General features: G+C 46.5%; 1 protein-coding gene across 1 annotated transcript; it reads right to left on the minus strand.

Moving 5' to 3' along the window:
• Positions 1-10,370: 10,370 nt before the first annotated feature.
• RNASET2 (ribonuclease T2) lies at positions 10,371-50,647 on the minus strand. Its single transcript, XM_049874490.1, has 11 exons — positions 50,557-50,647; positions 49,335-49,619; positions 46,412-46,508; positions 40,015-40,087; positions 35,367-35,422; positions 33,178-33,235; positions 30,526-30,596; positions 19,829-19,942; positions 13,394-13,439; positions 12,637-12,711; positions 10,371-10,851 (listed from the first exon to the last, which is right to left on the minus strand). Exons 1-11 carry the CDS (start codon positions 50,645-50,647, stop codon positions 10,651-10,653), a joined length of 1,167 nt encoding a protein of 388 aa, XP_049730447.1. The 3' UTR covers positions 10,371-10,650.
• Between the last annotated feature and the right edge of the window lie 21,442 nt (positions 50,648-72,089).

Below are 72,089 nucleotides of genomic sequence, written 5' to 3' on the forward strand. Positions count from 1 at the left end.
GGCTGTCATGTTCTGCAGGGCTGTGCCCCTTGATGCTTCCCAGGTCAGTGGGCCTGAGGCGTCTGAGGCTCCGAGTATCTCTCTGAGGTGCATGTGGCGCCTCACTCTCTGCTCACCCGGAAGCGCCCTCCTTCCTTGGGCCCGGCTTCACTGTGGGAACCCCAGCTCACGGCGGCCTCCCGCCAGCATCTTCATCACATTCTTTTCATTTTCTAAAGACTGGTTGCCTTGGAGTCAACCCCAGCTCCTGGCAACCCCACGTGGCTCAGCGTAGAACTGTGCTCCACAGGGTTTTCAGTGGCTGAGATTTCCGAAGTAGACTGACAGGCCTTTTTCCAAGGTGCCTCTGGGAGGACTAAACTGCCAATGTTTTGGTTAGCAGCTTAGCACAAGTAATGAAAAGGCCTTTGAGGTCACATATCAAGGCTCACTGTCCAAGTTACAAGGAAAGCTGGCAGTGCTATGGCTGTTTGTGTTGGCCTACACGTTGGGATGTGTTCATTTGGGTCCAGATGACAATCATGGCACACTGAGTGTCTGCAGAGAGCACCAATCGGTCGCAGGGAGGAGCAGAGGTGCCAACTCACCGTTGCAGCAGAGATGCGTGGAGCTTCCGCTCTGTGATGGCAAGTGTGCGCAGCCAGAGCTCGGAGAAGCTCAAGTGCCGGTTTCAATGCCCCGACCATCACTGCATCCTCAGGCCCATGGTCAACCTCCGTTTTCCTCTCTGTTCTTCCTTAAAATGGCAAAGATCACTGCTGCCTTGGCGGGTAGTTGTGAGAACTAAGTAAGAACATACACACAAAAGCCCCAGCACGGGTACTTTAGGCACTGAAGATGTATTATAATTAAGCATTATGCTAATTTCCTAGGGCTGCTGTAGGAAAGTACCACAAACGAGGTGGCTTGTGAGAACTGAAAAACACTTTAATTTTATTTTGCTGTTCTTGAGAATATACACAGCAAAACATACACCACTCCAACCATTTCTACACGTCCAATTCATTCAACGACACTGATTACATTCTTCAAGTCGTACAATCATCCTCACCCTCCTTTTCTGAGTTGTTCCTCCTGCATTAACGTAAACTCACTGCCCCCTAAGGTTCCCATCTAATCCTTCTGGTTGCTGTTGTCTCCTCGGTGTGATTTAGGAGATAATATTGGAGCCATTATTCCCTGTTCCGGAGCATAAGGAATGTGGCCCAGCTGGAGGTGGACTCACAAGGACACATCAAGTGGGCCCTGAGGTATAAAGACAGGAGCTAGGACAATCTTGGAAAACATCTTTTAGGGAACCTTTCTCATAAACTAAATCAAACAGAGCAGAAAAGACTCACATACTTTCCACCCTTACGTTTTTCTATTAGTAAAAAAAACCTTTTCCATTAGTATTTAGGGCATAGTCAGATTTCCTGGCCAATGAAGACCCTCCTGACTGTCGTTACTGAAACCTGTACTGATGATTATTAAAAAAGACAATTCAAAATGTAGAATCACAGTGATTTGGCTGTTTTTCCCCAATCTGGAAAGGTGAAGCCTTCAATGATTTCACCCATTTGTAATGTTAATACATACTGATGATTCTGTAAAGCTCTTTGAACAGGGACAGACACGCCCTGGCAGCACTCTTGTCCGCTTTCCCACCTTTGCCTATTCTGTCATATGTCCTGGAACGGGGACAGACACGCCCTGGCAGCATGCTTGCCCATTTTCACGTCTTTGCCTATTCTGTCATATGTCCTAGAACGGGGACAGACACGCCCTGGCAGTATGCTTGCCCATTTTCCCACTTTTGCCTTTGTTTTTGCTTTCCTGTAACTTTGTGGTGATTATACCCTAGAATAGATTCCAGATAGTTCTTAAAAGAGCATACTGCTCAGGGCAGGCATTTTTTACTAGTTAAGCTAAACCGTTGTTTGGTTTTAAGACTTCAGGGGTATTTTTGGTTTAAGGTTTAAAGATTATCTCAGGGCAATAATTTCAGGGGTTCATCCAGTCCCCTTGGCTCCAGAAACTCTGGAGTCCATGAGAATTTGAGATTCTGAAGAACAGAAATTTTCATGTCACAGTTCTGGAGGCTAAACACCCAAATTCAGGTTGTCCCCCGGGCCCTGCTCTCTCTGAAGGCTCTAGGGGAGGACCCTTCCTTGTCTTTCCAGCTTCTCGTGGCCCCAGGCCTTCCTTGGCTTGCAGCTATGTGGTCACATGTCTGTCTGCCCTCTGTGTCTCTCTGTGTCTCTTCTCCTCTTTTATAAGGAGTCACTCAGATGGGCTTAGAACCCACCCTACTTCAGTATGGCCTCATGTTAACATAACTGACAACATTTCCAAAGACCTTATTTCCAAACAAGGTCATATCTCCGCGTACCAGGGGCAAGGACTTCAATATATTTTTTTGAGGGGACAACATTCAATCCCTAACAAGTACTAGGCCCCTGAATACTGGAATCGTCTTGTTGACTTTCCAGTTTTGATCTGATATGTGGCTTTTGACGGATGCTGTGATCTCTGTGCCCTCGCTGACTGTCTTTCCTCAGCGCAGGTTACACCAATGGTTCAGCAATCGTTATGGATGGAACTGTGTCCCCCAAACACGAGCTGTAAATCCTGCACACCTGTGGGTGTAATCCCACTGGGGAATATGGTTTTCTTTGTCATGTCTATGACACATAATCAGGCCAGGGTGTGTTTCAAGCCATTCACCTCTGAGATGTAGAAAGATCAGATTAAGCACAGAAGTAATGCAAGCAGAGTGGGGAAGGATAGAGGCTACACGACATGAAGATCACCAAGGAACCAAGGAACAGAAGCTGAAAGGAGACAAGGACCTTTCCTCCCCAGGGCTGACAGAGAGAGAAAGCCTTCTGGAACTGGCTCCCTGAATTCAGACTGCTAGCCTCCTAAACTGTGAGAAAATAAACTTCCATTTGTGAAAGCTACCCGCTTGTGGTATTTCTGTTACAGCAGCACTACAGAACTGAGACGGTGGGAATATTTTTGCTTTCCATTCGGGACACCTGAGTTTGATTTCCAGCGCGCGCACCCCACGTGCAGCCACCGCCCATTGGTCAGTGAGGGCTTCCATGCTGCTGTGATGGTGGACAGGTTCCAGTGGAGTTCCCAGACTAAAGTGGACTAGGAAGAAAGGCCTGGTGATGTGCTTCAAAAAACCAGCCAGTGAAAGCCCTGTCAGTCACAGCTGTCGCCATCACAGGGACGGCATAGGACTGGGCAGCATTGTGTGTGCAAGGGTCGCCACGAGGAGAGGACGGTGGACGGCAGCCAGCCACAACAAGCTCCTTCTGTATGTCCTGGTGACTAGCTGGACACTGCACAGCATGAGGGGCTCACCATTCTGGTGGGGCCCCAGAAGGCACCCAGATAATCGAGATAGCAGGGCAGGGCGAGACAAGCACCCCCGAAGTGGCACATACGGAGTCAATCTCTCTACTGGTAAGAAGGGGCTGTGCTACTCTGCAGACTTGTTTTCGACATTTGAAAAAGAATAGGAGAAATTATTGCATAATCCTTGCTCCCTGGAAGAAAGGGATCACGCATGTATTATGGAAGCTTCCCAAGTCTGCAGCATCAAAGGCGTGCAGCAGGGAGTCAACAAGGCATTCACCACTTGGTACATCTCAAACTTCCTAATAACCTCAAATCATCTGAGCCTGGATGCTAATTCTGTCCCTTTGTATAAAATAAATGGAAGGCTCATTACAGTCATTCAAAAAAAAAAAAAAAAGAGAGTTCCCATCACAAAAATTATATAAAATTGCCATGTTTCTCATTGTCAGTCAGATGCCTTGCCCAGGAGGAGAAAGCCCCGGCTATTGCACCTTCCATGGGAAACGTGGCTCATCCCATATACGATGCGATAGATCGATCTAATTACAGAAACACAAATATCGATTTAAAGTCTGGGACCGTGTCCCAGTAATTTCATTTCACAAGCTAGATCTTGGTGAAGACAAGCAGCTTTCCGGACTCTGTGTTTTTCAGCTCCCTGCAGTGATAAATGTAGCCAATATAGTTGGATTTCAGAAAAACAGTTACAGTATGATTTTCAGTTGCCTCGGGATCCAGATTAAATTCTTTTGATTCCTAATCGAAATTTCATAAAAATGCGACAGAAAGAGAAAACAGATAAAACAATTAGGCAATTAATCTGCCTTCCTCCTTTGTGCAAGAGTTACTTACCTTCAAAGCGCTTAGCTTAGGCTACCATCTTCAATCTTTCTGGCATTATTTCATTCATCTTCCAGCCACTGTAATTTACTGAAGGTGTACAGAGACTTCTTATTGTTGGTTGTCATCGAGTCACCTCTGACTCTGGCAAACTTGTAAGCAACAGGACGAGACGTTGCCCAGTCCTGCATTGTTTTATGAGAGTTGATATGTTTGAGTCTATGGTTGCAGCCATTGTGTATCTTGAGTGACTTCTAACCTAGGCCACTCATCCTCTAGCACTGTTTCAGATAATGTTCTGTTGTGATTCATTGGCTCATTTTTGGAAGTAGATCGCCAGGCCTTTTCTTCCTAGTCTGTCTTAGTCTGGAAGCTCTGCTGAAACCTGTCCTCCATGGGTGACCCTGCTGGTATTTGAAATACTGGTGGCCTGGCTTCCAGCATCATAGCAACATGAAAGCCACCCCAGTACAACAAACTGACAGATGGGTGGTGGAGTATATGAGTTATTTATTAGTAGTATATTAATACATATATGCTTATTGAAAAAATAATGGTTTGATTTAAAAAATTGAGGCCAACTGTCATGGATTGAATTGTGTCCCCCAAAAATGTGTGTCAACTTGGCTGGGCCATGATTCCTATTATTGTGTGATTGTCTACCATCTGATGTGATTTTCCTGTGTGCAGTAAATCCTATCTCAATGATGTTAATGAGGTGGGATTAGAGACAGTTATGTTAATGAGGCAGGACTCAATCTACAACATTAGTTTGTATCTTTAGTCAATCTCTTTTGAGATATAAAAGGGCAGGGCGGAGGGGCAGGAACCACACACCACTAAGAAACAAGAGCCAGGAGAATAGCGTGTCCTTTGGATACAGGGGGTCCCTGCACTGAGAAGCACTTAGGCCGGGGAATACTGATGACAAGGACCTTCCTCCAGAGCCGAGAGAGAGACAAAGCCTTCGCCTGGAGCTGGCACCCTGATTTTGGGCTTGTAGCCTAGTAGGCAGTGAGAGAATAAAACTTCTCTTTGTTAAAGCCATCCATCACTTGGTGTGCTTCTGTTACAGCAGCACTAGATGACCAAGACACTGACTTTAGACAAACCAGCGTCTGAAGCACACTGACAGATGCCCCTCCGCTCACCTCCATGACTCGGAGGCTATAAAATGAGTAAGACTCAAACGTGAAGATTGTTTAAATTCACTGGCTTGTCAGAAATAATGACAATGAAACCCTGGCCTTGGACTCTGTGTATTTGTAAAACAGCTCAAAGGAAGTAATAGCGTCTTTTAAATGGCTCCCCGAGACTTCAAGTGAATAAGGACACTGTTGGGACACGGATCAGCTGGTGAGTTCACCTCGATGATAAGCAAAACCCACAATGCTGGTCTAGACACAAAATCCTTTAGGTATGTTTTCCCCTTTTCCCAAACGTCTAAACACGTCATCAGCACAGAAGTGAAACAAATACATTTTTGGCTGGCAAGCCGACAGGAAAACGTTGGGAGCGAGGAGCATACAGCAAGCTCAGGAAGAAGGGACACAGGAGCTGGGTGATTAGAACTGTGTGTGTGGGGGGGGTACACGCCCTGCTGTCCTCCCATGGAACACAGGGCTGAGGTCCTCCCTCTCTGTCCTCCCATGGAACACAGGGCTGAGATCCTCCCTCTCTGTCCTCCCATGGAACACAGGGCTGAGATCCTCCCTCTCTGTCCTCCCATGGAACACAGGGCTGAGATCCTCCCTCTCTGTCCTCCCGTGCAACACAGGGCTGAGATCCTCCCTCGCTGTCCTCCCATGGAACACAGGGCTGAGATCCTCCCTCTCTGTCCTCCCATGGAACACAGGGCTGAGGTCCTCCCTCACTGTCCTCCCATGGAACACAGAGCTGAGATCCTTCCTCTCTGTCCTCCCATGGAACACAGGGCTGAGATCCTCCCTCGCTGTCCTCCCATGGAACACAGGGCTGAGATCCTCCCTCTCTGTCCTCCCATGGAACACAGGGCTGAGGTCCTCCCTCGCTGTCCTCCCATGGAACACAGAGCTGAGATCCTCCCTCTCTGTCCTCCCATGGAACACAGGGCTGAGATCCTCCCTCGCTGTCCTCCCATGGAACACAGGGCTGAGGTCCTCCCTCACTGTCCTCCCGTGGAACACAGGGCTGAGATCCTCCCTCGCTGTCCTCCCGTGGAACACAGGGCTGAGATCCTCCCTCGCTGTCCTCCCGTGGAACACAGGGCTGAGATCCTCCCTCGCTGTCCTCCCGTGGAACACAGGGCTGAGGTCCTCCCTCACTGTCCTCCCGTGGAACACAGGGCTGAGGTCCTCCCTCTGTTACAAAGAAGGAAAATTAAGGTCATGGCCAAACATCCTGACGAAGACATCTGTCTGAAGAAGCTGTCCTTTATCATTTAATAGCTTTCTTCATCTTCAAAAAAAAGGTACTAGTGTAAAGTTACTTTTTGAATATGTTCATTTTTTAACATTATAAAGTGCCCTTGTTTGTCTACTTTAGTGTTGAAAGGGGACCTAAATGTGGCAGTGGTGAGAATTCGGTGCTAGAATCCCACCTCCCTGCAGGAGACCCGGGTTTGATTCCTGGCCGATGCCCCTCACGTGCAGCCACCACCATCTCTCAGTGGAGGCTTGTGTGCTGCTGTGATGCTGGACAGATTTCAGAGGAGACAGACGAGGAAGAAGGGCCTGGTGATCTACGTCTGAAAATCAGCCAATGAAAACCCTATGCGTCACCGGTTATGGGGATGGCACAGGACCAGGCAGCATTTCTTTCTGTTGTTCTTGGGGTCACCGTGAGCAGATGGCAGTCTCTGTTGTTCTTGGGGTCACCGTGAGCAGATGGCAGTCTCTGTTGTTCTTGGGGTCACCGTGAGCAGATGGCAGTCTCTGTTGTTCTTGGGGTCACCGTGAGCAGATGGCAGTCAAGCAAACAGCATTTGGCTCCGTCTGTTGTCAGGGTTTTAACACCTGCTTTCTTACTGTCCCTACTTTGTCTTCCATTTACTTTCGGACTTTTTCAATCACTGCGTCCCAGCTATGTCTCTCGTACACAGGACAAACTTACCTTTTGCTTTTGCGCCAATTTGAAAAGTCTTATTTTTTTTAAATACGCAAGTGAAGTCTACGCCTACATATTGACCTGGCCGTTTGGCCTTGATACTGTCATTTTAAATTATGTTGCGGCTACTGTGTGTGTTGTTGTAATTACCACGTTTCTCTATTTGGTGTGTCTTTTTGCTTTAAAAATACATTTTCATACTTATGGAGGTTTGTATTTTTACTCCAGTAAATCTTTTTTTTTGTTTTGTTTTAAATCTTTACAGCACATATAACTGCCATCCCTGAAGAAAATTACATTGGTGTAACAGAATGTTTAAAACTAGTCTTGGAAAACGTTCCAGAAATAAAAGGCTCGAGTCCGCACATTTAAAGGACCTAATGGGACCAGAAGAAATTGGCCCAGAATGACCAACACTGAGATGTTATAGTAAAGCTTCTACCCAAAACAACTTCTCAGTTACCCCGTTATGGATTGAATCATATCCCCCCAAAACTGTGTGTCGACTTGGCTAGGCCATTATTCCCAGTATTGTGTGACTGTCCACCATTTTGTCATCTGATATGATTTTCCTTTGTGTTCTAAATCCTACCTCTACGATGTAAATGAGGCAGGATTACAGGCAGTTATGTTAATGAGGCAGGACTCAATCTACAGGATTAGGTTGTAAATTGAGACGGGGAACTCATACCACCAAGAAAGCAGCTCCAGGAGCGGAGTGCATCCTTTGGACCGAGGTTACTGCACTGAGAAGCTCCTCAAACACGGAAGGTTGATGACAAGGGCCTTTTCTAGAGCTGACAGAGACAGAAGGCCTTCCCCTGGAGCTGACACCCTGAATGTGGACTTCTATCCTCCTAGATTGTGAGACAATAAATTTGTTTGTTGAAGCCATCCACTTGTGGTCTTTCTGCTATAGCAGCACTGGATGACTAAGACACCCCCTACAGCCCATCTCAACTACCCCATCCTCCCGCAAAGCTTCCTCTATTGCCAAGTAGACCTAGTTTTTGCCCTCCTCAGTCTCCTGGTTTGTTGGTGCCTCTACGAGCACACCCCCCAACCCACCTGACACATCACTGCATAAATGCATTATTGAAAAGCAGTCTTGTGCTGCTGTGTCATTGGTCTCTGTGCATTACCAGGAAGGCACACATTTCCCTTGGGCTGCTTAAAACAGCCCTTCCAGCCCCGATGAGGTAAAGCCTAGCTGACTGCATGGGTTTCACCTGCGTTGACATTCTTCAAAGTTCTTATTTAATGCTTCCCAGATTCGTCATCTTCCTATGAGGATAATTTTATCTGCCAGTGGGCTCCTCTTTGAAGTGATTAGACACCCTGGCAAGTCATGTTCTCTCTAACACAAGCAGCCAAATGGATCTCGCCTGTTGACGGGTGCTGTGGATCCGGGTCTTAGCCCCCAGTACCTGTGGATGTTACCTTGTTTGGAAATAGGGTCTTTGCAGATGCAATTAGTTACGGTGAGGTCAGACTGGAGTAGCAGCCCTAATCCAATGACTGATGTCCCTATAACCAAACCAAACCCGTTGCCGTGAAGTCGATTCCGACTCACAGCGACCCTATAGGACAGAGTAGAACTGCTCCATAGGGTTTCCAAAGAGTGGCCAGTGGATTCAAACTGCCAACCTTTTGGTTAGCAGCTGAACTCTTAACCACTGCACCACCAGGGCTCCACGGCTAAGACGACAGTAGGCTTCAAAAAGCTTTAGAGATACACGTTGCAGAGGAATAAAATGAGGATTCTCTGATGAGAGATACAGCACTCTGTTCTTGATGCTGTTACAATCAGTCATGCCTACATGTTAGCTACCAGTGATTACAAAACATGACAGAGGCAAAACTAATTATTCTTAACGGCAGCACCGTTCAGTCAACGCAATACGATTTTTTTAAAGATGGGATTATTCTGAAACTATGGTTGTTCTAAGCATTAAATAAGTTAATGTTTGTAAAGTGCTTAGCATAATGCCTGACTCAGAATGTTCCATTTTAAGAGTCTGTTAAGTAGAATACACAGAATATTATCAACCCGATGAAGACACGTAGATGGGTTGGGTTTTCATCCCTACATACCTAAAAGGATTGAAAAAGGGCAGAAGCCAAGGAGACGGCGACGTGAAAAGGCAGTTTTAATTAAGCATGGGATGAGTCTCGTTGCACAGGACATTGCTGTGGCTGTTAGCTACCATCCAATCAGCCCCTGACTCATGGTGACCCCACACACAAGGGGATTGGACCGTTGTGATCCACAGGGTTTCCACTGGCTGTTTTTTTGGAGGTAGCAAGCCAGTCACAGGCTATTAGGTGTCCTCACTGTGAACACGAAGCCCCTACAGCAGGGAAAGCTGGTTTCCTATTGCCCCTCACTGGAAGCCCCTGGCCTTCATCGTTACCAAGAGAAACCCTGGTGTCCTGCGTCTAACAGAAAAGGATGTTCCCAGCTCAAGGAGAATGGAGCATCTAAGGATGGAGACACCACATGTGGGCGACATGTAACGCTGTATTTCCAAAGACTGACCAGAAACTGGGATCAGCTGGAACAGTGAGTCCCGGACGGACCAGCTCTCTGTGGGTTGAAGCAATTTTACAGCAGGCAGGGAAAGGATGAGGTAACCAGAGAGGCATCTACTGACTCACCCAGGAAGCCTGCCTCCTTATTTTGTATATGCACTCCACATCTCTACTGGTGAAAATAAAAAAGACAGGGGGCTTTTGTTTTAAGCTGTGCACACTTCTAGATGACATGGTGAGAGGTACCTCACCCCTGCCTCAGGACTTCTGCCTGCCACCACCACAGGACCCCAGGTGGGCACAGCTCACGCCAAGCCACAGGAAGGAGAGGCTGCAAGGTGAGTGCTCTGAAGTCCTCAGCCACCTGGAAGGACAGGACCTCTGTCCCCACCAGGTGAGACACTTTCCGGCACCCCGGGCATGAGCCCGTGTTCCTCCTGTGAGCAGGTCTCCATCTGAACAAGATCTCGCACTCCAAGAAGGCAGCACAGCCACGCGGACCTTCCTGATCATTTGCCCAAATGCCAGGATACCTGCTTTACCTTATAAAGAAGACCGAGAGCTTAATCAAGAACGTCTGAAGCTTTATTTCCACCAACAACCAGCTACTCAGGCTTGGGATATTTCCTTTCTTTCAATTTACTCAAAGTTTCCCCATCTTTACGTGAACCCCCAAAATTAATTCACAAACTCTGAAGTGAAAAGAAAACAAACAACAAAAAGGCTGTATTAACGAAAGAGTTGAAAACACTTCTCACTCTGGAGTTGTTTTTAAGAAAGCAGTCACCTGTGCATTTCTTTCTCTTGCTTTTCAAAACACAGGGTATTTCCACGATTTCTGCATCAACGCCTGGTCTCTCTGGGCGGTGGGGGGTAGAAGGCGGGGCCGTCTGCACAGACCTCCAGCCCTGCTGAGTCAGCCTCATCCGCCCACCTGGCTTTCTGCTTGAGGGAAGCCGGGAACCCGGGGTGGGTGCAGTTCTCCAACACCAGGTCCTTCGTGAAACACAGTTCTATCTGACCGATGGTCTGTACGTCCTCGTTCTGAGGATGAAAACGAAAGGCAGGAGTCAAATCTCGGGTTAGCGCCATGCTTTCATAATCCTGAAGTTTGCAGCTTGAAGTTAAGAGGGATGGACACAGAGCTCAGGCTCCGGATTCCATGAATAAACACATTTTATTTAACAGGTGCAGTGACTCGAACCGGAGCCCTGGTGGCACAGTGGTCAAATGCTTGGCTGTTAACCTAAAGGTTGGTGGTTTGAACCCACCAGCGGCTCTTTGGGAGAAAGACCTGGTGATCTGCCCCCACAAAGATGACAGCTAGAAAACCCTGTGGGGCAGTTCTACTCTTCACATGGGCCACTATGAGTCAAAAACAACTCGACGGCATCTAACAACAGCGACTCAAAACCAGGGTCTAAAGAACCCAGCTGTGGGCGGTGGGGCACGGCCCAGGGTTCCGATCTGCAGGTTACCCACCCCACACGCTTCCACACACCAAGTGGTAGTTGTGTGAGAAGATACGCTGCTGTTACTGCAGAAAAAAGTTAAGAAATGTGTGGATCCACAAAGATAAATACAGATACAACTGCATGCGCACTATGTGTGTTATGGACAAACTGCTTCTCCCAAAAAAGATGTGCCCAAGTCCTAACCCCTGTACTTGTGAACGAAACGTTGTTTGGAAACAGGGTCTCTGAAGATGTTATCAGTTAACATGAAGTCCCACTGGAGTAGGTGGGTCCTGATCCAATCTGAGTGGTATAAAGAGAGGACACACAGAGGGAAGTAGCCGTATCGAGACAGAGGCAGAGACTGAGTGATGCAGCCACAAGCCAAGGAATGCCGGGGCTGCCAGAAGCTGGAGAGACAAGGCTCTTTTCCTAGCGCCTCTGGAGAGAACATGGCCCTGAAGACGCCCTGAGTCTGGACTTCTAACCTCCAGAACTGTGAGGGAATAAATTTCTGATCTTAGAGCCACTCACTTTATGGTACTTTGTGTGGCAGCCCTAGGAAATTAATACATTTCAAGGTACTAGGGAAAGAAAATGGCGTTTGTATCTAAATACGTAAATAAAACCTACTGCGGATGAGTCAATTCTGACTCACAGCAATCCTACAGGACAGAGTAGAACTGTCCCATAGAGTCTCCAAGGAGCAACTGGTGGATTCGAACGGCTGACCTCTTAGTTAGCAGCCACTTAACCACTGTGCCACCAATCGTACCCCATTATTAAAAGAAGTTATGTCTTTATCAGCTAACGGTGTAAAACCTTCATTTCCCCATTTATAAATTTTTAACTGTAATAATATTTCCTCTTCCCTCTGCTCTCTCCTCCACCTTCCCTTCCAGAATATAGGTAAATTCTTATTAGGAGTAAGTGGCAAAACAGGCCCTATCCTGGCATGGTGTCAAAGCGTAACTTGTCATTTCAAAACACACTCATACACACTCATACTTTCACACAAACCATACACACTCACACAGTCACTCATGACAGACTCGCTCACACATTCATAGACACACACATAACACACACACTCCACACATCACACACTCACACCAGACACTCCCACATATCACTCCCACACACCACACACCCACATATTCACTCATTCACACACACCCCCATATATTCACACACATACATACTATGCACACGTGCACACTGTGCACATGCATGTGTACCTGCTGATACACATTCCCACACACACACTCACACATTGCAAATACAAAACGCCCACAAAGTCTACGATGAGCACAAATCTGTCAAAGTTAAACTTGTTTTCACAATGAAGACAGAAAGGAAGACAAACACACACAACCTTTTCTGGCGGGAGACACTGGACTTTCGGCATTACTCCGTATATACTGGCAAGGGCATCTTTAATGTCTGCAATCTGAAGTTAAGAAGAGTACGTTAAAAACACGGTTTCAACAGGAAAAATCTAAGTTCTGACGCAGCCTTAGTACACTCTCCATAATGCGCGACACTAACGGGTCAGTACACCGTGTTCCCAGTGTGACCTCGGGGATGCAGCCAGGCTGGTAGAGATGAGGGTGAGCTGTCTGGAGATTAAACCTGGCTCCCCACGAAAGAATATGTCAGCCAGCTCCATCCACTGGGCCGTGATGTCACCTGAGTTACTGCGGAGCGTTCCTTTCTCCTTTCTCCTTTCTCCCTTCCTGCAGATGCCTGCCGTCTCCTCCCTCGTCTCCTCTCCGGCCTCGGACCCTCCAATGCTGCCCCACAAAGTGACCCTGTCGGCTAACACCCAGCTCCAAAACCTTTTCAAACTACACGTTCCCCCTGCCCATCAGAGCCCGGAACACACGCTTCCCACCCATCAGCCTGACTCTGTGCTTCATAGTCGGTGACTGAAGCAGCTTCAGGTTTATACTCAGTACCACAAGGAAACACAACTTCAATGAATCTTTCTCGGAACATAAAAGTGACACAGGAGTGGCTTACGTTGGGTTGCTTTAAAACCTAGCTGCACCTCACAGCTGGAAGGGCAGGTGGGTGCTGCCAGGAGCCCTCGTTTAGATTACATTAGATGAGAAGCAGAAGGTAAGACTCACCTGGTAGTAATTGAGAGACGGTTTTATCCCCAACTTCTGAAGCACACTAAAATTTAAATTAAAAAAAAAAAATTAGCTGTATAATGAGAGTTCATCTTTCTTTCTCATTCTTTTCAAACATCATATTTCTGAGTAAAAAGCAAGCAAGATGTTCTTGCTGTTACGTGCCATTGAGTCAGTTCTGACTCACAGTGACCCTACAGGACAGAAGATAACTGCCCCATAGGTTTGCTAGGCTGTAATTTTTATGGGAGCAGATCACCCGGTCTTTCTCTCATGGAGGTGCTGGGTGGGTTTGCTCTGGATTCTAGGCTTATCCTAGAACACTGCATTTGCTCAAACCTTTACATACCTTTATACCTACAGCCTTGAAGCATTTCCTAGAGCCCATGGTTTTAACTAGCAATAGAGAACCCTACCAAGGCAGCATGCCACTAACGCACTTGTTACATCATGGGGGCACAATGTAAAAATGCTCGGATTAAACATTCCAAAAAACACAGTGCGTGTAACTCTGATGGTTTATTTTACGTGTCAACTTAGCTGGGCTACGGTGCCCAGCTGCTTGTCAAACACCAGTTTAGACATTGCCGTGAAAGCACTGACATGTGGTTAACATTTAAATCCTTCGACTCTAAGTGGATCACCCTCCACAACGTGGGTGGGACTGATCCAGTAAACGGAAGGCCCCAAGAGCAAAAACAGGTTTCCTGGGAGAGGAGTTGGCCTCAAGACTGTAACATATATATTCTGCTGGGCTTCCCAGCCCATATCTGCCCTATAGACTTGGGACTTGCCAGCTCTCACACTCTCATGAGCCAATTCCTTAAAATGAACCAATCAACTCACTCTCTGGGTACAGGCAGTCCCCAGCGTACGACAGGGTTTGATTCCTATGATTCCCTAGCCCCCAACTTATCATGGGCTTCCATTCCTGTGACGCCCTAGTCCCCAACTTACGACGGGGTTCTACTCCTATGATTCCGTTGTAAGTCGGTTCTGACATACAGCAATACCTCATTTTTTGTTTGTTTTCATCATTATTGCCTTTTATCATCAGTATCTTTATAAATCCAATTTTTATTTGTCTTTGGAAGTTGGAAATATTACATATAAGCTTACGCACTGTAACACTACATGTAGAACATATTACTAACAATAAGATGTCCAAAAAAAAAAAAAAAAACTGGTGGCCACAAGTGCGGTTCATCACTAACTCGTAAGTTGTGGACTACCTGTACGTATGTATACACACCACACACACACGTATATCCTGTTGGTTCCATTTCTCTGGAGAACTCTAACATTAGTGATCACTTCAGGTCGTGAACACACCAAGCAAACTTGAAGATTCGGCCACCTCTCTCCATGCTAACTTATAATCAGACTGCGAATTAGCACTCAGGAAAATGAAGGCTCTGACAATGGCATTCCTTTCTCAGCCACGATTTCTGACAAAAGTGTGTTATGTAACAAGAGTTTCTCCAAAGACTGAAGATCAGAAAGTCTTTTGACCTTTGTTCATTCTCCCAGAAAAAGCAGTTAAGAGGTGGTAGAGACCATGAAGCCTAGAAATCCCCCAAACAAGCGTGCCCTTGCCCACTTTCTGCCCCCGGCTCGTTCTAAACAGTGGTGAGGTGTGTCATAATCACTCATGATGCAACAGAATTGGTGAAAACCAAGAAAGTGCCTGCTGAGTGTCTCAGCCCCACCCACTCAATGTGCCAGCCGAGCTGTCTCCTGGCTGCGCCTGGCCTCCACTGTCCTGACCTTCCCGTTGTACTTCCTTTTATCCTAAGTAGTCATAATAAACCAGTGAACTAGTTTTTATAACTTGACAGGAGATTATAAGGACTTTGCGTTGCTGCTGAAAATTTACACAGCTTGCTTTAGTCATAGCAACTCTCTTTCAAACCAGATAACTAGAAACTTATTTCCTTGTCCAAAAATTGTAGCTAACTCCCGCTTTAAAAGTCGTGAGGCAAATTGACTGGGAGCATGCCTGCAGTCAAGCTTCTCAGGCATTATTTCAGAGGGGCAGAATGGAGCCTGATTGCGAGCTTTCTGTGGGCGAGAAAGGCGGTCTCTTTCTACAGCCGCAGACTCTCAGAAGGGCCTCTCGGGTCTGGCTCTGCAGGTACACTGTTACACGTTACTCAGGTGAGTGCAGGCCCGCTCCACCAGCAGGCTTTTATTTAAGCAAGCAGAAAGCACGAAATAAACGGATGCTGGTGAAAAGTTTTTAAGCAAAATATCCCAATAATTCATCCTCTTATTTAACAAACCTGTACTAAGTGTCCCTATTTATACTTTTCGAATCTCAGTAGCTTTAGACACACACATGCCAACTCACACTCTCACACATACTCACAGTAACAGATCTACACTCACTGACACCCACACACACTCACATTCTCACACACATTCTCATAAACTCTCTCACTCACACTCACATTCTCACAGTCACACATTCTCACACACCCGCATAGTCACACACACTCATTCACACACATACATCCACACACTCACACACACACCCTCAGTCACACACTCACACATTCTCTCTCTCACACACACACACTCACAGGCACACACTCAAACACATACCCTTATAGTCACACTCATACACTCACATACACACGTGCCACGCTCCCACATCCGGGAGTGATATCCGCAAGGCCAGGGCCTCCTGTCACCACTCTGGATGCAGGAGCATGTCTGTCACTCACCCCTTAAGTAAGTGTTTCCCGAGCGCCCACCCAGGAAAAAGCGCTACAGAGAACACAATGTTTGCTAACAACCATATAAACAATTAGAGATAAATTACATTCTGTCCCACAATTTCTCCAAGGAAAATGGAAAATTCTTGGCACACACAAAATTGAAATTACAAAATCAAGTCTTAAAACCCCTCTTATTTTTCTCTATCAGCCATGACTACAAATTGCATTTTTCTCATAGGTTAGCCTGTCAAAACCATAAGCAGGAATTTTTTGTTGAATTTCTAATGCGAAGGAAACAAACCTGAAAACCTGCAAAATTTATCTTGAACCAGAGTTCTCAGAAAACCCACAGATACAGGCCACTTAATGCCAAACTGATCTTAACCAGGTAGAAAACATTATATGCTCCTGCCGTGGGTTAAACTGTGTGCCCCCCAAAAATATGCTAGAGCCCTACCCCTGTGCCTGTGACCTTGCTTGGAACTAGTGTCTCTGCAGATGTAATTAGTTAAGGTGTGTGCATAGTGGAGTAGGGAGTCCTGACCCCGTATGACGAGTGTCCTTAAAACAGGAGAGATGCAGACAGACACAGAGGAGGCAGCCACATGAAGATGGAGGCAGACTGGGCTGAAGAGTCTACAAGGCAAGGAGTGCCAAGGCTTGCCTGGGGCCGCCAGAATCTGGGAGAGGCAAGGAAAGAACCTCCCCAGAGCTTCTGGAGGGAGCATGGCTCTGAAGACACCTTGATTTCAGACTTCTGGCTTCCAGAGCTGTGTAAGAAAATCTTCTACAGTCTTGAACCACCCAGCTGTACTCTGAGCTAGGTGAAAAGTTTCCTCCAATCTCTTGTTCTTGCCTTGTTTCTCTGCATCACCTAAGTCAGGTGGGCCCCAATGCAGCACTGTTCAATAAAGAGATGTTACCAGCACGTTTATCATTTTAAATTTTCTAGGAGCCTCATTTAAAAACGTAAAAAGAAACAGAAGAAAGTAATTTTAATAATTTATTTAATCCAGTATGTCAGAAATATGATCATTTCAACTTGTTGTTGGTAGGTGCCAACGAGTCAATTCTGACTCACAGCAACACTACATATAACAGAAGGAAACACTGCCTGGTCCTGCGCCATCCTCACAACTGTTGTTACGCTTGAGCCCATTGTTGTAACCACTGTGTCAGTCCATCTCATGGAGGGCCTTCCTCTCTTTTGCTGACCCTCTACTTTACCAAGCAGGATGTCCTTTTTCAGGGATTGGTCCCTCCTGATAACATGTCCAAAGTACGTAAGACAAAGTCTCCCCATCCTGGTTTTGGTTGTACTTCTTCCAAGACAGGTTTGTTTCTTTTTCTGGCAATCTATGGTATATAATTCAACATTCTTCACCAACACTATAATTCAAAAGCGTCAATTCTTTGGTCTTCCTTATTCATTGTCCAGCTTTCCTATGCATACGAGGCAATTGAAAACACCATGGCTTTGGTCAGACACACCTTTAGCACTTTAAAGGGGTCTTTTGCAGCAGATTTGCCTAATGCAACACTTCTCGTTTGATTTCTTGACTGCTGCTTCCATGGGTGTTGACTGTGGATCCAAGTAAAATGAAATACTTGACCACTTCCATCTTTTCTCCGTTTATCATGATGTTGCTCATTGGTCCAGTTGTGAGGATTTTTGTTTTCTTTATGTTGAGGTGCAATCCATGCTAAAGGCTATGGTCTCTGATCTTCATTAGTAAGTGCTTCAAGTCCCCTTACTTTCAGGAAGCAAGGTTGTGTCATCTGCATAACACAGGTTGTTAATGAGTCTTCCTCCAATCCTGATGCCCCATCCTTTTTCATATAGTCCAGCTTCTCGGATTATTCGCTCAGCATACAGCTTGAATAAGTACAGTGAAAGGATACAACCCTGACGCACACCTTTCCTGACTTAAAACTAATCAGTATCCCCTTGTTCTGTCTGAACAACGGCCTCTTGATCTATGGAAAGGTTCTTCAGAAGCACAATTAACTGTTCTGGAATTCCCATTCTTCGCAGCGTTATCCAGAGTTTGTTAGGATTCACACAGTCGAATGCCTTTGCATAGTTTTTAAACATCCTTCTGGTATTCTCTGCTTTCAGCCAGGATCCATCTGACATCACCAGTGATACCCCTGGTTCCACGTCCTCTTCTGAATCTTCCTTGAATTTCTGGCAGTTCCCTGCGGATGTACTGCTGCAGCCATTTTTTGAATCATCAGCAAAATTTTACTTGCGTGTGATAATAATGATATTGTTCAATAATTTCTGTATTCTGGATCATCTTTCTTTGGAATGGGCAAAAATATCAATCTCTTCCAGTTTGTGGGCAGGTAGCTGTCTTCCAAAATTCTCGGCATAGATGAGTGAGCACCTCCAGCACTGCATTCATTTGTTGAACCATCTCAACTGATATTCCATCAATCCCTGGAGCCTTGTTTTTCTCCAATGCCTTCAGTGCAGCTTGGACTTCTTCCTTCAGTACCATCAGGTCTTGATCATATCCTACCTCCTGAAATGGTTGAATGTCGACCAATTCTTTTTGGTACAGTGATTCTGTATTCCTTTCCTCTTCTTTTGATGCTTCCTGTGTCATTTAATATTTTACCCATAGAATCTTTCCATATTGCAACTCGAGGCTTGAATTTTTTCTTCAATTCTTTCAGCTTGAGTAATGCTGAGCGTCTTCTTCTACCTGCAGGTCTTTGCATGTGTCACTATAATACTTTACTTTGTTTTCGCGAGCCGCCCTTTGAAATCTTCTGATCAGTTCTTTCACTTCATCATTTCTTCTGTTCACTTTAGCCACTCTGTGCTCAAAATCAAGTTTCAGAGTCTCTTCTGACACTCATTTTCGTCTTTCCTTTCTTTCCTGTCTCTTTAATAACCTTTGGCTTTCTTCATGTATGATGTCCTTGATATTATTCCACAACTTGTCTGGTCTTCGGTCATTATTGTATAATAAATATAAAAATTATTGAGCTATTTAAAATTTTTCTGGCACAGAGTCTTGGAAATCTGATGTTTATCTGACACTCACAGCACAAGGGCAGAGGGCACGCTGGTGTGAGTCGTTCCTAGGCTTCAAGGCCCTCCACCGCCTCTTAATCACTTATTCTGGAAGCATTCACAAAGATCGATGCACTATACTTTTGACAGAAATTATGGCTTTGAAGGAATTCCTGTCTGAGTCTTCATTTTCATGAGGGCTAGTTTGCTGCCTGGTTGTAAGTCAGTACTCAGAGAAGCGGAGTCCTGGGCTGGTGCAGACAGCTAACGTGCCCAGCTACTAACAGAAAGTTTGGAAGTCTGAGCCTACCCAGAGGTGCCTTGGAAGAAAGGCCTAGCGATACACGTCTGAGAAATGAGCCACTGAAAACACAGTCCTACTCTGACACACACAGGGTCACTGTGATTCAGCGTCAACTTAAAGGCTACGGGTTTACAAGAGAGGTAGTCTAGGTCTTCGAATTGGCTTGGTGTATCCACAACCTGGAATGATTGGGAGAGGCTTAGGAGGGGTCCTACGAATTATTTCTTGGGTGTGCTGAGACTTGCCACGCTCCGAGGCTCCTGGCCTGTGTGCTGGCTGTGCACTGGGCAGCGCAGCTCCACCGCAGAGAATAAGAGGGCGGGAGAAAAGATCAGCAAGGAGCCAGCTCAAGAGGCAGCAAGACACAAGCAGTGTTCACCTACCTGTTAAGGTCGAGCTGTTTATACAGATCCAGGATTTTACTGAAATACTTCTTCTCCGAGCTGAGGGCGGCTAGCTGGGCAACACACGTCCCATGCTTCTCCCATTCGTGTTTCCTGTATTTAAAAAAAAAAGCAAAAGCCCTCTAGTTGAAAGTTGATGAAACAAATTCACAGCAAAAAATGTTCCAACATGTGTTTCCCTAGTCTAGAATGCTCACGTGCAGAGGTCACACTGTTCCCTTGACATAGAAGGAAGGACAAAAGTCCTTACTTGCGAAATGGACAATTACTGAACTCCCTAAGCATAGCCACAAAGGCCCAGTCAACGCAAGAATGCTCCAAAGAGGTCTCTCTTCTCTTCACGCTTTTCACTAGTAATCAGCTCCAATTCATTCCTACCATTACGGCTTGCTCAATTAACAAGCCACAGCTGTGCAAACACCACGGGCTCCCAGAGCAGTGCCTTCTGCAGAGAGCTAGCGCGCACAGCCAGGAACCAGAGGGAGGGAGGCTCCCTGGTCATTTCTCAGCAAAGAGAAGACAGAATAACTAAGGAAGGAATGCCTCATGCCCGTCCCCATCCCAGCTTCTACTAATGACTACAGCTTTTGTGTCAATTCTACATACGGGACAACGATAAAACAACAGTCAGTGGAAACAAGGTACCCTAACCAAATGCCTGCAAACCAACAGTAATTTTCATTTAAAAAAAAAAAAATGCTTTTGTTGGTAATAACTCATTACATTTTATTGCAGATTAAAGTTTTATAAAATGTTTTCACAGTCTTCATTTAGTTCTCACAACTCTGCAAGACAAAAAGAAATGGGGAAACTGAGGCTCAGAGGGGTTAGGTGACTTGATAAAGGTCACACAGCCTGCACTTGAACTCCATTCTTTTGATTCCTAGCTCAGGGTCTTTTCCATCATACTGCATTGTCCCTTGCAATCCTTTGCTGAATGTAATCTATACCTACCTTAGAATGACAGCTGACTTGTCAATTCAGATGCTAGCAAATTTTTAGCATGGAAAAACAAAATGGATATCAGGTTTCCTTAAGTCTATTTGTGATTAATTCATGAGGTTTTCATAAATAATATCCACACAGCCTTTTATAAAACACTCGTTTGCAGCCTCTGAAAACACAGGCTACATCCACATTAACCCATTGCTAAAATTCATCCAGGGCACCAGTTTTAAATAACTGCACTGGTTTTAAGTTCCTCAGACCTAAGCAAAATATGAGAAGTTGAACACAGGAAGAATAAAAGGGGATGAGTAATTCTTCATCCTGAATAGTTTCTAAAGCAAATTATTTGATAGCTTTCTATATTCTATGGAGCACAGAGATTCTCTCAAACAAGCTGCAAGTGTAACCTGGTTATATGGGTGCCTTATTGTTATTGTTGTTGTTCACTGCCATGGACTTGATTCTGGCTCCTGGCGGCCCTGTGTGTGCAGAGTAGAATTGTGCCACAGGGTCTTCAAGGCTCTGATCTTTTAGAAGCAGATGGCTAGGTCTGTCTTGCAAGGCGCCCCCTTACTTTCCGTAAAACAGGAATAATTCTAGAACCTATCTTGGGGGTTTTGGGAGGAATAAATGAGCTGAAGCATTCAAGCACTTTGACACAAGCATATATACTTTCTCAAAAAATAAAACCAGTCATGGTCCCCAAACCTTCTGTTGGCACAGGACAGGAACCATCCCCGAAGACAACTCATCAGACATGAAAGGGACTGGACAGTGGGTAGGTGAGAGATGCTGATGAAGAGTGAGCTAATTATATCAAGTGGTCACTTGAGACTGTGTTGGCATCTCCTGTCTGGAGAGGGGATGGGAGGATAGAGAGAGTTGGAAACTGGCAAAATTGTCACGAAAGGAGAGACTGGAAGGGCTGACTCATTAGGGGGAGAGCAAGTAGGAGTATGGAGTAAGATGTATATAAACTTATATGTGACAGTCTGACTTGATTTGTAAACGTTCACTTGAAGCTCAATAAAAGTTAATAATAAAAAAAAAGGCTGTTTACAGCAACACTGTACAAATAGCCAAAAAACTAGAAAAAACTGAACTGTCCATCCATAGTAGAATGGGCAAATAGGGTGGCACAAATGGTTTGAGCTCAACTACTAACCACAAGATTGGCGGTATGAATCTACCCAGTAACACCATAAAAGAAAGGCTTGCTGATCGGCTTCCATAAAGATTACAGCCAAGAAAAGCCCATGGGACTCAGTTCTACTCTATAACACATGGTGTTGTCATGAATCAGAATCAACTCCATGGCAACAGACTTTATTTTTTATCATTATTTTATAAGTACACAATGGAACACTATACAGCAGTACTGCACAACTGCATAAAATAGGACTGAGCACAAGAAATCAGGACCAAAAGGTATATAACGTATGATTTCATTTACATAAAATTCAAAAACATCCAAAACTAATCTATGGTATTAGAAGTCAGAATAGTGGTCATCCTTGAGAGGAAAGCAGTAACTAGAAGGGAAGAATGAAGTAGCACCTATAGCATTGGTGAGATTCTCTTTTGTTTTTTTATTTGGGTGCCAATGACATGCCATGTTCAAATTGAGAAAATTCACCAAGTTGTATATAATTTGTATACTTTCCTTTATGTATGTAATACTTCAATGAAAGGTATACATTAATTTACACACACACATGCATATATGCGTACGTGTGTGTTTTGGTATTCAAAAGTGCATGTGATTAAGGTTTGTACCTACAACTTCAACACTGAATCGTTTTTGGTGTAATTAAATGTGAGCTGAACTGTAAAAAAAAATAAATAAATAAAACCAAACTCACTGCCATCGAGTCGATTCCGACTCATAGCGACCCTATACGACAGAGCAGAACTGCCCCATAGAGTTTCCAAGAAGAGCCAATAATATACTCCCTAGCTCATGATAAATAGCCAATAAATGTCAGCACAATAATGTAACTCAACAGACTTTGGGGATGAGAACGTGTGGTCAAAACCTTTAACCACACATAATTTGGAATCGGACACTCGGAATGTAACACCAAGATTTACAGTTACCAATCAGAAGTGACCGACCAATCAGAAGTGACCGACCAATCAGAAGTGACCGACCAATCAGAAGTGACCGACCAATCAGAAGTGACCGACCAATCAGAAGTGACCGACCAATCAGAAGTGACCGACCTCGCTGCCCTTTGTATTCAAATGTATGTTGGCTGATTCATTTTAATTGCTGATTGACTTTAAGCTGTTTGCTAAAATGTAACCAGCTCCCCTGCAGCCCTGTAATAACAGGAAAATGACACTTTGTATCCTTGGCAACCGTAAAGCCATTATTTCCAAGTACTCCGTGAAGTGCTCTATGAAATGTTTTTTCCTTGTTTTCTCCCATTTCACCTCATTATGGCCATTATCTGTTTCCTAAGCCTTTTCTGGAATACAGTTTATGCAGAGCCAGTCCCGGAGAGCTGAGCCATTCCTATCCCAACGTGCATCAACAGGGCTAGTTCCCTTTTTTTACTGAAGGGGTGATTTCAAGCTACAGACCTGGATCCATGAATCACAAAGCACCCCCTGCCCCGTCACATACCCTCAGAGTCCCTGGGTAGTGCAAATGCTAACCTAAAGGGTGGAGTTTCAAGTCCAACCAGGGGTGCCTTGAAAAACAGTCCTGGTGATCTACTGAAAAGTCAGCCACTGAAAACCCTACAGAGCAGTTCTACTCTGACACACGTGGGGACTTGGAATCAACTTGACAACAACTAACAACAATTTATTTCAACCTTCACAGCAGGCATTTCTGTCACCTCCAGAGGAAAGGTGTCCTAACACACCCCAGGTCATACACCTGCCTTTCCAGAGGCAACTGTAAACGGCCTTTTTGTTAAACTTTCACTGCGCTTATTTCTCATTCAACTTCCCTGAGTTAGGAGTGTCACCTTCTTTCCTTTCATGGGATTCTGAATTTACCATACTCTGTACGCTAAAGCTCCAGAGAGTACTCCTTCATCCCTGGATGCTCTGGCCAACTGTCAGGACAGACAGAAGAGCGCTGGCCAACTGTCAGGAGACGTGCACTCCAGTCCCCGCTCTGCCACTCCCTGCGTGTGCTCAGACAGGTCACTCAACCTCTCCCCTCAGGAAGGTCTCTCTCAGCTCTAACGTCTGTGGGCTCTCATCAAAATGGATGCAAACACATGTATTTTTCCTTTTGTTTCAAGACGATCCCTAGGTCACTGGCATGTTTCCACATAAACAAACTGCACTAGGTGCATGTTGTACGAATCTACCTTGTTGGGAAAGTTTCGCTCTTTCTTTATATGGAGGCAACAGTTCTTTGGCGAGAAATAACCAAGAAGTCTTGGGAGGAAAAAATTCTTGGATCACACACACACACAGGGCCCCATCACAGAACCACCACCCTGACATTATCTATTTGCCTCTGTTTCTGCCTCTGCCTCCCTGATTATTGTTGTTGCTAGGTTCCACCTCACAGCGACCCCACGTACAATAGAACGAAACCCTGCCCAGCCCTGTGCCATCCTCATGATCGTTGTTATGCTTGAGCCCATTGTTGCAGCCACTGTGTCAATCCATCTCATTGAGGTCTTCCTCTTTTTCGCTGACCCTCTACTTTACCAAGCATGATGTCCTTCCCCAGGGACTGACCCCTCCTGATAACATGTCCAAAGTATGTGACATGGGGTGTACCCATCCTCGCTTCTATGGAGCATTCTGGCTGTACTTCTTCCAAAACAAATTTGTTCATTCTTCCGGCAGTCCATGGTTAAATTGAACATTCTTCCCCAACATCATAACCCAAAGGAGTCAATTCTTTGGTCTTCCTTCTTCACTGCTCAGCTTTCGCATGCATATGAGATGATCGAAAATATCATGGCTGGGTGAGGCACACCTTAGTTCTTAAAATGACATCCTTGCTTTTTAACACTTCAAAGAGGTCTTTTGTAGCAGATTTGCCCAATGCAATGCATCCTTTAACTTCCTGACTGCTGCCGAAGGCTTGCTAAATATATCTGATATAAACTTAGAACATTTAAAACACAGTTCCACAGTTGACTGGAGATTCATATTCTGAAATGGCACGCAGAGATGGACGTTTCTTTCTGGTTGGAAGCCTCTCATCTCTGGCTCTGAACCCGCTGAGAAGCAGGATGACTCTGCAGGTCAGAACTGAACAAGACGGATGTGAAATGTTCTGTTGCAGGCAAGTGTTTCCTTTGAGGCTCAAAGAACAGCAGTTTCAGCGCCTACATGAGACTGTGGTGCTTTGCCTTCCCAGATTAGGCTATTTCTTCTGCGAACGAGCTGGGTAAGGTCCAAGAGCAAAATAAATTACTTCACTTCATTGACTCATGAAAATATCGCAACAAGACCACATCAATACTGCTGTCAGAGTTCAGAGGATCCGGTCTTGGAGACAGCATGTAATGTCTTTGTGTATGTGTGTGTAAGGGTGATCACATGTATGTAAGAGCAATAATGTCTGTAATAGCAGTAACATGTGTGAGAGTAATTGTGTGCGTAAGAGTAGTCATGTGTGTAAGAGTAATCGTGTGTATGTAAGAGTAATCATGTAAGAGTAACGTGTGTAAGAGTAATCATGTGTAAGAGTAATCACGTGTATAAGAGTAATCGTGTGTGAGTAATCATCTGTGTAAGAGTAATCATGTGTGAGAGTAATTGTGTGAGTAATCACGCATATGTAAGAGTAATCGTGTATGTAACAGTAACGTGTATAAGAGTAATCATGTGAGTAATCATCCGTGTAAGAGTAATCATGTGTAAAAATAATCATGTAATAGTAACAATGTAAGAGTAATCGTGTGTGAGAGTAACCGTGTGTGAGTAATCATGCGTATGTAAGAGTAATCGTGTATGTAATAGTAACGTGTATAAGAGTAATCACGTGTGTGTGAGTAATCACATGTGTAATAGTAATAATGTGTGTAAGAGTAACTGTGTGTAATAGTAACCGTATAATAGTCGTGCATGTAATAGTCGTGTGTAACGTAGTCATGTGTGTAAGAGCAATTGTGTGTAAGAGCAATCGTGTGTAAAAGTAATCATGTGTAAGAGTAGTTTGTGTAACAGCAGGTGTGTAAGAGCAACCATGTGTGTAAAAGCAATCATGTAACAGTCATGTGTGTAATAGTAATCGTGTGTAAGAGTAATTGTGTAAGAGCAATCATGTGTAAGAGCAATCCTGTGTGTGAGAGTAGTCACGTGTGTAACAGTAATCGTAAGAGCAATCCTGTGTGTGAGAGCAATCGTGTGTAAGGGTCGTCATGTGTGTAAGAGTAGTCGTGTGTAAGCACAATCACGTGTGTAAGAATAATGACTCTAGGTTGAACCTAATGATACTACCTTTGTAATAACATAACTGTTTAAGATAACAAGCATGTCTTCACACTTACTTGCTGCAAAAAAACAGTGAAAATCCTCATCGGCCCAGAGGAATGTACCAAATGACACAGAGAGCTGCTCTTCCTAATACAGAAAACGCGTTAAAAACCATGCACCTTGAATCACTGAAATGAACGAAGCCAATCACTACATTTTTATCCCTGTAAAACTTTAGGGAAACGTCCTGATGTAATAGCAACGCTGGAATGCATGTATTAAAAAAAAAAAAAAAACTTTATTTTTTCTCTTTACCTGAAAATTCTACACAAAAAAATTTTCCAAGTTAAATTAATCTTTCTGGGCACAATCTGATTACCTGGAATCCGAGTTATAAACTGCCGTATTTGAGTGAGAAAAAATAAAGAATTTTACCTTCAGTTGTTGTTAGTTACCAGTGAGTGGGTTCCGACTCACAGCGACCCTGTGCACAACAGAAGGAAACACTGCCCAGTCCTGCACCGTCCTCACAATCGTTGTTATGCTTGAGCCCATTGTTGCAGCCACTGTATCAATCCATTGCCTTGAGGGTCCTCCTCTTTTTCATGACCATCTACTTTATCAAGCCTGATGTTCTTCTCCAGGGACTGATCCCTCCGGATAACATGTCCAAACTACGTGAGACAAAGTCTCACCATCCTCTCTTCTAAGGGGCATTCTGGCTGTACTTCTTTCAAGACAAATTTGTTCATTTTTCTGGCAGTCCATGTTCCTTAGTCCATGTTTGGTCAATATTCTTCGCCAATACTATAATTTAAAGGCGTCGATTCTTCTTCAGTCTTCCTTATTTGTTGTCCAGCTTTTGCATGCGTATGAGGTAACTGAAAATACCATGGCTTGAGTGAGGCACACCTTAGTCTTCAAAGCGACATCTTCGCTTTTTAAAACTTTAAAGAGGTCTCTTGCAGCAGATTTGCCCAATGCAATACATTGTTTGATTTCTTGACTGTTGCGTCCATGGGCATTGATTGTGAATCCAAGTAAAATGAAATCCTTTACAACTTCAGTATTTTCTCCGTTTATCACGATGCTGCTTATTGGTCCAGTTGTGAGGATTTTTGTTTTCTTTGTATGTTGAGGTGTAATCCATACTGAAGGCTGTGGTCTTTGGTCTTCATCAGTAAGTGCTTCAAGTCCTCTTCACTTTCAGCAAGCAAGGTTGTGTCACCTGCATAACGCAGGCTGTTACTGAGTCTTCCTCCAATCCTGATGCTGCATTCTTCTTCACATGGTCCAGCTTCAGTGTTAATTTGCTCAACATACAGATTGAATAAGCATGGTGAAAGGATACAACCCTGATGCACATCTTTCCTGACTTTAAACCATGCAGTATCCCCTTGTTCTGCTTGAACGACTGCCTCTTAGCCTATGGTCAAATTCCACATGATCACAATTAAGTGTTCTGGAATTCCCATACTTTGCAATGTTATCCATATTTCCTCATGATCCACACAGTCGAATGCCTTTGCACAGTCAATAAAACACAGGTAAACACCCTTCTGGTATTCTCTGCTTTCAGCCAGGATCCATCTGAAATCAGCAATGATATCCCTGGTTCCACGTCCTCTTCTGAATCAGCCTGAATTTCTGGCAGCTCCCTGTGGATATACTGCTGCAGCGGTTTTCCAATGATCTTCAGCAAAATTCTACTTGCTTGTGATATAAATGATGTTGTTCAAAAATTTCTGCATTCAACTGGATCACCTTTTGGTCACATAGCTGTCTTCCGAATTTCTTGGCATAGCCAAGCGAGCACTTCTAGCGCTGCATCTGTTTGTTGAAATATCTCAACTGATGTTCCGTAAACACCCGAGTCTTGTTTTTTGCCAGTGCCTTCAGTTCAGCTTGGGCTTCTTCCTTCAGTATCACTGGTTCTTGATCATATACTACCTCCTGAAGTGGCTGAATGTTGATCAATTGACAAATTGTTTTTGGTACAGTGACTCTGCATACTCCTTACATCTTCTTTTGATGCTTCCTGCATCATTCAGCATTTTGCCCATAGAATCCTTCAATATTGCAACCTGAGGCATGAATTTTTTCTTCAGTTCTTTCAGCTTGAAAAATACCAAGCATGATCCTCCCTTTTGGTTTTCTAACTCCAGGTCTTTATACATGTCATTATACTACTTTACTTGGTCTTCTTGAGCCACCCTCTGAAACCTTCTGTTCAGCTATTTTACGTCATTATTTCTTCCATTTACTACGTTCAAAAGCATGTTTCAGAGTCTCTTTTTGACATGCATTTACTATCTGCAGTTAGGATAACGTAAATAAAAGGAATGTTTGCCTTCGGAAGAAATAATTTTAAAAGCTATCTTGAATTAAACACATCATGTCTCTACTAGGCTTGGCTCCCGTTAAACTTTAAGGTGTTTAACTGAAACACAGAGAATTTAGCCTCAAGTTAAAATTTCACTTTCTACGGGTGGTTCAGTGGTAGAATTCTCACTACTCATGCAGGAGATCCAGGTTCCATTACCAACCAACGTACCACAAATGCAGCCACCGCCTGTCTGTCCACAGAGGCCTGCATGTTGCTGTGATGCTGGAAAGGTTTCAGCAGAGCTTCTAGACTAAGATGGACTAGGAAGAAAGGTGGGGTGATCTATTTCCGAAAAATCAGTCAATAAAAGCCCTACAGATCGTAATGGTCCGATCCACAACCGATTTTGGGGACAGTGCGGGACCAGGAAGTATTTCCTTCTGTTGTGCACAGGGTCGCCATGAGTTGGGATGAGTTGAGGGCAGCCAACAACAAGTCCTGAGTCCTACGAGTAAGGTAATTATCTTCTCGAGCATGTCTTCTGTTTCCTTAAGATCTATCAAGGCAGCTGTGTAATTTATTTGAGAAATAGTTTCTGCTGTCTAAGTATTTGGCTTAGTTAATCCTCAGGAAAGGAAATTTTAAAAGCATGTATGTATCTTTTATTGTGGTAAGTATGTAAGTAACAAAATGTTTACCATTTCAACCATCTTCACAAGTACAGCTCAGTGACATTAATTACGTTCATCACATTGTTCAACCATCTCCATGGTTTCCCCATCGCCCTTGACAGAAGCTCACGTTCCCTGAGTGTTGTGTGTTCCTGTCCCCTCCCTCCCGCCCACCCCCAGTGACCACTAATAAACTCTGGTCTCTAGACACTTGCCTATTCTAGATGTTTCACCTAAGTGGTACCAACAAATATGTGTCCTTTTGTGCCTGACTTATCTCACTCAGCATGTTTTCAAGGTTCAAGTTTCATCCATATTGTAGCATGTACCAGGACTTCATTTCTGAGGCAGGAAAATTTTTTTTTTTTTTTAGTTTTTATTTGCTTTAAGTCAAAGTTTACGAATCAAGTCAGACTCTCATACAAAAATTCATAAACACCTTGCTATATACTCCTAATTGCTCTCCCCCTAATGAGACAGCACCCTCCTTCCCCCCACTCTCTCTTTTTGTGTCCATTCGGCCAGCTTCTGACCCTCTCTACCCTCTCATCTCCCCTTCAGACAGGAGATGTCAACATAGTCTCATGTGTCTACTTGATCCAAGAAGCTCATTCTTCACCAGTATCATTGCCTATCTCATAGTCCAGTCTAATCCCTGTTTGAAGAGTTAGCTTTAGGAATGGTTCCTGTCTTGGACTAACAGAAGGTCTAGGGACCATGACCTCCGGGGTCATTCCAGTCTCAGTCAGACCATTAAGTCTGGTCTTTTTACGAGAATTTGGGGTCTGCATACCACTGCTGCTCTACTGCTCCCTAACGGATTCTTTGTTGTGTTCCCTGTCAGGGCAGTCATCAGCTGTAGCCACGCACCATCTAGTTCTGGTCTCAGGCTGATGTTGTCTCTGGTTTATGTGGCCCTTTCTGTCTCTTGGGCTCATAATTACCCTGTGTCTTTGGTGTTCTTCATTCTCCTTTGCTCCAGGTGGGTTGAGACCAGTTGGTGGATCTTAGATGGCTGCCTGCTAGTGTTTAAGACCCCAGATGTGAGGCAGAAAAATTTTTTAAAGAAATAAATGAAATAGCAGGTCAGTTAGAAAACAAGTTGACAAGGTAAACTCCTCTGCCCTTCTTTTATCTACCAGAGAAGGGCACTAAATATGGCCTCATAGAATCATCTCCAGATAAAGGTTGTTCAAACTTCTCAGGCTTAGCAGACAGGTTCCTAAGTCTTTTATTTGTGCTTCCCACAGAGATTCCACTTAAATGTGTTTATAAAGCTTTCCACGCTTGTTTTTCAAGACTCAGGATGGCTGTTAAAAACAAAAACTTACCAGAAGTGGCTGCAATTAGGACTCCGATGAATTACATCAGGCCAGTACATCTTCATTTCTGGCAGAAGATCCTACATTAAAAAAACAAAAAGTTAAAAAGTCCACACAGAATCTAATAACTCGAAATGCAGAATACAGCTCTGATGAACTAATATATTTTTAAAAAATTAATTATACTTAAACCAAAACCCGTTGCCATTGAGTCGATTCTGACTCATAGCGACCCTACAGGACAGAGTAGGACTACCCCATGGGGTTTCCAAGGCTGTAATCTTTACAGAAACAGACTGCCACATCTTTCTTCCATGGAGTGGCTGGTGGGTCCGAACCACCGACTGACGTGCCACCAGGGCTCCGTTGGCAAATGGTAGGCGCTCCATAAATCTGTTGAATGAATTTAATTCCATTTGGAGATGACACATCATAAGCAGGAACGACCCAGTGGCGTTGTGGGGAGTTAAAACACGCCCTTGAGGAAAATGTGTCTGAACCTCTGTCACCGGGCTGTGGGGTATTCCTAGTAACTGCTCACAGAGGGTCCCCAGCCCCGAGCCCCCAGGATTACGGCCTTAGAAGACCTCCCAGGAAGGAAGCCAAGGAAGGGAACCCGGTCCAGTGCGATGTGGGTTAGAACCTGTGGTGGATTTGGAGCTGGCTGCCCCGTCCTTTTGGGAGACACGCGTTCCGGGAAGGCATCTGCAGTTCTAGCAAACCCTCTAATTCTGCCTCGTACTCTCAAGGGGGTCCCTCTGACCTCCTGGACCCCAAGCTGCAAACCCATGCTGTGGGTGCCCTGACATAGTACTGATTATTCACACGGAATTGTGGGCGCCCCCAAAAGGGAAGATGAGCATGTCTGTCCATATGCGTACATATGAGTGAGACGGGGTAGGAAGAGAGAGAAGGCCTCATATTCCACATAAGGTAGGCAAATTCCTGGGATACCTGGGAAGATTACTTCTGCTCATCTCTCTTGTAAATTCCAGTCCTATGAGTTAACCTTTAACATAATCTTTTGTACTTTTTTTGGGCTGAACTGTATCCCCTCAAAATATGTGTTGGAATCCTATGACGTGATCCTATTTGGAAACAGGGTTTTCTTTGTTATTAATGAGACCATACCAGTGTAGGGCATGTCTTTAACCTATCAGCTTCTGAGGTACTGGGCGGGGGAGCATGGAGAAGCGCCTTGCTGAAAGCAATTTGGGCCTTTTTTCTTGGTTCTTTCTAAATAGACCAACACGCGAGGCTAATGAGTGGGGGCTGACTAGACCAAGAGGGACCAACTGGGTGCCTGATGCTGACTAAGTGTCATGATGTACTGTTTTACAGCCACATGGGGCCCTAAGCCCTGAGGCTCACAGGAGCTTCCTGGTTTGTATCCATGCATGGGAGAAGGCAGTACGTCCTTCCTTGAGGCACAGACGCTCTACACTGGTACCCCTCCCAGGCCTCACCCTATCTCTTCATTCATATCCTCTGTGGGTGTAATAAATCTGTAGACATAGTATGGTGTACTCTCTGTGGGATTCTGTAAGTCGTCCCAGCGAATTATCGAGCCCACAGGGGCAGTGAGAGCAGGCAGGGGCTGGTATCTCCCTGTTTGACAGTCTGAAAGAAGGTGTCCATCTAACTTGTGAGTGTTGACTCAGCTCTGGGTGGCTGGAGTCAGAGAAACGCTACGTGGGCAGCTGGTCTGAAAGGTGTCCTTCTAACTTGTGAGCACTGACCCAGCTCTGGGTGGCAACTGTCAGACAGAGGGGGTGCCACATGAGAGCTGGCAATGAGGTTGGAGGAATGGCGAAGTGGAGACTGGATCCGTCTCTACATGGTGGGGAGTGCATTCACGCTGGTCCTGAGCACACAGTTAGCAACAAAGATGGAGTTCGCCCACTGTCCCTCGCTGAGTGCAGATATGAAAAGTGTAGCTCAGACACAAAAGCGAGCACAAACGGGGGAAGACAGATGCCATGTAAAGATTGCAGAGGAATCGAGGAACACCAGGGCTGCAAAGTGAAAGAGACAAGGCCCCTCCCACAGAGCCGACACAGACAGGGCTGCCCCCTACAGTCAACGCCCTGAGTTTGGACTTCTCGCCTCCTGAACTGTGAGAAATAAGCTCCTGCTCTTTAAGGCCCCCCACGTGTGGCATTTCTGTTACAGCAGCACAGAGAACTAAGACACCCATCCTTCCTCCCTGCTCGCAGCCCCTACTTAGAAAGCCATCCCAGCTATCACCAGAAAGGACAGCCCTGCCCCACCCGACCCTGTGCTCCAGGCCACAGCTGCCTAGAGCTGCCCACTCCTGTCAGGCATTTCAACTAGGCGCCACGGGGGTTGGGAGCCCATCAGCGCTGGCTCACAGATGCAGCAAGTGCACGGTGCCAGACTGCACTCCCCCACGTCTGGGTTCACTTCCCACAGTCCACGTGGGGGCTGGTTTGGGCCCGGGGTTGAGGAGGAGAAAGGTTGATGTTTATTTAATTTGTGGGATTATGTATCAGTAACTCCTAAAAAGTACCAGAGCTTCAGTCATGCTGAACATATTCACGGCTTCCTAATTTTAAAACACAACTTGGAAGGTGCGCTTATGAAGGGAACAGTTAATCTAGTCCAACAGTCCATAACAGTAACATAACTAAAAGTTAATACCTTAATCTCCTCTAAATTAAAGTGCCAGGATCGGTTACAGTCTTCTGCTTTATCAGCCCTTGAAATTGACAAGATAAAGAGAAATCAGTCTTGGTTGAGATGGCAGCAACATGACATCAGCAAACTCATGACACTCACCACTTTCGTGAAGGTCTGCAGAGAATAAATGTGAAAGAAATCTCAACTGGGATTCCTGACACCACAAAAACGAATGAACAGACGATAAAACCAGCTGCCGTTGATTTGCCTTTGACTGACTCGGGGCGACCCCATGTGTGTCAGAAAAGAACTGTGCTCCAATAAGTGGTAACTTTGGTGAAGGGTAAGACTACACAATACTGGGGACGTCATGGAAGCTCCACAGACACATCCCAACTTCCTGAGGGACCAAATTACTGAGCTGAGGGCTGTGGGGACCGTGGTCTCTGGGAACATCTAGCTCAACTGGCATAACATACTTAATTTAAAAAATGCTCTATATTCTACTTTGGTGAGTAGCATCTGGGGTCTTCAAACCTTGTGAGCAGCCATCTAAGATACTCCACTGGTCTCACCCCATCTGGAGCAAGGAAGAATGAAGAAAACTAATGACACTAGGGAAAGGTAGACCACAACCATCATGGCCTCCACCAGACTGAGTCCAGCACAATTAGATGGTGCCTGGCTACCACCACCACCTGCTCTGACGGGATCTTAATAGAAGGTCCCGGACAAAGCTGGAGAAAAATGTAGAACTTACTGTCTGACAGAGGCTGGAGAAACCCTGACAGTATGGTCCACAGACACCCTTTTAGCATGGTAATGAAGTCATCCCTGAGGTTCACCCTTCAACCAAAGATTAGGCAGACCCACGAAACAAAATAAGGCTAAAGGGGCACACCAGCACAGGGGCAAACTGAGAAGGCAGGAGGAGACAGGGAAGTTGGTACTGGGGAACCCAAGGTGGAAAAGGGGAGAGTGTTGACATGTCCTGGGGTTGGTAACCGGTATCACAAAACAATATGTGTATTAATTGTTTAATGAGAAGCTAGTTTGCTCTGTAAACATTCATTTAAAGTACAATAAAAAAATTCAAAAAAAAAAAAAGGACTGTGTTCCACAGGGTCTTCAGGGGCTGATTATTTGAAGGGGATCACCAGGCCTTTCTGCCAAGGCACCTCTGGGTGGACTCAGACTTCCCGCCTTTCGATGAGTAGCCAAGTGCGTTAATGGTCTGCACCACCTAGGGACTGCACGCAGTATACGCAATATGTACATGCACGTATAGTATATATAACCCATCGCCATCGAGTCGATTCTGACTCACAGTGACCCCACAGGACAAAGCAAAACTGCCCCTTCGCGTTTCTAGGGTTGTAAATCTTTAAGGAGGCAGACTGCCACATCGTTCTCCTGTGGAGCAGCTGGTGGGTTTGGACCACTGACCTTTTGGTTAGCAGCTGAGCACTTTAAGCACGGTGTCACCAGTGCTCCTTTATATGTAATATTAAAAAAACAAAAAACAAAAAACCACTGCCATCAAGTCGATTCTGACTCACAGTCACCCTACAGGACAGAGCAGAACTACCCCATAGGGTTTCCAAGGAGCAGCTGGTAGATTCGAATTACTGACCTTTTGGTTAGCAGCCGTAGCTCTTAACCACTACACTACCAGGGGCCTTTATATATAATATACACACGTTTATTCATGTATTTTTACATATTTATTGCCTCAAAAGAAGAACAAGATGAGAAAAATTCAGTGATCTCAAAATGTACTCAGAATATCTAACCAAAAAAAAAAAAAAAACCAAACCCACTGCCGTCAAGTCAATTCTGACTCATAGCGACCCTACAGGACAGAGTAGAACTGCCCCATAGAGTTTCCAGGGTGCATCTGATAGACTCGAACTGCTGACCCTTTGATTAGCAGCCGTAGGACTTAACCACTATGCCACCTGGGTTTCCAGAATATCTAACGTCATGTTTAAACTAGATAGTTACAATTCTATCCAAATGGAAAGAAACAACAACAGAATTCGGCTTATGTTAGAAAGACTCAAGGTATTTTTAAATAAAGACCTCCTCTCTTCTATAAACTCCTACACAAAAAACAAGCGCACACATTAAGACCAGGCGCAAGGAAGGGTTTCAAGGTGGCCAGCTTCTTCCAGCTGCCTCATCCGGTTTGGACTGCATTCGATGCTTACCATAATCCATGTATTGTCCAGTAATCTGGAGGGTTGCTGCAGTCATTTTCAGCTTCCTGAGGGAAAAGACATGAAGGAAACAATGGGTTTGTTGTCTGTTTAAGTGCATTTAGCAACGCTACTTTTCTGTCAACAGCCATCAGCAAGGTGCAGGGACTGGACTGACAGGAGGTAAGCCCAGGGTTAGTTTAAATTGTCCCAAAACACAGGTGATACAGGGGCTGGCTTTTCTATTTGAAACAAAAAAATACCAATGCTCAAACAGTGTAGACAATGGGATTTAAAAGCTATTTTTGTTCTTTTTGTATGCTCACAAACAAAGCCAACCTGATGGAAAAACTCATGTTTGCCCATGAATAAGCATTTTAGCAGACAATCAAAAATGAAGGTTTGGGGGCAAAAGGTGGGCAGCACGCAGTTAGACTCAAGCCTGCTCAGTGACCAGGCTCCAGCTCACTAGTGAAACAGCAAAGGACTGAAAATTTGGAGCTGGCCAAAACGCCAACCTGAGAAGAACATGTCCTTCCCCTCAGTAACAGAGATGAAAGCACTGAGATAAACATCTCCTATAACGCTCTTTGGAGCCCTGGTGGCACAGTGGCAAACAGCTCAGCTGCTAACCAAAAGGTCAGCAGTTCAAATCCACCAGCAGCTCCCTGGAATCCTATGGAGCAGTTCTACTCTGTCCTATAGGGTTGCTATGAGTTGGAATCAACTCAATGGTAATAGGTTTGGTTTGGTGTAGCGCTTTGTTGTTGTTAGGTGCCATCGAGTCGGTCCCAACTCATAGCGACCCCACGTACAACAGAAGGGAACACCACCTAGTCCTGTGTCATCCTCACAATTGTTGTCATGCTTGAGCCTATTGTGGCAGCCACTGTGTCAACCCATCTTGTTGAGGGTCTTCCTCTTTTTCGCTGACCCTCTACTTTACTAAGCATGGTAAACACTCTTTAAAACCCAACCCAGCACTCTTTAGTGACCTCCAAATTGTCTAGTTAAAAATGAATTTTTCCAAAAAGAACAGTCAGCAAGAAACACATTTCAGCTTTCAGACCAGACTAAACAGAAGTAATGTGCGGCTCCCCCACCCCCGCTGTGAAGAAGCATACAAGAAGTCTGAGTCTGCTAAAATGGAGGTGCCATGCATGTTTTACCCACGCCTTTCCTCATTGAACGGGGAGCCACATCTTCTCATAGTTAGTCTGGTGATTAGATTAGGTCTCATCTCAGTGACCTAAATATCTGATGTGAGGAGTGAAAGACACTGCTATACAATGACAGGGCAGAAGAACCAGAAAACGAGTGTGGGGTCACAGGATGGTGGAGGTCATTATTTTATTTCCACTTCCACCCCTGCAGGAGACAGACTAACACAGTGGCCGCAACAAAGGACTCAAACACACCAACAGTCATGATGGCACAGGACTGGGCAACGTTTCGTTCTGTCGTACATAAGGTCACCATGAGTCAGAGGTGACTCACCATCAACTAACAACAACCTACATCCCAATTTTTTAGATGGAAAAACCAAAGTCCAAAGAAGGTAGATAATTAGCCTATCAGCACACAGCTAACCGAGAGCAAAGCCAAGACTCAGCATAGGTTCTTTGACTGGCTCCTGGTCCAACTTCTTTGTGTGTGCCACACACCTTTCCTGGGGACTGCTCAGTTCACAGGCTTTCATTTGATCAGCAGCCGCTCATCAAGCCCCAGGATATACAGGGGACAGTTCCGAGCACTGACCACACAAAGAGAGCAAGACAGAAATGATCCCAGCACCAACGTGTACATAAACCAATTAATGTCAAGTCCACGCCAACTCATGGCGACCCCGTGTGCATCAGAGTGCAACTGGGCTCCATAGCGTTTTCAATGGCTGATTTTTTGGAATTAGGTTGCCAGGCCTCTCTTCTGAGGCACCTCTGGGGGACTCGAACCTCCAACCTCTCTGTTAGCAGCCGAGTGCACTGACTGTTTGTGGCACTCAGGAATAACCACTCATTAAAGGCAGCAGTCTCAGAAGGCAGGAGCCCAGATACAGCCCAGCCATCAGGAGGACGCCTTGACTAGAGTAGCAGGTACTTCCTATCACGGCCCCCCAGACTGAAGCGAATTTCCTAACAACATGTCACTAGTACTTGATTTTTTTTTCATTTCATTTCTGAAGGCTCAGGCAGGAAGGCACTTCCACGCGTGGCATCTATGATCAGTGCGCAGGACACACGCACACTGTCACATAAACGTCTCCCAGCACATGGCCTCTGTCCACTCCCTGAAGGCAGAGCCCATGTGCCAGCCAAGCACCACAGTTAATTAAGACGCAGGCTCTTCAACACAGGTCTTTCCAGTAAGAATCAATAACTCCTGGGACGCTTCATCGCCCAGGGTGCAAACCTGACAACAAATCAGAACCCTGATTGCATGGCAATTTAATTCTCTTCTGAGCAAAGCCACTCCCTAACCCCAGAGCAAAGAAACAGAACTAGACGAAAGAAAGAAAGAGACAACACGTTTTAAAGTCTGGAAAACTCTCAAATAGAGCAGTCTGCTGTACTGACTCACAGCGAGCCTACAGGACGGAGTAGAGCTGCCCCACACGGTTCCAAGGAGCACCTGGTGGATTCACACTGCCAACCCTCCGGTTAGCAGCCACAGGTCTCAACCATTATGCCACCAGGGCTTCTGTAATAAGAGATACACTGTTAGAAATGAGAGTTCCCAGATTAAGAGTAAAATTTGGCACCTCCCAGGACGAAGATACTGGGCTTGGAGCCTAAGGACCAGAGGCTCGGAGGACATGTATGTCAAGTGGCACAACACAGTGCATAAAACATCCTACTTTGCTGAGTAGTGTCTGGGTTCTTAAAAGACAGTGAGCAGCCCCCTCAGGTACAACTTGTGGTCTTGTCCGGTCTGGAATAAGGGAGAATGAAGAAAACCAGACTCAAGGGTGCAATCAGTCCATAGCCTACACAACCCTGAGACCAGAAGAACTAGATGGTGCCTGGCTACCACTACCAACCCCTCTGACTGGGATCACAACAGTGGGTCTTGGTCAGAGTAGGAGAAAAATATAGAACAAAAAATCAAATTCATTAAAAAAAAAAAAAAAACAGAAACAGACTTACTGGCCTGATAAGAGGCTAGAGGAACCCCTGAGACTATGGCCCTAAGATGCCCCTCTGACCTGGAACTGAAGCCATTCCCAGAAACCACCCTCCAGTCAAGCAATAGACAGGCCCATAAAATACACAGTAACACTCAAAAAGAGCATTCTCTGTAGAACAAACAATTATACCACACCAAAAGGGCAACACGTGCCCAAAAGCAAAGATGAGAAGGCAGGAAGAGGCAGGAAGACTGGACAAAAGGAAATGGCGAACCCAGGACAGAAATGGGAAGAGTCCTGACATAGTGCGGGGATTGCAGCCAATGTCCTGGCGCGCTTTGTGTACAATTTGTTAAATGACAAACTAATTTGCTCTGAAAACTTTCACCTGAAACACCGTATTTTTTAAAAAAGAATAAAATTTGGTGATGACAAGTGACACTGCATTTTGTCAATAAATGACATAAATAAATCAGCAAGGAAGTAGAGATTGTCACTCTTGCTAAATGCTGAAGGCAAGAACAAAAAGCCAGAGTACCTCTTAAAGAACATAAAATAATGTAACTACCATATAGCAGTTGAGTCCTTGGGCGCCTAACCGAAAGGCTAGCGGTTCAAACCCCCCAGAGGCCCTCGGAAGACAGGCCTGGTGCTCTGCTTCCGAAAAGTCACAGCCTTGAAAACCCTACAAAAAAAAACACCAAACCAAACCCATTCCCACTGAGTTGATCCCAATTCATAGTGACCCTATAGGACAGAGTAGAACTGCCCCCATGGGGTTTCCAAGGAGTGGCTGGTGGATTCGAACCGCTGACCTTTTGGTGAGTAGTTGAGCTCTTAGCACTGTGCCACCAGAGGCAGTCCTACTCTGTGCACATGGCATCACCATGAGTCAGAACAGACTCAAAAGGCAGCCGACAACAAAATAACAACATGTAGCAACTACTGGCTACTTCTATCTCCCAAAGTTCAAAAGTCTCAAGCAAAATTGTAGAAATACTCAGTAAAATGAGGGATAGCAGGTCAGTATGATGACACACTTTGGAGTACTTGTTCAATGAATAATTTTAGGATAATTAGAATAATTGGCTCGCAAAGAGCTCCCAAGAGCGGATGATCTGGCCTAGGGTCTGCACAGAGCAGGCAGAGGTGGGGCCCCCCCACTGAAGTCCATGACGTGGCATGAAGATCCTCAGCGTGGACACCCTAAAAAGAACTCAGAGTCCAGGGAGAGAGAGCCACACACGGGAGAGCCAATGTGGAGGAGAGCAGGTGTGTCTGCTGGGCCGAGCAGAGGAGGGGGCAGGGCCCCACCAGCTCCTTCCTCTCAAGGAGACACTCTAACGATGCCGTGCAACACAAGGAGGACACAGCTGTGGGCTCTGAGAGGAACAGTCCCCTGGCTGGGGGCTGCCCCCACACCCTGGCAACTCACAAGGCAAGAAGGGTCAGGAGCTCTGGAGCCAGCAGCACTTGAGGCAGGAACACATGGGGAAACAAACCCCTAAAGGGGCCAGGCTGGGCAGAGAAACTCACCTTGCACACTGTGGGTGGCCAGTGGTGAACCATGATCAGCTTCTTCCATCCCATTCCACTCCCATTGCTATCCCTGCGAAAGACAAGGAAATCATTTTCCACAGACCTCTATAAAGTTAACCCCCCAAAAAGCCCAAACCCACTGCCGTCAAGTCGATTCCAACTCATAGCAACCCTATAATGTCACCAGGTGGAAACCCCATGTTCTGCTTGGCATGACTCATGTTGGCCAATAAACGAGAGACCGAGGTGGCACGGCAGAAATGCACCTTTATTTTGTTGTGCAAGGAAAGGAGTCAGTCAGAGCTGCTGCCACTACGACTGCTCCCTGAGGGCGAGAAGAAAGGTTACTCTTAAGCGGTTTACAAGCAGGGAGTTCATACAAGTTATGTCAGCAACATTCTTAATCGTACTATGTAGGCACAATGGGGTTCACATATAACTTCATGCATCACCAGGATTTTAATGTAAAATTTCAGGATGTGCCAAACAAAGAAAGTAGGATTCTAATGCAAAGCTGTGGGGGAGGAAGCCACGCTGTCACAGATTGAATTGTGTCCCCCTAAAATACGTGTATCAGTTTGCCTAGGCCACGGTTCCCAGTATTGTGTGGTTGTCCACCATTTTGTCATCTGAGGTGATTTTCCTATGTATTGTAAATCCTACCTCTATGATGTTGATGAGATGAGATTAGCAACAGTTATGTCAATGAAGCAGGACTCAATCTATAAGACTTGATTGTGTCTTGAACCAATCTCTTTTGAGATATACAAGAGAGATGCAAACAGAGACAGGCGGACCTCATAACACCAAGAAAGCAACGCTCGGCACAGGGTGTGTCCTTTGGACCTGGGGTTCCTGTGCAGAGAAGCTCCTAGACCAAGGAAAGATTGATGACAAGGACCTTCCTCCTGAGCCAACAGAGAGAGAAAGCCTTCTCCTGAAGCTGGCTCCCTGAATTCGAACTTCTAGCCTACTAGACTGTGAGAGGATAAACTTGTTTGTTAAAGCTGTCCGCTTGTGGTATTTCTGTTACAGCCGCACTAGATAACTAAGACACAAGCAAAGAAAGCAGGGCTCTGGTGCAAAGCTGTCTGTTGTTATTGTTAGGTGCCATTGAGTTGGTTCCATGTCATAGCCACCCTACGTACCACAGAGCGAAACACTGCCTGGTCCTGCGCCATCCCCACAATTGCTGCTAAAAGCTGCTTTAGGCAGTGGGATTTTCCACAGCCTGGAGATCTCTGCCTTAATAGGACAGAGCAGAACTGCCACACAGGGCTTCCAAGGCTGTAAATCTTTATGGAAGCAGACTGTCTCATCTCTCGCCCATGGAGTGCCTGGTGGGTTTGAACCATCCACCTTTTGGTTAGAAGCCAATCACTCAACCACTGTGCCACCAGGACTCCTTAGGAAGTTACAAAGAGGCCACTTGACAGGAAAAACAAAAGAAACAATAAATCCATCTATCCGTTCATTCGATGACTCATTCAACCAACACCGAGCACCTGTCACAGGTCAGCACTACTTAGGTGGACAGACGAGACCCCTGCCCTCCAGACGTGACATTCCAGTGATGGAGACTACAGATGCAGGAAGAAGCACACACAGTGGTGTCATGGTTGAACTGTGCCCTCCCAAAAAGACATGTTCACATTTTGGCCCCTGTACCTGTGAACGTGGCCTCCTGTGGAAACAGGGTGTTTGAAGATGTTAGCAGTAAAATAAGGTGAGGCCACACTGGAGTGGGGTGAGTCCTGATTCCCTCACAGTTGTATCCTTATAAACAGGAGGAGGGACAGGCCCAGACAGAATTGGTGCCACGTGACAGCAGAATTAATGCCACAGGAGCCGGACTGGGTGAAGCTTCAACCTAGAGTCAGTAAGCTGGTGTTACAAATTGAATGATATCCCAGAAAAAGAGAACTTCAAGTCCTAACTCCCTGTTACCTGTGAATGTGACCTTGTTTGGAAAAAGTCTTCAAAGATGTCATCAGCTAAGTTCACGTGAAGTCATACTGGAGTTTCGTGGGCCCTAATCCCGTCTGAGTGGTGTCCTTACAAAAGGGGAAAACAGGCTGAGTCCAGGGGTGTAAGGTCCTATACCATGTGAAGACACCTCTATAAGCCAAGGAATGCCTAGGGCCATCAGAAGTCAGGAGGGACAAGGAAGAATCCTCCCCAAGAGCCTTCAGAGGGAGCATGGCCTTGCATTTGGATGTCTGGCCTCCAGAGCTGAGAGAAGGCACTTCTGTAGTTTTCAGCCTCCCAGTTGGTAGTTACAGGAAGCTCATACAGTCTTATGTAGCCGTAAGTGGTAAAGGATTAATGAAAGAGAAAGAGGACAGGAATGCCGGGTGAGGAAGTGTGGTGATCTGCAGTAGGGTGGCAGGGATGCCTCGGTGTGGAGACAGACTCGGGGTGCGGGAGGGACAGGCTCGGGGTACAGGAGGGACCGACTTGGGGTGTGGGAGGGACAGGACAGGCTCAGGGTGTGGGAAGGACAGACTTGGGGGTGTGAGGGACAGACTCAGGGTATAGGGAGGGACAGGCTCGGGGTGCAGGAGGGACAGAGTCAGGGTACAGGGAGTGACAGACTCAGGGTGCAGGAGGGACAGAGTCAGGGTGGGGGCAGGAGAGACACGGGATACAGGGAGGGACAGACTTGGGGTATAGGAAGGAGAGACTCAGGGTGTGGGAGGAACAGGCTCAGGGTGTGGGAGGGACAGGTTTGGGGGGGTGGGAGAGACTCTGGATGCAGAAGGGACAGACTCAGGGTGCAGGACAGACTCAGGGTGCGGAACAAGCCCCATAGCGCCTTTCTCCCGAGTGTACGCAAGCCCCTTAGCCGTACAGACCCCCATCCCTCGCCTGCCTCCGTGAACCCACAAGGCCCTGGAAAGTGAATATTCCTCATTCACTCGGCCACAAAGAGCAGCGCCTCAGCCAGCACGAGGCTGTTCCTTGTCGCTTGTTTCTCTGCGGCAATGGTGACAGCTAAGGACGGGAGCTCGTTCCAACGCTGCGATGGCTGTTACACAGAACGAGGTATGTGCGCTGCACCACTTTTAAAATCCAAGAACTGTGAAATGGGCTGAATCCAAGAGCTTCCCACGGGGATGTGAGCTGCAGTCTGTATTCCGCCCTCGCCGGCAGGAGGCCTCTGGCCACGTGGGACAAGGTTTAAGGTGAAGGAGGGAAGGAAGAAAGTGCAGCTTGCACAATACTCTGCAGATGGAGAAAGGAGCTCTGGAAGCGAAGGGGGTTTGCAATCGGCTGTTAACCTAAACACTGGTTGGGTCAAACCCACCCAGCGGGCCGCAGAAAAAGACCTGTCGATCTACTTCCATAAAGGTTACAGCCAAGAAAACCCTATGGAGCAGCTCTACGCTGTAAGACATGTGGTCACTATGCGTCAGAAGCCACTCGACACAACAGTGTTTTGGTTTACAGATGTAAGAAGGCCCCAGCAACACAGACATCACGTGATCCAGCAGCAATTACACTTTAGATTCGAAGGTTCAAAAGTAAGACTCAAGTTCTTACACATGAATTTATGCCAAAGAAAAAGTATGGGATTCACAATCAAGATGATACGAAAAATGTCTGGCAGGTCCGAGCCCATGAAGTCAGCCAGCTCTCTGTATAAAAGAAAAACAACAGAGGAACCACAGTGGTGACTATTAGAGCGGGCAGAACCCTCAGAGGCTTTTTCCCCTGGGTGCAAGAATCTTATTTTACCTTGGTGGAAACTGGGGCCTGAGGAGGTTGAACAAATCGGCTAGGAAGATGAGAACGTCACGACATAGTTTACAATCAAATGATCAAGAATCTGGCTACCTCCACCTCCATCCCATTCGAAGTACGGGTGTGGGTGTGAGAAAGCAAGGGGAAAGTGACAATACAGGGGATGTTTACAGCACTGAAGGAGGATGTGCCCGTAGGCAGAGGCAGGAAGGAGGCCACCAAGTCCTCAATCACACCTGCGTCAACTCTGCGTCTCTGAAAGCATGCCTTCCTCACGGTGGTTGTTCAGTGAGATCAGACGCTCCATTTAGGAGAGAAGGGGCCCGTCTTAGAGCCAGCGGTCCACAGCCGACATTTACTGAGTACCTGCTATCAGCCAGGCACCACTCTCAGTGCCTTCTCTAGGTCAATTTATTTCTCCTGACATCAACTCTGCGCGGGAAGTGCGGCTGTGAGTCCTGCTTTACAGATGAGCCAACCCAGACACCAACGCCACACATGCAGACTTGCACTAGTTCACACTCAGCTAGTGCACTGCACGGCCTCTCTGGTGATAAATATTCTACACTTTTCAACAGAAAAAAAAAAAAAAGAGAACTTTTTAGACTGTCTTATACTATTTTCTGAGAATACAGAAATATAATGTTACCTCCTAAAAAAACCAAAAACCAAACCCGCTGCCGTTGAGTAGATTCCGGCCCACAGCGACCCTACAGGACAGAGAACTGCAGCATACAGCTTCCAAAGAGTGCCTGGTGGATTCGAACTGCCAACCTTTTGGTTAGCAGCTGTATCTCTTAACCATTACGCCACCAGGGTTTCGTAAAGTCTAAGATAAAACAGCTTAATTTAACAATAAAACCTATCTTTTTCCACTTTACTATAAGTATGAAAACCTTCTATTAAGTCAATCATTATCCAAATAAAATAGAACGAAAAAATTAAGATTTGTTATTCAAAATGTGGCATCCTCCACAAAATTAACATTAGACTCCTGGGCCACACTGCACTGGCCCAAGCCCTGTGACTTCCAGCTGGACCAGAAGCAGGGGAGGCAGAAGGGAAGCCGGGAGAGGAAGGGCTGCAGGGCCAGACGCTTAGAAAGGGGAAGAATGGCCCTATCAGCAGACAGTCATGCAATCTAAAAATAAAGATGTCTCCATCACTAACATCTGGATTTCTACACCACCAAGACGGCTCCTGAAAACCCTGATGGCACAGCGGTTAAGAGCTATGGCTGCTAACCACAAGGTTGGCAGTTCGAATCTACCAGATGCTCCTTGAAAACTGCATGGTGCAGCTCTACTCTGTCCTATAGGGTCACTATGAGTCGGAATCAACTCGATGGCAACAGGTTTTTAAGATAGCTTCATCTACCTTGGCACCTGATACATACTGTTATGGATGGAATTGTGTCCCCTCAAAATTCTGTGTGTCAACTTGGCTAGGCCAAGATTCCCAGTACTGTGTGACTGACCACCATTTTGTCATCTGATGGGATTTTCCTATGTGTTGTAAATCCTACCTCTATGATGTTAATGAGGCGGGATCAGAGGTGGTTATGGTTAATGAGGCAAGACTCAATCTATAAGATTAGGTCGTGTCTGGAGCCAATCTCTTTTGCGATATAAAAGAGAGAAGTGAGTAGAGAGACATGGAGACCTCCTACCACCAAGAAACAAGAGCCAGGAGAATAGCTCGTCCTTTGGACGTGGGGTCCCTGCACTGAGAAGCTCCTAGACTGGGGAAGACTGATGACAAGGACTTTCCCCCAGAACTGACAGCGCCAGAAAGCCCTTCCCTGGAGCCGGCACCCTGAATTCAGACTTCTAGCCTCCTAGGCTGTGAGAGAATAGACTTCTCTGTGTTAAAGCCATCCACTGTGGTACTTCTGTTACAGCAGCACTAGATGGCTAAGACACACGCCTGGTTTGTCTCCTCTTTTGTTAGCTGCCATTGAGTCCATTCTGACTCATGGCAACCGCATGTGTGCAGAGTAGAACTGCTCCATAGGAATTCAAGGCTGTGACCTTTCGGAAGCAGACTGCCAGGGCTGTCTTCCAAGCCACCTCTGGGCATTGTCTCCTCTACAAGGCTGGACAATCTGTGCAGGTGCTGGTCTTCTCATTCTTCAGGGCTCTACACAATCCCTCAGACGACAAGCTCTCAGGGGTCCTTTCCTCTCCAAGACACCTGCTGCTGTTGGCTGCTGTGGGATAGGTCCCTGCCTTGGGGGACTCCATGCACCACGAACAAAATGCTGCCCAGTGCTGCGTCACCCCCATGAGAGGTTGCAGATAAGACCACTATGATCCACAGGGTTTCCACTGATTAATTTTCAGAAGTAGATCACCAGGCCCTTCTTCCTAGCCAATCTTAATCTGGAAGCACGGCTGAAACCCGTTCAGCATCACAGCAACACGCAAGTCTCCACTGACAGGTGGGTGGTGGCTGCGCGTGAGCTGCATGGGCTGGGAGTCCAACCCAGGCCGCCTGCATGGAAGGCGGAAATTCTCCCACCGGACACCACTGCCCCATTCCCAGGCATTCATCCCATAAAACCACGAGCTAACAGGCATCATGTGGAAAACACCTCAGAGTGAGACACTCACACACATTTTTAAAGTTCTTTTTGTGAAAATACACCTACCTCAGGAATTTATCAGCATTGCACAGGCAGTAAAGAGCCAGACAGAAGGAACACAGGAGGATGTTGTAAATTACTTTGAGCTTCATTGTGTTGAAATCTGTAAGACGAATATATCACAAATGCATAAAATACTCAGATCTCACCCTTTACCAGGCTTTTAAATGCCAAGAGTTTTTTGTTTTCTTGATAATAAAATGTCTTAACACTTTTTCCTGCATACTGTGAAGTGGCCGCAACGATAGGCCCAAACATAAGGATTGTGTGGACGGCCCAGGACTGGGCAGTGCTTTGCTCTGTTGTACACAGGGTCGCTGGGTTGGAACCGACGCGATGGCACCCAACAACAACATAAAATGGCTTTGGTGAAGAAAACTTAAAAAAAAAAAATCACATACAGCAACTGCTGTTTCACTTCTAAAAAGAGGAACAACGCAGAGACCCGTAGATGACCTTCTGTGCTACAGGGGACCCTGGCATGGAAAGGGGCCTCAGAGGTAAGCCCAGCTTCCTTACCGTCTGAGCTTCGGTTTCTTCAATTTTGAAAGTTTAAATAAAAGTCGAAAAGTAACAAAGAAAGTACAGAAGACCACACAAGTGAAAGGCAGGTAACAGGGTCAGAGGTCCCAGAGGGTGCACTGAGGCATGGCCTGCAGCCACCAAGGCTGGCCCTCCTCAGAAAGGTGGTCTGACTCTGCAGAAAGCTGTTAGTATCTGACGCTGCCTGTTGTTCAAGTCAGCCACTACCTATAAATGAGACCATCCTACTTGATAGGCAGGTGACCCAGACTGGCACCTCCTGAGTGCTCCTCTAGAGGACCCCGTGGCTCCCGCTCCTGAGTGTCCCTCCAAGGGGACCTATAGCCCCCGCTCCCGAGTGTCCCTCCTAAGGGACCTGTGGCCCCCGCTCTGAGTGTCCTTCCTAGGGGACCCTGTGGCCCCCATCCTGAGTGTCCCTCCTAGCGGATCCCGTGGGCCCACTCTGAGTGTCCCGCTTAGGGGAACCCGTGGCCCCCACTCTGAGTGTCCCTCCTAGGGGACCCCGTGGCCCCCGCTCTGAGTGCCCCTCCTAGGGGACCCCGTGGCCCCCGCTCTGAGTGCCCCTCCTAGGGGCCCCTGTGGCCCCGCTCTGAGTGTCCCTCCTAGGGGACCCCATGGCCCCCGCTGAGTGTCCCTCCTAGGGGACCCCGTGGCCCCCGCTCTAAGTGTCCCTCCTAGGGGACCCCGTGGCCCCCACTCTGAGTGTCCCTCCTAGGGGACTCCGTGGCCCCCACTACCAAGTGTACATCCTAGGGGACCTATGGCCCCTGATTCCGAGTGTCTCTCCTAGGGGACCCCGTGGCCCCCCCTCCAAAGTGTCCCTTCTAGGGGGCCCTGTGGCCCCCACTCCCGAGTGTCCCTCCTAGGGGCCCGTGGTCCCCACTCCCGAGTGTCCCCACTAGGGGACCCCGTGGCCCCTGCTCCCGAGTGTCCCTCCTAGGGGACCCCATGGCCTCCCTCCTGAGTGTCTCTCCTAGGGGACCTGTGGCCCCCGCTCTCGAGCGTCCCTCCTAGGGGACCCGTGGCCCCCACTCCCGAGTGTCCCTCCTAGGGGACCCGTGGCCCCCGCTCCCGAGTGTCCCCCCTAGGGGACCCCGTGGACCCCCTCTCGAGTGTCCGTCCTAGGGGACCCCGTGGCCTCCCTCCCAAGTGTCTCTCCTAGGGGACCCCGTGGCCTCCCTCCCAAGTGTCCCTCCTAGGGTCCCGTGGCCCCCCTCCCGAGCGTCCCTCCTAGGGGACCCGTGGCCCGCGCTCCCGAGCGTCCCTCCTAGGGGACCCGTGGCCCCCACTCCCGAGTGTCCCTCCTACGGGACCCGTGGCCCCCCTCCCGAGTGTCCCTCCTAGGGGACCCCGTGGCCCCCACTCCCGAGTGTCCCTCCTAGGGGACCCCGTGGCCCCCCTCCCGAGTGTCCCTCCTAGGGTCCCGTGGCCCCCGCTCCCGAGTGTCCCTCCTAGGGGACCCGTGACCCCCGCTCCCGAGTGTCCCCCCTAGGGGACCGCGTGGACCCCACTCCCGAGTGTCCCCCCTAGGGGACCCCGTGGCCCCCACTCCCGAGTGTCCCTCCTAGGGGACCCCGTGGCCCCCCTCCCGAGCGTCCCTCCTAGGGGACCCGTGGCCCGCGCTCCCGAGCGTCCCTCCTAGGGTCCCGTGGCCCCCGCTCCCGAGTGTCCCTCCTAGGGGACCCGTGACCCCCGCTCCCGAGTGTCCCCCCTAGGGGACCGCGTGGACCCCACTCCCGAGTGTCCCTCCTAGGGGACCCCGTGGCCCCCCTCCCGAGCGTCCCTCCTAGGGGACCCCGTGGCCCCCCTCCCGAGCGTCCCTCCTAGGGGACCCCGTGGCCCCCCTCCCGAGCGTCCCTCCTAGGGGACCCCGTGGCCCCCCTCCCGAGCGTCCCTCCTAGGGGACCCCGTGGCCCCCCTCCCGAGCGTCCCTCCTAGGGGACCCCGTGGCCCCCCTCCCGAGTGTCCCTCCTAGGGGACCCCGTGGCCCCCCTCCCGAGTGTCCCTCCTAGGGGACCCCGTGGCCTCCCTCCCGAGCGTCCCCACTAGGGGACCCCGTGGCCCCCCTCCCGAGCGTCCCTCCTAGGGGACCCCGTGGCCCCCCTCCCGAGCGTCCCTCCTAGGGGACCCCGTGGCCCCCCTCCCGAACGTCCCTCCTAGGGGACCCCGTAGCCCCCGCTCCCGAGTGTCCCTCTAGAGGACTCGCGGCCCCGCGCACGCAAACACCTGGAAGCCGCCCACCGCCCACAGGGCGCTCCGGTCCAGGGCAAACGCCCGGCTGCACAGCAAGGGGCGACCTCTGCGGCTGAAACCTCTCCTTCGTCCCGGCGGAGCCCGGATCCCTGCAGCCCGCACGCGCTCCGAGCGCCCCGCGGCACCGCTTTACCTGCGTCCGCAGGCTTCCTCAGGTTCCAGGCTCCGACCCGACCCGACCGCCAGCCGCGGTCCCGACGCTCCGGCCCAGACCCGCCGCGCTTCCGCCAACTTGCAGCGAAGGACCGGCGCCGCCTCGACCCCGCCCCGCCCGGGGACACGCCCACGCCCAGGGACACGCCCCCTACGCCGGCGGCCCCGGCCCCGCCCCGCGCCCCGCCCACGGACACGTCCACACCCAGGGGCACGCCCACGCGCAGGACACGCCCCCTACGCCGGCGGCCCCGGCCCCGCCCCGCTCCCCGCCCACGGACACGCCCACGCCCATGGACACGCCCACGCCCAGGACACGCCCCCTACGCCGGCGGCCCCGGCCCCGCCCCGCTCCCCGCCCACGGACACGCCCACGCCCAGGACACGCCCCCTACGCAGGCGGCCCCGCCCCGCTCCCCGCCCACGGACACGCCCACGCCCAGGACACGCCCCCTACGCCAGCGGCCCGGCCCCGCCCCCGCCCCGGGCCATTGCCTTCCACCCCCGCCTTGGTAAACAGGCTTTAGCTCCAGCTTGCTCCACCTCCCTCCCCGGCTCTGTAAATGCTGTGGTTTGAAAGCCCACGTTCTCTTGCTGTTTGAAGTGCGCCCCGTTTCTCCTGAACCACCCCGAATTAAATTGCCTGGTCCCAGGTGGGACAGAACCATGGCCGGCTGTGGGAGCGGTCCCAGGACAGCGGCCTGGCTAACCTCGGAAAGACCCCACCTTCCTGTGGCTGCAGAGGATGTCTGTTATCTTAGGGTGTGAGACCCTTATCGCAGAGGGGCAGGTTGCCGAAGGGGTGTGCAGCGAGTGTGCCTTGGTGCCGGAGGGGTCCCACGCATCCGCTTAAACCAGTGGCATCGAGCGGACGCTGACTCATGGTGACCCGGGCGTGTCAGAGTAGAACTCTGCTCTACAGCGTTTTTAATGGCTGATTTTCTAAAGATTGTCAGGCCTTTCTTCTGAGTCCCCTCTGGGTGGGCTGGAACCTCCAACTATTCGGTTAGAAGCGGAGGGCATTCACCGTTTGCGCCACTGAGGGACTCGAGCACCCTAAAGCAGGCAGCCTTTTGATTTCCAGCTAGGTCATGTCGGTTCAGTTCCAAGCCATGAAGTGCCCCAACACTAATTCCATTTGATTATATCCCGTTGTGTGCATTCACCGTCTGGTTACCCACTGCATACCAGCCTTCACAGACCTGGGAGAACCACGGAGCCCGCAGATCTGCCCTGGAGGTGCCGCCCGCTCCTCTGAGAACAGTCACATGAAAAGCCAGCCTGTGTCCACATGCCTACGCCAGCTGGAGGACGCTGTCCCTGCCCCCATGAGAACCAGGAGGCAGGTGATCTGTCAAAGCCCACCCCCGAAAATCGCTGGCGGGGGTGGGGGGGGGGGCTGTGGTTTACAACCTGCCCTCCCACCTCCTTGCCATCTACTGCTAGGCCTTCACAGTCTTCGTCCCTTCTCATACCTGCTTGGAAACCACACCTCAGAGATCACCAGTGGCCTCCTCATTGCCGAAAGGGGGCTTGCTACCCTGGACTCTCTGTCACTGCTGACAGTCTCAGCTCCCAACGGAAACCAAAACAAACCCAACCCGTTGCGGTGGAGTCAATTTGAGACACACAGGGACCCTATAGAACAAGAGGAGAACTTCCCCATAGGGTTTCCTAGGCTGTAATGTTTTTTTTTTTTTTTAATGTTTACGGGAGCAGATCACCAATGATTTTATCCCTCAGAAGTGCTGGTGGGTTCCAACAAACGACCTTTCAGGTAGCAGCCAAACACTTAGCCATCACACCACCAGGGCTCCCTCCTGAATTAGACGTGGGTCTGATCAAGTCACTTCCAGGGCCTGCCCATTGATCTTTGGATGGGTGCCAACGTTCTTAGTGTGCCCTGGGCCTCCCCTGCTCTCCAGCCTCATCCCTGGCTCTGCAGGCCGCCAGGAGCTGCGAAGGCCTCTCTGCAGGAGTAAGGAAGGAGCCGCCTCTGAGATGACCCACAAGGAGTCTCCTGCTTCCCGCCTCTTCCTCCATGACCAGCTCCTCTTGCACAAGGGCACAGGGTTTGGCAAGTGTGTGCTGTGTGTGTGAGAGAGAATGTGTGTACGTGTGAGCGTGAGTGTGTGTTAGAGTGTGTGAGTGTATGTGTGTGAGTGTGAGTGTGTGTATGAGTTAGTGTGTATGTGTGAATGTGTGTTTGTGTGTATGAGTGTGAGTGTAAGTGTGTGAGTTAGAGTGTGTGAGTGTGAGAGTGTAGGAGTGTGTTAGTGTGAGAGTGTAGGAGTGTGTGTGTATGTCTGAATGAGTTTGACAGTCTAGGAGTGCGTGAGTTAGTGTGTGTGAGTTAGACAGTGTGTGTCTGTGAGTTAGTGTGTGTGAATGTGAGAGTGTATAGGTGTGTACAAGCGTGAGAAAGTGTAAGACTGTCTTAGCCATCTAGTGCTGCCCTAACAGAAATCCCACAAGTGGGTGGCTTTAACAAAGAGAAGTTTATTCTCTCACAGTCTGGTAGGTTAAACAAGTCCAAATTCAGGGCGCCAGCTCCAGGGGAAGCTCTCTCTCTCTGTCCGCTCTGGAGGAAGGTCCTTGTCCTCAATCTTCCCCTGGTCAAGGAGCTTCTCAGGCACAGGGACCCCAGGTCCAAAGGACGCACTCTGCTCCTGGTGCTGCTTTCTTGGTGGTAAGAGGTCCCCAACTCTCTGCTTGCTTCCCTTTCCTTTCAGGGAAACTCCCTTTACACTGGATCAGGGAGGTGACCTGATAAGTAAATCCCACCATAATCCTCTCAACATAAAATTACAGTCACAAAATGGAGGACAACCACACAATACTGGGAATCATGGCCTAACCAAGTTGATACACACATTTTGGGGGGGACATAATTCAGTCCATGACCAAAAGTGTGTGTGAGTTAGAGTGTGTGTGTGTGTATATGTGGTATGAGACAGTGTGAGTTAGAGAGTGTGTGAGTGTATGTGTGTAGTATGTGTGAGTGTGAGGGGGGTAAGTGTGTGTGAGTTCGAGAGTGTACATGAGAGTATGAATGTGTGTATTAAGTGAGTGTGCTACTGTGTGCACGAGTGTGTGTGTGCAAGCATGTGTGTGAGTGTGCAAGTGTGTTATGAGGATATGTGTGTGTATGAGTGTGTGTGTTTGTATGAGAATGCCTGTGAGCGTGAGAGTGCGTGTACGAGAGTGGGTGAGCGAGCATATGAGTGTGTGTGAGTGCATGTATGAGAGTGTACACTGGGGCACTACACTCTGGCCCCCATTCGCCCTCTGCCAGGCTCTATTGTGTCAGAGACAAAGTGCACCCCAATCTCATGGCAGGGACCCCACCTCACAAACCCTGGCCTCTTTGCAGTCCCTCAGAGGTGCTCTGCCCCTTCCTACCTTAAGGCATTTCTAGTCATTTTCTCTTCATGACCAGAGAGTAGGTCAGAGAAGGTTTAGGTGAGGCAGCCTGTCCTTCGGGAGGACAGTAAGAAGGTGGGCCAGAGCTAAGGGGTAAGGACGGAAACTTCGCCAAAGGAGACTAACAAGCACTTCGTTCTATTGGTCAGTGTGTGTAAGCAGTTAAGCTAATCTTGTCTGAGGCAAAGAACGGGAACTTGGAGGGCGTGTGTCTGGCTTGTCATGCCATGAGTCTTCCCTAAGTCACCGGGCAAGGGCAGGGTGGTTCTTTGCAGTAAGCCATGTCCAGAACACAGCCTGGTGGGGGTTCTTAACCTTCGCTGTGTTCCAGGATCGCAGGGCTCAGGGAAATCCAACATCATCACTACCCTCCCCGAAGGAACCGACCTGTGACTTCCTATTGTATCCCCCCAACAGTTTACTTTCAACATACTCCTTTGTTACCTGAGAGTTTCGGGTTTACGCCTCTGTTTACCTTTGCATTCTAAATTATTTACGTTCTGGGAAAGTTAGGACAGTTTCTCAGTGTCTCTCCCTCTGCCCTTTCCCTTCTACAGTACCAATATTTTGGGCCTTGCCGCCATGTCAGCCTGGCTACTGCTGACCCTATTCTGTGGAACTGTTTTATTCTCAGCTCTGGCTTTGACAAAACTTGGACAGGAGAAGAGCTGACGAAGAATGGCCAAATGTTCCTTGTGGTATTGTTTTTTTTTTCTTGAAGATGTCACTTTAATAGTTGAAATCACCGGGAAGAAACTTTTGGGGGCAGAAAATAAGAATAAATGAAATCAAGCATCATGGCACCCTGAAATGTAAAATAAACAAACATGTTACCTTTATTCTTTGATGTCGAATTTTGGACCTCAAGGCCAAGACGTCATTACTAAATTCTTAACCTGAAGACTCCATTGTCTATAATATTTCTGATTCCTATCATAAAAGTCTGTTTACTCTGAAAAAGACACAAAGCATGAGTTCACTTGTGCACACGTCACTCACACACACCCCCACATGGATATGAGGAATGCTGTTTACTTGGGCTATTTTTAAACATTCTTTATCTAAAATGAAAAAGCAAGCCATTTGTAGACTTGGGAGGTTTTACCACACAACTGAGCTGTTTTCCTTTAGATAAGCACCTCTGAATTATGGATAATAGTTTAATGTTACTTTAATGGTTAACCAAAGCCAAACCGAAACCCACTGCCATCAAGTTGATTCTGATTCATAGCAATGCTACAGGACAGAGAACTGCCCCAGAGGGTTTCTGTCTTAGATATCTAGTGTTATAACAGAAATACCACAAGTAGATAGCTTTAACAACAGAAATTTGTTCTTTCACAGTCTAGGAGGCTAGAAGTCCAAATTCAGGGTGCCTGCTATAGGCGAAGGCTTTTTCTCTCTGTTGGCTCTGGAGGAAGGTCCTTGTCTCTTCAGCTTCTGCTTTGTGGTTACCAGGAGATCTCCATGTGGCTTGGCATCAGTCCTCCCCCATCTAGGCTCTGCTTGCTTGTTTAATCTCTTTTGTATCTCAGAAGAGATTGACTGAAGACACACCCTACAGTAATCCTGCCTCATTAACATAACCAAGACAATCCATTCCCAAATGGGATTATAACCACAGGCAGACAGGTTAGGATTTACAACACATATTTTGGGGGGACATAATTCAATCCGTAAGTGTTTCCAAGGCCTTAAACCTTTACAGAAGCAGATTGCCACATCTTTCTCCCATGGAGTGGCTAGTGGGTCCAAACCACCTGCCTCTTGGTTAGCAGCCAAGCACTTTAAATACTGTGGCACCAGGGCACCTTCATTAATAGTTAATGTAACAGATCAAAAACCAAAACCAAACCCAGTGCCGTCGAGTTGATTCCAACTCATAGTGACCCAAAAGGACAGAGCAGAACTGCCCCATGGAGTTTCCAAGGAGCGCCTGGCGGATTCGAACTGCTGGCGGTTTGGTTAGCAGCTATAGCACTTAACCACTACGCTACCAGGATAAATATTCATTTCTCAGTTAATAGTTTCTAGTGTGGTTGTTAGCTGTTGTCAAGTCGGCCCCTAGCTCATGGCAGCCCTATGCACAACAGGATCAGATCATCATGACCCGTAGTGTTTTCATGGGCTGATTTTCAGAAGTAGATTGCCAGGCCTTTCTTCCTCATCTACCTTAGTCTAGCAGCTCTGCTGAAACCTGCTTAGCATCACAGCAATGCATACTAGCAGATGGGTAGTGGCTGCGTTCGTGGTGCAGTGGACAGGACTTGAACCCAGGTCTCCTGCATGGAACCACCACTAATCTCCAAGCATATTGGAAAGAGCCCTAGCTTTTAAGCCAGCCACATCAGGATACTAAAGCTATTTTCAGTACCTCCATTTCTGCCTATCAGATCCTATTTCAAGGACAGAACGTGGCTTCACCCAACTGACTGACAAGTGGAATACTCTGAGTGGCTGCCCCTGTTCTCCGGAGACAAGCTGAGTGACTGAGAGTGGGTAACTTAAGCACACTCCTCGTCTATCTGTAAATTAGCTTCTTCATCTATAAAACTGAAATTGCCTACATGACTCCAAAGTTCCATCCGGGTCAAAAATTCTAGGATTAAGAAATGAAAATAAGAATTTTCAAAAGTTTCAAGAAATCTTAAGGAAACCATTAGATTATATTTATGTCCACTGGGTCTTTTTGTTGTTGTTGTTAGGTACCCTCCAGTCGGTTCCCACTCATAGTGACCCTATGTACAACAAAAGGAAACACTGCCCGGCCCTGTGCCATCCACGCAATAGTAGGTAGGTATGTTTGAGTCCATTGCTGCAGCCACTGTGCCAATCCATCTCATCAAGGGTCTTCCTCTTTTTCCAGTGACCCTCCCTCCACTTTACCAAACATGATGTCCTCCTCCGGGGACTGCTCCCTCCTGATAACATGTCCAAAGTTAGAAACCTTTTTAGGTCCTTTATTTAGTAATGATTTTCTGGAATTCAGCCCTGCCTAAATATTCTTTTTTTTTTTTTTAATTCTCAGGGCTCCTGCTCGAACCCTTCATAAAGAAGCATAGAGGTCTCAGGCTTTATGCATCCCCTGTACTCGTTAGGATATATGTTCAGCTGCTATAACAAAGACCCAAAATTAGAGTGGCTCGAACAAGAATTAGTTTTCTTCTCTTTCACTTAACAGTCCAAAGATTGGGGTGACCTGTGGCATACGGTCAGCCCTGTTCCATGAGGACATCCATCTGTCTTCCATCTTGTTGCTCAACCAGTTCCCTTGGGAAGAGGAAACAGGAAGTGGAGACGGGAATCTGCTCTTTAGCGACAGGACTCAGAACGTGCAGGCTCCTTAGTTCTGCTCACCTCTTGCTAGCCAGGACAGTCACGGGACGACTCTAGCTGCAAAAGAAGCTGGGAAGTGCAGTCTCTGGTTGGGTGGCCAAGTCCCGGGCGGGAACTCAGAGGGGTTCCACTGATAACAGAAGAAGGGGAGGCTTAGTACAAGGGGCTCTGCCGTCTCCACCTTCCAGAGACAGCCATTAGATGCCAATTTTGATACTTTTTATTTTTTTTTCTTTTAAAAGTAAGTACATCATGAGTTCATGCAGAGGTTTATAATTCAAATTTAGGATGGCAAGGGCTTTCTTATTTTGTTTTCTGATTTTGATATATGTTGGGTTTCCGTTTTATATCTTTCAAGCATGTATTTGGCTCCAGATTAAAAGAAGAAGTCTATTTAGTCTAAATACTATCTTGTTCCGTCTTCAAAATACACCTAGTCATTAAGGTAATTTACCGTTTCCCTTGGGGTGAGTTAGTCCTGGGAACCTGATTAAACAATAAAGCCTGATTAAAGAACCTGGACCAGGTTACCTCATCACTTTCCTTCATTAGCTTAAGTAAACAAGGTTTCACCATAATCTGGCTCTCATTATCATCCTAAAAAGTCTGTGTGTGTAGGGGGAGTCATTAGGCTCGTCATTAATATTAGCCTTCTGTGTTGTTGTTGGTAGGTGCCACTGAGTCAGTTCCGTCTCATAGCGACGCTGTGTACAACAGAATGAAACGCTGCCCGGTCCTGCACCATCCTCACAATCGTTGCTGTGTTTGAACCCGTTGTGGCAGCCACTGCGTCAATCCGCCCCGTTGAGGGTCTTCCTCTTTTCCGGCGACCCTCCACTTTACTAAGCGTGATGTCCTTCTCCAGGAACTGATCCCTCTTGACAACGTGTCCAAAGTATGTGAGATGTAGTCTCGCCATCCTTGTTTCTAAGGAGCATCCTGGCTGTATTTCTTCCAAGACAGATTTTGTTAGTTTTTCTGGCAGTCTGTGGAATATTCAATATTCTTCGCCAACACCCCTCCGGTAGTGCAGTTAGTACAAACATCAAACAGCAGCAGCAGCAACAATAACAAAGTTACAACTGGGTGCTGGGAAGGAGAATGGGAGAATGAGGGCTGCTTCATCCTAGACAAGCAGCAACGAGTCTAAGCCCCTCGTGCTGCAGTCAGCTCCGACTCATGGTGACCCGTGTGTGGCACAGTAGAACTGTGCTCTGTAGGGTTTTCAGTGGTTGATTTTTCGGAAGCAGGCTGCCAGGCCTTTCTTCCCAGGTGACTCTGGATGGACTCAAAACTCTAACCTTTCGGTTAGCAGCCAAATGCACTCTCCATTTGTACCACCCAGGGACTCCAGCAAGTAGACTAGAGCTGAGAAATGCTCCCACACATAAGGCAGGTGGCCTGTGTTTTTAACTGTTCCTTCTGCACCCCTAGCATTACAGTGTAGCCTCTCCTCAAAAACAGGCTTGCCCTTGCTCCTGCTCTCCACACGCTGACTGCTCTCCAGCACACACCTCACTTTTCACCTGTTTTCCCGAACCTTGACCCCTTCATCGAAGCCCGCCAGCTCCCTGCGTGAACTCTAATTTCTCATGTAGCCTAAAGCTGTTGAAAATACACTCTTGGAATCGACTCAACGGCAGTGGGTGGGTTTTTTTTTTATGTTGATTTAGGGAGCCCCGGTAGTGCAATGGTTGAGAGCTACAGATGCTAATCGAACGTTCGGCAGTTCAAATCCACCATGCTCTACTCAGAAACCCTATGGGGCAGTTCTACTTTATCCTATAGGGTTGGTATGAGTCAAGCCCTGGTGGCGCAGGGGTTGAGAGCTACGGCTGCTAACCGAAAGGTTGGCAGTTCGAACCTACCAGCTGCTCCACGGGAGAAAGATGTGGCAGTCAGCTCCCATAAAGATTACAGCATTGGAAACCCTACGGGGCAGTTCTACTCTGTCCTGTAGTTTCACTATGAGTCAGAATCAACTGGAAGGCAGTGGGTTTGGTTTTTTGGTATGTTGATTTATCATTCTCTTCAACCAAATAATAAACTTCTCAGGCCAGAGTCGTGTCTTATAACTCTTGCTTGCCACCACTGTGCCGTGAAGGGGGTGAGCATTAGTAGGAACTTGCTGGCACGGTGGTCAAGTGCTTGGCTGCTAACAGAAAGGTCAGTGGGTCAAGCCTAGCAGCCTCTCGGTGGAAGAAAGGCCTGGCAATGTGCTCCTGTAAAGATGACAGCCTAGGGAACCTAACGGGGCCTCCTACTCTGTCACCTGGGATCCCTCTGCATCAGAATCGACTGGAAGGCACACCACAATTTATTGTTGTTAGTAGCCCTTCATCCATATCAGCCAGAAGCAACTTGTCCACAGATCGCCCTCTACAGACGCTAAAACACCAAACTAAAACGAACACCAACTTACATTTTCATAGCAACATCTGGATTAGAAAGCATTTTACTTTAACTACCTTGTTTAGTTTTCTGACAGGCCTGCAGGTAGACGGAGCAGGTACTTAAGCCTATTTCAGAAGAGGGAAGGGAAGCCTTGGGAAGCCTGTGTGTTGAGGGAGACACAGCTGGGCAGGGTGAGTCCGGCACAGAGCCCAGGCTTCCGGAGCCCTTCTCTACATTTCTTCCCTCCACACTCCAGATGGAGGGGAAGGATTTGTTAAAAAAAATCGCACTCAAAACTTGGAAATTACACCAAAGGGATGACTACATGTCTTTCCATTGTCCCCTGGAACATTGTCTAACAGGCCCACCCAAGGATTAGTCTGTGCTCTACGACAGCAGTTCTCAAACTCGCTGCTCTCAGGGCCCCTTATACTCTTGACAGAAATCCTGGTGGCGCAGTGGTGAAGAGCTACGGCTGCTAACCAAAAGGTCGGCAGTTCGAATACACCAGGCACTCCTTGGAAACCCTGTGGGGCAGTTCTACTCTGTTCTGAAGGGTTGCTATGAGTCAGAATTGACTCGACAGCAATGGGTTTTTTTTTTCTTTTTTTTTAATACTCGATAATTATGGAGGACCGCAAAGAAATTTTGTTCATATGAGCGATATTTAATAATATTTACCACATTTGAAAATGAAATGAGAACATTTAAATATATTTGTTAATTTTAAAATAATAACAAAACCTGTTACATATTAACATAAATAACATTTTTATAGAAAGTTACCATATTTTCCAAACAAAACCAATTTTGTAAGAATGGCACTGTTTTACATGTTTGCAAATCTCTTTAACGTCTGGTTTCATAGACGAAAGCTGGGTTCCCTTATGTGCTTGTGTATTCTGTTTGATGCAATATGTTGTTTGGTTACAGTTTATAAAGAAAATTCAGCCTCACGCAAATATCTGGTTGGAAAGGGGAGGAACATTTTCATAGCCTTTTTTTAGAAACTAGGTTAAATCTCTAAAATTTCTAAAACGTTAGCTGCAGTGTGGAACCTGAAATTATATCAATGAACTTTTTGCACTGTTACCTTAAAATCGAGCCCTGGCAGCACGGTGGTTAAATGTTCGGCTGCTAACCGAAAAGTCATCGATTCAAACCCAGCAGCTGCTCTGCGGGAGAAAGATGTGGCATTCTGCTTCCATAAAGATTACAGCCTTGGAAGCCCCTGTGGGCAGTTCCGCTCTGTCCTATAGGGTCGCTATGAGTTGGAATCGACTCGACAGCAGTGGCTACGGGCTTTGGACCTTAGAATCCATTGCACTACCTTGGGTTTTGAATAAACTTTTTGCCCATGTGTGATACACACAATAATGACCGCCCCCAAGATGTCCACGTTGTAATCTCCAGGACCTGTAAATATTCTACATTCTTTACACGGCAAAAGAGACTCTGCAGATATGATTATGTAGAGGACCTTAAGCGGAAGATATAAATACAGAAGAATAACAGAGAGTCTGAAAGGACTCAGTCCGCCCTTGCTGGCTTTGAATACGGAGGAAGGGACCCATGGACCAAGAGATGCAGGCGGCTGGGAAGACAAGAGAATGGATTCTCCCCTAGAGCCTCCGGAAGGGAATGCAGGCCTGCCGACACCTCGATTTTAGCCCAGTGAGACCCAGGCTTCGTTGGGATCAACAACCGAACTGTAAGGCAATATAGCTGTGTTGTGGCAAGCCTCTAAGTCTGGGATAATTTGTTAGGGAAGCAACTAAAATTAACATCATGTACGGTTTGGTTCTACCACACATTGGTCTTTTGGGAATTACTGGTTCGCTGAGTTACACAGACCATCCAAGCGCTGACACGTTTCGTCATACGATATCAAAGAATCACATTCATCAGCGTCACTGCTGACCTCGTCAGAAAACTCTTTTAGTAGCGGGAAGCTCACAGTGGCAGATACAAGCTTTCTAAAATTCTCGTTTTCCCTTGAAACTCCAATTTTATTCTTGGCAACAAATACTGTCAGTTGCTTTCCTTGAGGTGACAGACTCACTTCTTGTGCTTTTGAAAAACTGGCTTCTGAACAGTAAAGTCTGGAGAACCAGTTTGTCTGTCAGTTGTTCTCTCAAGTAAGAGTGGGGTTCCAGCTGGCACTCAGACGATCACACAGGGCCTCTCTAGGAGGCGGCCGTGATACCCTGGGAGGCGGCAGCAGGGTTCCTGCGTGTGGATTAGCTTCCTCTGGCTGCTATAACAAAATAGCACAAATGCAGTCCTCGAGGCCAGAAGTCTCAATTGAGGGTGTAGGCAGGGCCCTAGGCGAGGATCCTTCCTCAACTCTCCACCTTCTGGAGGCCCCAGGCTTTCCTTGGCTTGTAGATGCATCACTCCAGTCCTGCCTCCACCTTCCCTCTATGTCTGTGTCTCCTCTCTTATAAGGATACCAGTCATTGTGGCTGAGGACCACCCTACTCCAGCATGGCCTCATGCCAGCTTAACTAACTGCATGTACAAAGAAGCTATTTCCAAATAAGGTCATGTTTACAGGCACCGGGGTTAACATATATCATTTTGGGGGCCACAATTCAACCCATAACAGCAGAAGCCAAAAAAACGAACCTGTGGTCATCGAGTCGATTCTGACTCATAGTGACCCTATAGGACAGAGTAAAACTGCCCATAGGATCTCCAAGGAGCAGCTAGTGGATTCTAACTGCAGGCCTTTTGGTTAGCAGCCAAGCTCTTAACCCCTACGCCACCAGGGCTCCCCATAACAGCATACTATTCATTTTGTCCCACAGAACATTGAAAAAGTATGTTCACAGGGTCAAGGTTTCATGAAATTCATAATTTTACATCTTCATCAAGGACATTCATATGTAGAACCGACTCGTTGTTTTTTTGTGTGTGTGCTATAGCGGGGAACGTGAGGCCCACTACCTCAGTTCGGGCCAGTGCCTTCATTCTTGCAGTTTTACACCCCATTACTTTTGCGCCCTTCGTACAAATGTCAACACATCAAAAAGGGCAAATCACGTCACAGTGTTGCTATGGAAATAGTTTTGACCTTGTGACCCTCCGGAAAGTGCCGTAGGCACCCCCAGGGTCTGCAGAGCACACGTGGAGAATGGCTGATTTAGGGGAATGTACCGTGTTGGATTTAATATGTGTTATTGATTTTTTTTTTTTTTTGATTGATTAGGGCCCATGAAGTTACTTGTTAACTTACAGGGTTTTGTCGTGTTAGAAATGCAAATTACTTATGTCCCATAGGAAAGATAACTCAAAGGTTGAGTTTCATTTCCCAGTAGGGACGTTAACCTGGAGTCCCTGGGTGGTGCGAATGGTTAAGGCACTCAGCTGCTACCCAAAATGTTGGCCATTTGAGTCCACCAAGAAGAGCCTTGAAAGAGAGGACTGGTGATCTATTATAAAAAAATCAGCCATTGGAATGTGTGGCTAATTGCTTCCATGAACAACTACCTCCTTTTCCATGAGACCAGATGGGGCCCAGCTACCATTAGTGTATATTTTGATCAAAGATTCTATAGAAGAATCCACGTTGAAAGTGTGAAAATGCAGAACAGAATTTAAAATTCTCATGGATTCCAGACTTTCTGGAGCCACGGAGGCTGCATAAACCCCTGAAACTATTGCCCTGGGATAAACTTAAACCTTAAACCAAAAATATCCCCTGACATCTTCTTAAAACCAAACAGTAGTTTAACTTAACTGGTAAAAAAAAGTCTGCCTTGAGCATTATGCTTTTTTAAGATTCATATCTATGGGATCAAAGTGATAACAGCAACTCTGAAGATTAGACAGGAAGCTTAGAGGGCAGTGAGTTTATGTTAATATGGAGGGACAATTCAGAGAAGGGAGGTGAGAATGGCTGCACAACTTCAATGCTGTTGTCCACGTTAGGTGCCACTGAGTTGGTGCCGGCTCATAGCAACCCTACACACAACAGAACAAAACGCTGCCTGGTCCTGTGCCATCCTCACAATTGTTGTTATGCTTGAGCTCATTGTTGTAGCCACTCTGTCAATCCACCTCACCCAGGGTCTTCCTCTTTTCCGCTGACCCTGTACTCTGCCAAGCATGATGTCCTTCTCCAGGGACTGGTCCCTCCTGACAACTTGTCCAAAGCATGTAAGACACAGTCTTGTCATCCTTGCTTCTAAGAAGAATTCTGGTTGCACTTCTTCTAAGACAGATTTGTTCGTTCTTTTAGCAGTCCATGGTATATTCAATATTCTTCCCCAACACCACAATTCAAAGGCGTCAATTCTTCTTCAGTCTTCCTCATTCATTGTCCAGCTTTCACATGCATATGATGTGATTGAAAATACCATGGCTTGGGTCAGGCACCTTAGTCTTCAAACTGACATCTTTGCTCTTCAACACTTTTAAAGAGGTACTTTGCAGCAGATTTACCTAATGCAATGTGTCTTTTGATTTCTTGACTGCTGCTTCCATGGCTGTTGATTGTGGATCCAAGTAAAATGAAATCCTGGACAACTTCAATATTTTCTCCATTTATCATGATGTTGCTCATTGGTCCAGTTGTGAGGATTTTTGTTTTCTTCATGTTGACGTGTAAACCATACTGAAGGCTGTGGTTTTGATCTTCATTAGTAAGTGCTTCAAGTCCTCTTCACTTTCAGCAAGCAAGGTTGTGTTATCTGCATAACGCAGGTTGTGAATGAGTCTTCCTCCAATCCTGATGCCCCGTTCTTCTTTATGTAGTCCAGCTTCTCAGAATATTTGCTCAGCATACAGATTGAATAGGTATGGTGAAAGAATACAACCCTGACGCACACCTTTTCTGACTTCAAACCAATCAGTATCCCCTTGTTCTGTCCGAACAACTGCCTCTTGATCTATGTAAAGGGTCCTCATGAGCACAATTAGGTGTTCTGGAATTCCCATTCTTCGCAATGTTATCCATAATTTGTTATGATCCACACAGTCAAATGCCTTTGCATAGTCAATAAAACACAGGTAAACATCCTTCTGGTATTCTATGCTTTCAGCCAGGATCCATCTGACATCAGCAATGATATCCCTGGTTCCACGTCCTCTTCTGAAGCCAGCCTGAATTTCTGGCAGTTCCCTGTGGATATACTGTTGCAGCCATTTTTGAATGATCTTCAGCAAAATTTTGCTTGCTTGTGGTATTAATGATATTGTTCTATAATTTCTGCATTCAGCTGGATCACCTTTCTTGGGAATAGGCATAAATATGGATCTCTACCAGTCAGCTGGCCAGGAAGCTGTCTTCCATATTTCTTGGCATAGACGAGTGAGTGCCTCCAGCGCTGTATCCGTTTGTTGAAACATCTCAATTGATATTCCTTCAATTCCTGGAGCTTTGTTTTTCGCCAATGCCTTCAAAGCAGCTTGGACTTCTTCCTTCAGTACCATCGATTCCTGATCATATGCCACCTCTTGAAATAGTTGAACATCGACTAATTCTTTTTGGTATAATGACTCTGTATTCCTTCCATCTTCTTTTGATGCTTCCTGCGTCGTTTAATATTTTCCCCATGGAATCCTTCACTATTGCAACTCAAGGTTTGAATTTTTTCCTCAGTTCTTTCAGCTTGAGAAACGACAAGTGTATTCTTCCCTTTTGGTTTTCTATCTCCAGCTCTTTGCACATGTCATTATAATATGTTGCTTTGTCTTCTTGAGATGTCCTTTGAAATCTTCTGTTCAGTTCTTTTACTTCATCATTTCTTCCTTTTGCTTTAGCTGCTCAACCTTCATGAGCAAGTTTCAGAGTCTCCTCTGACATCCATCTTGGTCTTTTCTTTCTCTTCTGTCTTTTCAATGACCTCTTGCTTTCTTCATGGATGATGTCCTTGATGTCATTCCACAACTCGTCTGGTCTTCAGTCACTAGTGTTCAATGCATCAAATCTATTCTTCAGATGGTCTCTAAATTCGGGTGGAATATAATCAAGGCCTTATTTTGGCTCTTGTGGACTTGTTCTGATTTTCTTCAGTTTCAGCTTGAACTTGCATATGAGCAGTTGATGGTCTGTTCCACAGTCGGCCCCTGGCCTTGTTCTGATTGATGATATTGAACTTTTCCATTGTCCATAGAGGTAGTCAATTTGATTCCTGTGTGCTCCACCTGGTGAGGTCCATGTGTATAGCTGCCATTTATGTTGATGAAAGAAGGTATTTGCAATGGAGAAGTCGTTGGTCTTGCAAAATTCTATCATTTGATCTCCAGCGTTGTTTCTACCACCAAGGCCATATTTTCCAAATACCGATCCTTCTTCTTTGTTTCCAACTTTCGCATTCCAATCACCAGTAATTATCAATGCATCTTGATTGCGTGTTCGATCAATTTCAGACTGCAGCAGCCAATAAAAAGTTTCAATTTCTTCGTCTTTGGCCTTAGTGGTTGTTGGGTAAATTTGAATAATAGTCGTATTAGCTGGTCTTCCTTGTAGGTGTATGGATATTATCCTATCACTGACAGCGTTGTACTTCAGGAGAGATCTTCAAAAGTTCTTTCTGATGATAAATGCAACACCATTCCTCTTCAAGTTGTCATTCCCAGCACAGTAGAGTATATGATCGTCTGATTCAAAATGGCCAATACCAGTCCATTTCAGCTCACTAATGCCTAGGATATCAATGTTTATGTGCTCCATTTCATTTTTGATGATTTCCAATTTTCCTAGATTCATACTTCGTACATTTCAATTATTAATGGATGATTGCAGCGGTTCTCATTTTGAGTCGTGCCACATCAGCAAATGAAGATCCTGAAAGCTTTACTCCATCAACGTCATTAAGGTCGACTCTACCTAGAGGAGGCAGCTCTTCCCCAGTCATCTTTTGAGCGCCTTCCAACCTGGGAGCTCATCTTCGAGCACTATATCAGACATTGTTCCGCTGCTATTCATAAGGTTTTCAGTGGCTAATGCTTTTCAGAAGTAGACTGCTGGGTCCTTCTTCCTAGTCTGTCTTAGTCTGGAAGCTCAGCTGAAACCTGTCCTCCATGGGTGACCCTGCTGGTACCTGAATACCAGTGGCACAGCTTCCAGCATCACAGCAACACACAAGCCCCACAGTACGACAAACTGACAAACACGTGGGGGAACTTTTTTTTTAATTGTATTTATTTTGTTGTTGTTGTTGAGAATATATACTGCAAAACACACCAGTTCAACAGTTTCTATACATACAAATAATTAACTTGAATGTAATCAATGTCAGTTAATTGTACGTGCAGAAAATGTTGAATTGGTGTGTTTTGCAATGTATATTCTCAACAACAGCAAAATAAATACAACTAAAAAAATCAGTCCTTAAAAACCGTACGTAGAACAGTCTACTCTGACACATGTGGGACTGCCATGAGTCAGAGTCAACTGGACGGCAACTGGGCGTGTCAACTAACACAGTGGTGGCGGGCAACATGGTGAGCGGTGTGACTGAATTGCCTCCGCGTGAAAGCATTACTGTCCATTTTATAAAGTAGGTCGGTACCTCACGCTAATAGTTGTGCCTTTTGGATTGTAATTCACCAGAAGTTCCAATGTCAAGAGCGTTAACATTTCCCGTTGCAATTAGGAACCTACAACCCATTCCTGGGAACTGTTTATGATGGGAAGCATTTGAGCCGAGCTAAGGAAGGGAGAAGCTTGTATGAGAAGCATGCTTTTGGATCAAAGAAAACTTTACTTTCTTCCCACATTTGCAGAGGTCTTACCTATTGCACACGGATAAACAGTTCTTATCTGAGAAAAAGTAAAAGGCAACTGGTTTAAACAGGAGACTTTGAATGTGGCTCTCAGGAAATACCTCTTGCCCATAAGGGTGGTGTCATGGATTGAATTATGTCCCCCCAAAATACGTGTCAACTTGGCTAGGCTAGGCCATGATTCCCAGTATTGCGTGATTGTCCACCGCTTTGTCCCCTGATGTGATTATCCTCTGTGTTGTAAATCCTCCCCCTGTGACGTTGCTGAGGTAGGGTTAGAGGTAGTTATGTTAATGAGGCAGGACTCAATCTACAAGATTAGGTTGTGTCTCAAGGTAATCTCTTTTGAGACATAAAAGAGAGAAGCAAGCAGAGAGATGTGGGGATCTCATACCACCAAGAAACAAGAGCCAGGAGAATAGCATGTCCTTTGGACCTGGGATCCCTGCACTCAGAAGCTCCTAGGCCAGAGGAAGACTGATGACAAGGACCTTCCTCCAGAGCCGACAGAGAGAAAACCTTCCCCTGGAGCTGGTGCCCTGAATTCGGACTTATAGCCTCCTAGACTGTGAGAGAATAAACTTCTGTTTGTTAAAGCCATCTACTTGTGGTATTTCTGTTACAGCAGCACTAGATGACTAAGACAGGTGGTAACAATGTGGATCTGGCTGCAAACAGTTTGGAGTTTGCATTCATGGAGCCCTTCAGAAAAAGAAGAGGCAGCTAACTCTACTGGAAAGTTAAGGAACTTGTGTGCCCCAGACTGGAGGCTGGCTTTGAGCACTGTTCATGCTGCTTTCAGCTTGCAGCATCCATGTTTGTAAATAATAAGTAATTATTTACGGATATTAAATATGGATCCACATATTTAGTGCTGAGTAGTGTGCAAACCTAAAAGTGAGTAGTTTGTGAGGTGGTGAAAGAGATGGTCTAAGTTCTAAACCTGGCTTTGCCCTTTGCTACCTTTGGGTTCTTGAGCAAGTCACTGAGTCTGCAATCTTAGTCTCCTAGGCTGTAATGCCACAAGGTATATGTAATGACACCTGCCCTGTTCATCTCCACCATCTGTGGGCAGGTGCAAATGAAGGAATGTGTGGACAAGCATTCGGGAAACGCAAGGTATTAGTGTAAGATCATTGCAATAATAGGCACCACTGTTTTCCTATGCCACAATCTACCAACCAACCTAGAGACACCCTTTTACGAACACCTACCTTGAATAAGCCACAGAAATGCTGTCAACTGGCTCAGAAATGTCCCTTGACTCTGTACTTTCCTTTCTATCCTCGGGACCCAAGTCTTAGTGTTCCTGCTATGTCTGGTGCGTAACAAAACACTCATACTTTGTAGCATAAACAAACCACCATTTTAGGGTGCCCACAGATTCTGTGGGTCAGGAATTCAGCAGGGTGCAGTGGGAGGGTCTTCTCCCAGCACAGTCCTTGGGCCTCAGCTGAGAAGGTGCAGCAGGTCATGGCTGGCTCCAACAGCAGCTGCTGGGGCTCCGGGAAGCTGGGGCTCTGGGAAGTTGGTCTCCTCACTCGCATGCGTGACACCTAGGCTGGGGTGGCTGAAGGTGTTTCCAGCTGAGACCACCAACCAGCTTCTGCGTGTGGCCTCTCTGTGGGGTTTCAGCTTCTCCCAGTGGGCAGCTGGATCCTGAAAGGAATCTTCCCAAGAGGGGGCCTCGGGTGCATAAGTGCTCAAAGAGAATCAGATGGAAGCTGCAAGACCTTTGCTGGCCAGCCTCGAAAGCTACCAGCGTCACTGCCACTCTATAGCACTGGTGACGCTGTCACAAGTTGGCCCGTTTCATGCGCAGGAGGCATAGACTTCACCCCTCAACGGGAGAAGTATCAAAGCATCTGGGGCCATATCGCAAAGCTCTCATCAGTGCTTGCCTCGGTTACAAATCAAGGCTCTTAACTGCTCTATTCCTCCTCCAATCCATCAATACTCCCACCAGAGTGATAATACTAAATGCAACCTTACTAATTCCCTTTCTATAGCCATCGAATATGTCCCATCACCTGTTGAGTACATTTCAGACTTCCTACCGTGGCCAGGAGATGGATTGACACAGTGGCTGCAACAGTGAGCTCAAGCATAACAATGGTCATGAGGATGACCCAGGACAGGGCAGTGTTTTGTCCTGTTGTGCACAGGGTCGCTATGAGTCAGAACCGACTCTACAGGACCTAACAACAATAGCATGGCTATTCATGATCTCACTGCTGCTCTTTCCAACCTAATTTCTTCCTACTTCCTGATGTGAGCTCCACTCTTGGCCTGGTAGAGCTGCTGTGAGAGTACCCTGCTCACGTGATCATATTTGGGTACCCTCCATTCCCGCTGCCTACAATATTTCATTCTACTTGGATTCACAATCAACGCCCATGGAAGTAACAGTCAAGAAATGAAACAACGTACTGCATTGGCCAAATCTGTTGCAAAAGACCTCTTTAAAGTGTTAAAAGCAAAGACGTCACCATGAAGACTAAGGTGGCCCAAGCCATGATATTTTCAATTGCCTAGTATGCATGTGAAAGCTGGACAATGAATAAAGAAAGCCAAAGAATTGACACCTATGAATTGCTGTGTTGGCAAAGAATACTGAATATACCATGGACTGCCAAAAGAATGAACAAATCTGTCTTGGAAGAAGTACAACCAGAATGCTCCTTAGAAGCAAGGATGGTGAGACTGCATCTCACATACTTGGGACATGTTATCAGGATGGATCAGTCCCTGGAGAAGGACATCATGCTTGGTAGAGGGTCAGCAAAAAAGAGAAGACCCTCAACGACATGGATTGACACAGTGGCTGCAACAATGGGCTCAAGCATAGCAACCATTATGAGAATGGCTGAGGACAGGGCAGTGTTTTGTTCTGTTGCACATAGGGTTGCTATGAGTCAGAACTGACTCAACGGCACCTAACAACAAAAACAACTGCCTAAAACATGCTTCCTTGTGTTGACTACCTAACAAATTCCTCCGCGTCCTTTAAAATTCAAATCAAATGCTACCAACTCTGTGAAGCTTTCTAGAACTTGAAGGCAACACAGCCATTTCTTTTTCTGTATTGACAGCACTTAATCCATCCATCTGCTGTAACAGTTACCACAGGAGTCCCTGGGGGGCACAAGGGGTTAAGCACTTGACTACTAGCTGAGAGGTCATCAGTTTGAACCCTCCCAGAGGCCCCTGGAAGACAGGCCCGGAGATTTGCTTCTGGAAGGGCACAGTCTTCAAAACCCTATGGAGCAGTTCTACTCTGCACACACGGGGTTGCTGTCACTTAGAATCAACTTATGGTATATATATTTATATATATCTAGTGTATATGCGTGTGTGTGTATATATATATAATTTTTCACAGACTACATTTTACAAAACAAACTGGATGACAAATAGAAAATCTCACTTACTTCCATGGAAACCCTGGTGGCACAGTGGTTAAGAGCTATGGCTGCTAACCCAAAGGTCAGCAGTTTGAATCCACCAGGTGATCCTTGGAAACTCTAAGGGGCAGTTCTACTCTGTGTGATAGGGTCCCTGTGACTTGGAATCGACTTGATGGCAATGGGTTTGGTTTTGGTTTTCGTACTCATTTCTACAGCATTCCTTTTTATTCTGGCTTGCTTAGACACTGAGTGGCTCTTACGCGGTTTGCCTTGACCAACGAACAGAACAGAAAAATTGAGTTCTCTGCTCCTGATGATTTGTGTCAATTTTAAGTAATCTGAAGTAATTCAAACCTGAATGACTCAGCTTATAATTAAGGTTTTATAGCTTATATAAGGCTGCTCTTTCAAAGAGAATTACTTCTTAGATTGAGGTGCAGATATGGTCAGCATCTGGATGCTATCAACAACATTGTGTGTGTGTGTGTGTGTGTGTCTCTTATGAAGACTGACGTAACTCCCAAATTAAATTATATGACTGTAGCTTTTTGAAATACAACCAAAAATATGTGAGAAAAACATATTTAAAAAAGAAAGACATGTTCTGTTTAGTGATTAACTTCTCTGTAGCTAACTTCTTTGGGTAAAATGAAAATATTCTACAGCAAGACTGTACTTACTCCTGAGCCAATTATGGGAGAACATTCTGAAGAAATGACTGAGTCTTTTCATATTCAATTCAGTATTCAAAATTTTGGTCAGTTACCATCTGTAGGGCTCTTGACCATTTATCTATCACATTATGCACAACGTCATACAATAAGTGTTCAATATATGAGGCTGACCCAATAGACATTGCTTCATATGCTATTCCTGTTGTCAGTTTGAGGAAGTTGCTGGATTTAACTGGAACCTCTAAATTATGTTCAATATTACTCTATTTGTTTTAGTTTCTTCCAGTCCAAATTCAAGTCATTAACCATTTTATAGGGAGATAAGAAATGATTCCATCATACAGCTAGCATATAGATGTATGTGATTTGTGATGGAGATTGCTGCACGTAAGAAGTCCTATCAGAGGTACTGTGTTAGGGTTTTTGTTTTGTCAGTATAACTGATGGAAACACACGTTTACACATGATGTGTTTGTATAACGAAAAATGCTAGAAAAACACCCTAAAATTTTTTCTTTTACTTATTTTCAAATGTTCTGTAATCAACTCATGCTACTTTTTAAAAAAGAGATATCATTTTTAAAAATTAGAATCTTAAAATGTAAAATATCGTCTTAGGTATCTTGTGTTGCTGAAAACAGAAATACCACAAGTGGATGGCTTTAACAAAGAGAAGTTTATTTCCTCATTGTAAAGCAGGCTAAAAGTTCAAATTTAGGATGTCAGCTCCAGGGAAGCCTTTCTCTCTCTGTTGGCTCTGGAAGAACGTCCTTGTCCTCAATCTTCCCCTGGTTGAGGAGCTTCTCAGGAGCAGGGACCCCGGTTCCAAAGGATGTGCTCTGCTCCTGGCGCTGCTTTCTTGCTGGTATGAGGTTCCCTCTCTCTGCTCACTCCCCTTTCCTTTTTAATCTCTTGAGAGATAAAAGGAGGTGCAGGTCACACGCCAGGGAAACTCCCTTTACATTGGATCAGGGATGTACCCTGGTAAGAGTGTTATAATCTCATCCTAATCCTCTTTAACATAAAATTACAATCACAAAATGGAGGACAACCAAAGAATACTGGGAATCATGGCCTAGCCAAGTTGATACACACATTTTTGGGGGACATAATTCCATCCACGACAACCATACATTATGGTTATTATTTTCTGGGTGTCAATCCAATTACATTCACACCTAACTGTTCAAAGACTTGGTTACTGACTTAAAATCAGTCATAGAATTCCAACCAAATGTGGAACAAAATACGTACAGAAAAATGTTAAATCAAGCCTCAAAGTTAAAATCTTTTGAGCTGAAAGAAATGGCTGGTACTTTCTCAGGACAGTACTTGATTAACTGTGAACTCAGTTTCTACGTCATGGCATTTGCCGCATGTAAACTACCATAAAATATACATAAAATATACACGTTAAACACAAGGAGTTAGCAAAATGAAAAAGCCAAGTATACTCTTTATTTCACTTGTTACAGTATTTTCACTTAATGAAGCAATGTTTTTAAAGAAAAACAAAATCTTGTGTAGAGATTGAAAGAGGCAGCCTCTTTCAACTCCCTTTGCTGTTTGTACAGGTATTTCTCTCCATATTTCCAAATACGCTTGTACTTACATTTCTTCACATACCAGCTGAAGAGGCCGTCCGTGGACTCCCAACAATGGAAGATGAGAATTTAATGGCCCGTATCATCATCTCCCCCAAATCATCCTTTTTCCTTCCACGCAATGGGTTGTTAAAACAGTGTTCCTTATTTACCTTTACGACAA

Source organism: Elephas maximus, chromosome 1 (assembly GCF_024166365.1).
Source record: "Elephas maximus indicus isolate mEleMax1 chromosome 1, mEleMax1 primary haplotype, whole genome shotgun sequence".
In the NCBI taxonomy this organism is placed as follows: domain Eukaryota; kingdom Metazoa; phylum Chordata; class Mammalia; order Proboscidea; family Elephantidae; genus Elephas; species Elephas maximus.

Bases quoted from the DNA above. Each gene is read 5' to 3' on its own strand.
- RNASET2 (XM_049874490.1), bottom strand. From the start codon at position 50,647: ATGTGGACACAGGCTGGCTTTTCATGTGACTGTTCTCAGAGGAGCGGG. The intron at 33,236-35,366 runs GTAAGCATCGAA...GTCAATTTCAAG, and splicing joins TGGACAATACATGGATTATG to GGCTGATAAAGCAGAAGACT. The intron at 10,852-12,636 runs GTTGTGTGTGTT...TTTCATCCTCAG, and splicing joins AGTGTCTCCCGCCAGAAAAG to AACGAGGACGTACAGACCAT.